Below are 72,089 nucleotides of genomic sequence, written 5' to 3' on the forward strand. Positions count from 1 at the left end.
TTACCTAACTAGCTGCCCTCTGACCATGATGTTACCTAACTAGCTGCCCTCTGACCATGAGGTTATTAACTTACCTAACTAGCTGCCCTCTGACCATGATGTTATTAACTTACCTAACTAGCTACCCTCTGACCATGAGGTTATTAACTTACCTAACTAGCTGCCCTCTGACCATGAGGTTATTAACTTACCTAACTAGCTGCCCTCTGACCATGATGTTACCTAACTAGCTGCCCTCTGACCATGAGGTTATTAACTTACCTAACTAGCTGCCCTCTGACCATGATGTTACCTAACTAGCTGCCCTCTGACCATGAGGTTATTAACTTACCTAACTAGCTGCCCTCTGACCATGAGGTTATTAACTTACCTAACTAGCTGCCCTCTGACCATGATGTTACCTAACTAGCTGCCCTCTGACCATGAGGTTATTAACTTACCTAACTAGCTGCCCTCTGACCATGATGTTACCTAACTAGCTGCCCTCTGACCATGAGGTTATTAACTTACCTAACTAGCTGCCCTCTGACCATGATGTTACCTAACTAGCTGCCCTCTGACCATGATGTTACCTAACTAGCTGCCCTCTGACCATGAGGTTATTAACTTACCTAACTAGCTGCCCTCTGACCATGATGTTACCTAACTAGCTGCCCTCTGACCATGAGGTTATTAACTTACCTAACTAGTTACCCTCTGACCATGAGGTTATTAACTTACCTAACTAGCTGCCCTCTGACCATGAGGTTATTAACTTACCTAACTAGCTACCCTCTGACCATGAGGTTATTAACTTACCTAACTAGCTACCCTCTGACCATGAGGTTATTAACTTACCTAACTAGCTACCCTCTGACCATGAGGTTATTAACTTACCTAACTAGCTGCCCTCTGACCATGAGGTTATTAACTTACCTAACTAGCTACCCTCTGACCATGAGGTTATTAACTTACCTAACTAGCTACCCTCTGACCATGAGGTTATTAACTTACCTAACTAGCTACCCTCTGACCATGAGGTTATTAACTTACCTAACTAGCTACCCTCTGACCATGAGGTTATTAACTTACCTAACTAGCTACCCTCTGACCATGAGGTTATTAACTTACCTAACTAGCTACCCTCTGACCATGAGGTTATTAACTTACCTAACTAGCTACCCTCTGACCATGAGGTTATTAACTTACCTAACTAGCTACCCTCTGACCATGAGGTTATTAACTTACCTAACTAGCTGCCCTCTGACCATGAGGTTATTAACGTCTATCTCCTCCATCTTGGCTCCAACATGGCTCTATCTCCTCTAAGACTGTGTTCTTCTATCTCCTCCATCTTGGCTCCAACATGGCTCTATGTTAGTGGGTTACTCCCTGTTGTCAGATCATACCAGAGTAACCAGTAGCTGTGTGTGTGTGTGGTGTATTGTGGTGTTGAAGGTGGTTCTTCCTGGTCCTCTCCTCACTGGCCCCGGAGCTTCAGGATGGTTTCCACAGCCTCCGCCAGGTTGTCCACATAGCCATCAGCTGTTACTGTGGGGTGCTTCTCATCACTGGGCCTGCAGAGAGAGACAGAGACAGACTGAATGCAGTGGTGTGCTCTATCTCCTCCACCTTGGCTCCAACATGGCTCTATGTTAATGAATGCAGTGGTGTGCTCTATCTCCTCCATCTTGGCTCCAACATGGCTCTATGTTAATGAATGCAGTGGTGTGCTCTATCTCCTCCATCTTGGCTCCAACATGGCTCTATGTTAATGAATGCAGTGGTGTGCTCTATCTCCTCCATCTTGGCTCCAACATGGCTCTATGTTAATGAATGCAGTGGTGTGCTCTATCTCCTCCATCTTGGCTCCAACATGGCTCTATGTTAATGAATGCAGTGGTGTGCTCTATCTCCTCCATCTTGGCTCCAACATGGCTCTATGTTAATGAATGCAGTGGTGTGCTCTATCTCCTCCATCTTGGCTCCAACATGGCTCTATGTTAATGAATGCAGTGGTGTGCTCTATCTCCTCCATCTTGGCTCCAACATGGCTCTATGTTAATGAATGCAGTGGTGTGCTCTATCTCCTCCATCTTGGCTCCAACATGGCTCTATGTTAATGAATGCAGTGGTGTGCTCTATCTCCTCCATCTTGGCTCCAACATGGCTCTATGTTAATGAATGCAGTGGTGTGCAGCATTGAATATTGAGGCTAGCCATGCATGCCTTGTGTTAACTCCTGTCAGTCAGCAAATCACATGTTATATGTCACATGCTTCCAAATACAACAGGTGTAGTAGACCTTACAGTGAAATGCTGACTTACTGTACAAGCCCTTAACCAACAATGCTTTAAGAAGAAAAATGTGTGGTAAAATAACAGTAGCAAGGCTATATACAGGGTATTACGGTACAGAGTCAATGTGGAGGCTATATACAGGGTGTTACGGTACAGAGTCAATGTGGAGGCTATATACAGGGGGTACCGGTACAGAGTCAATGTGGAGGCTATATACAGGGGGTACCGGTACAGAGTCAATGTGGAGGCTATATACAGGGTGTTACGGTACAGAGTCAATGTGGAGGCTATATACAGGGTATTACGGTACAGAGTCAATGTGGAGGCTATATACAGGGTATTACGGTACAGAGTCAATGTGGAGGCTATATACAGGGTATTACGGTACAGAGTCAATGTGGAGGCTATATACAGGGTATTACGGTACAGAGTCAATGTGGAGGCTATATACAGGGTATTACGGTACAGAGTCAATGTGGAGGCTATATACAGGGTGTTACGGTACAGAGTCAATGTGGAGGCTATATACAGGGTGTTACGGTACAGAGTCAATGTGGAGGCTATATACAGGGTATTACGGTACAGAGTCAATGTGGAGGCTATATACAGGGTATTACGGTACAGAGTCAATGTGGAGGCTATATACAGGGTATTATGGTACAGAGTCAATGTGGAGGCTATATACAGGGTGTTACGGTACATAGTCAGTGTGGAGGCTATATACAGGGTGTTACGGTACAGAGTCAATGTGGAGGCTATATACAGGGTATTACGGTACAGAGTCAATGTGGAGGCTATATACAGGTTGTTACGGTACAGAGTCAATGTGGAGGCTATATACAGGGGTACCGGTACAGAGTCAATGTGGAGGCTATATACAGGGGATACTATATACAGAGTCAATGTGGAGGTTATATACAGGGGGTACCGGTACAGAGTCAATGTGCGGGGGCACCGGTTAGTTGAGGTAATATGTACATGTAGGTAGAGCTATTAAAGTGACTATACATAGATAATAAACAGAGAGTAGCAGCGGTGTAGAAGAGGGGTCTGGGTAGCCCTTTGATTAGCTGTTCAGGAGTCTTATGGCTTGCGGGGTAGAAGCTGTTTAGTAGCCTCTTGGACCTAGACTTGGTGCTCCGGTACCGTTCGCCGTGCGGTAGCAGAGAGAACAGTCTATGACTTGGTGCTCCGGTACCGTTTACCGTGCGGTAACAGAGAGAACAGTCTATGACTTGGTGCTCCGGTACCGTTTGCCGCGCGGTAGCAGAGAGAACAGTCTATGACTTGGCGTTCCGGTACCGTTTGCCGTGCGGTAGCAGAGAGAACAGTCTATGACTTGGCGTTCCGGTACCGTTTGCCGTGCGGTAGCAGAGAGAACAGTCTATGACTTGGCGTTCCGGTACCGTTTGCCGTGCGGTAGCAGAGAGAACAGTCTATGACTTGGCGCTCCGGTACCGTTTGCCGTGCGGTAACAGAGAGAACAGTCTATGACTTGGCGTTCCGGTACCGTTTACCGTGCGGTAACAGAGAGAACAGTCTATGACTTGGCGTTCCGGTACCGTTTGCCGTGCGGTAGCAGAGAGAACAGTCTATGACTTGCCGCTCCGGTACCGTTTGCCGTGCGGTAACAGAGAGAACAGTCTATGACTTGGTGCTCCGGTACCGTTTACCGTGCGGTAGCAGAGAGAACAGTCTATGACTTGGCGCTCCGGTACCGTTTACCGTGCGGTAACAGAGAGAACAGTCTATGACTTGGCGTTCCGGTACCGTTTGCCGTGCGGTAGCAGAGAGAACAGTCTATGACTTGGTGCTCCGGTACCGTTCGCCGTGCGGTAACAGAGAGAACAGTCTATGACTTGGTGCTCCGGTACCGTTTGCCGTGCGGTAGCAGAGAGAACAGTCTATGACTTGGTGCTCCGGTACCGTTTACCGTGCGGTAACAGAGAGAACAGTCTATGACTTGGTGCTCCGGTACCGTTCGCCGTGCGGTAACAGAGAGAACAGTCTATGACTTGGGTGGCTGGAGTCTGACAATTTTTAGGGCCTTCCTCTGACACCGCAAGTGGTCTGCACTGAGAGATGTGAGGGTTATGTGAGCTGGCCAGCTAATGGGGTGTGTGTGTGTGTGTGTGTCTGTACAGGGTGTTATGTGTGTGTGTACAGGATGTTATGTGTGTGTGTGTGTGTGTGTGTGTGTGTGTGTGGGCAGGGTGTTATGTGTGTGTGTGTGTGTCTGTACAGGGTGTTATGTGTGTGTACAGGATGTTATGTGTGTGTGTGTGTGTACAGGGTGTTAAGTATATGTGTGTATGTGTACAGGGTGTTACGTCTCCTGTGACAGGATTACTGCCTCAGTCCCTCACCTTTCCACCCACCAGTGGCCTGATTGAGTTCACACATGCTGACACTAAGATACGCTACACACACGGCTAGAAAAGGCTTATTGTGTTACCAGCGGTGGTGATGAGACAATTACACCTTCTGTCTCTCACTGTCCTCCAGTCACCTCTTAAAATCTGCCCTGGTCTTCTCTCACCTAGTTATGCATGCTTGTCTGCCTATCCTGTCCTGTGTGTGTCTGCCTGTCCTGTGTGTGTCTGCCTGTGTGTGTGTGTGTGTGTGTGTGTGTGTGTGTTCATTAAGCAGCCTTTGTCATCTGCTCTGCCATGAATAATGTAGGGTAACCAGGTCAATGAGCATAAAGTATTCAGGACAGAGCAGTTAGTGGTACTGCTGAGGTAATGGACTGGTACTGCTGAGGTAATGGACTGGTACTGCTGAGGTAATGGACTGGTACTGCTGAGGTAATGGACTGGTACTGCTGAGGTAATGGACTGGTACTGGGACTGCTGAGGTAATGGACTGGTACTGCTGAGGTAATGGACTGGTACTGGGACTGCTGAGGTAATGGACTGGTACTGCTGAGGTAATGGACTGGTACTGGGACTGCTGAGGTAATGGACTGGTACTGCTGAGGTAATGGACTGGTACTGGGACTGCTGAGGTAATGGACTGGTACTGCTGAGGTAATGGACTGGTACTGGGACTGCTGAGGTAATGGACTGGTACTGGGACTGCTGAGGTAATGGACTGGTACTGGTACTGCTGAGGTAATGGACTGGTACTGGGACTGCTGAGGTAATGGACTGGTACTGCTGAGGTAATGGACTGGTACTGGGACTGCTGAGGTAATGGACTGGTACTGCTGAGGTAATGGACTGGTACTGGTACTGCTGAGGTAATGGACTGGTACTGGGACTGCTGAGGTAATGTACTGGTACTGGGACTGCTGAGGTAATGTACTGATTGGTACTGCTGAGGTAATGGACTGGTACTGGGACTGCTGAGGTAATGTACTGGTTGGTACTGCTGAGGTAATGGACTGATTGGTACTGCTGAGGTAATGGACTGGTACTGGGACTGCTGAGGTAATGGACTGGTACTGCTGAGGTAATGGACTGGTACTGGGACTGCTGAGGTAATGGACTGGTACTGGTACTGCTGAGGTAATGGACTGGTACTGGGACTGCTGAGGTAATGGACTGGTACTGCTGAGGTAATGGACTGGTACTGGGACTGCTGAGGTAATGGACTGGTACTGGTACTGCTGAGGTAATGGACTGGTACTGGTACTGCTGAAGTAATGGACTGGTACTGCTGAGGTAATGGACTGGTACTGGGACTGCTGAAGTAATGGACTGGTACTGGGACTGCTGAGGTAATGTACTGGTACTGGGACTGCTGAGGTAATGTACTGGTACTGGGACTGCTGAGGTAATGGACTGGTACTGGGACTGCTGAGGTAATGGACTGATTGGGACTGCTGAGGTAATGTACTGATTGGTACTGCTGAGGTAATGGACTGGTACTGGGACTGCTGAGGTAATGTACTGGTTGGTACTGCTGAGGTAATGGACTGGGACTGCTGAGGTAATGGACTGGTACTGGGACTGCTGAGGTAATGGACTGGTACTGGTACTGCTGAGGTAATGGACTGGTACTGCTGAGGTAATGGACTGGTACTGGGACTGCTGAGGTAATGGACTGGTACTGCTGAGGTAATGGACTGGTACTGCTGAGGTAATGGACTGGTACTGGTACTGGTGAGGTAATGGACTGGTACTGGGACTGCTGAGGTAATGGACTGGTACTGCTGAGGTAATGGACTGGTACTGCTGAGGTAATGGACTGGTACTGGGACTGCTGAGGTAATGGACTGGGACTGCTGAGGTAATGGACTGGTACTGGGACTGCTGAGGTAATGGACTGGTACCGCTGAGGTAATGGACTGGTACTGGTACTGCTGAGGTAATGGACTGGTACTGGGACTGCTGAGGTAATGGACTGGTACTGCTGAGGTAATGGACTGGTACTGGGACTGCTGAGGTAATGGACTGGTACTGGGACTGCTGAGGTAATGGGCTGGTACTGCTGAGGTAATGGACTGGTACTGCTGAGGTAATGGACTGGTACTGGGACTGCTGAGGTAATGGACTGGTACTGGGACTGCTGAGGTAATGGACTGGTACTGGGACTGCTGAGGTAATGGACTGGTACTGGGACTGCTGAGGTAATGGACTGGTACTGGGACTGCTGAGGTAATGGACTGGTACTGCTGAGGTAATGGACTGGTACTGCTGAGGTAATGGACTGGTACTGCTGAGGTAATGGACTGGTACTGGGACTGCTGAGGTAATGGACTGGTACTGGTACTGCTGAGGTAATGGACTGGTACTGGTACTGCTGAGGTAATGGACTGATTGGTACTGCTGAGGTAATGGACTGATTGGTACTGCTGAGGTAATGGACTGATTGGTACTGCTGAGGTAATGGACTGATTGGTACTGGTGAGGTAATGGACTGGTACTGGGACTGCTGAGGTAATGGACTGGTACTGCTGAGGTAATGGACTGGTACTGGGACTGCTGAGGTAATGGACTGGTACTGGGACTGCTGAGGTAATGGACTGATACTGCTGAGGTAATGGACTGATACTGCTGAGGTAATGGACTGATTGGTACTGCTGAGGTAATGGACTGATTGGTACTGCTGAGGTAATGGACTGGTACTGGTACTGCTGAGGTAATGGACTGGTACTGGGACTGCTGAGGTAATGGACTGGTACTGGTACTGCTGAGGTAATGGACTGATACTGGTACTGCTGAGGTAATGGACTGATTGGTACTGCTGAGGTAATGTACTGGTACTGGGACTGCTGAGGTAATGTACTGGTACTGCTGAGGTAATGGACTGGTACTGCTGAGGTAATGGACTGGTACTGGGACTGCTGAGGTAATGGACTGGTACTGCTAAGGTAATGGACTGGTACTGGGACTGCTGAGGTAATGGACTGGTACTGGGACTGCTGAGGTAATGGACTGGTACTGGGACTGCTGAGGTAATGTACTGGTACTGGGACTGCTGAGGTAATGGACTGGTACTGGGACTGCTGAGGTAATGGACTGGTACTGCTGAGGTAATGGACTGGTACTGCTGAGGTAATGGACTGGTACTGCTGAGGTAATGGACTGGTACTGGGACTGCTGAGGTAATGGACTGGTACTGGGACTGCTGAGGTAATGGACTGGTACTGCTGAGGTAATGGACTGGTACTGCTGAGGTAATGGACTGGTACTGGGACTGCTGAGGTAATGGACTGGTACGGGTACTGCTGAGGTAATGGACTGGTACTGCTGAGGTAATGGACTGATTGGTACTGCTGAGGTAATGGACTGATTGGTACTGGTGAGGTAATGGACTGATTGGTACTGGTGAGGTAATGGACTGGTACTGGGACTGCTGAGGTAATGGACTGGTACTGCTGAGGTAATGGACTGGTACTGGGACTGCTGAGGTAATGGACTGGTACTGGGACTGCTGAGGTAATGGACTGATACTGCTGAGGTAATGGACTGAACCTGCTGAGGTAATGGACTGATTGGTACTGCTGAGGTAATGGACTGATTGGTACTGGTGAGGTAATGGACTGATTGGTACTGCTGAGGTAATGGACTGGTACTGGGACTGCTGAGGTAATGGACTGGTACTGGCACTGCTGAGGTAATGGACTGATTGGTACTGCTGAGGTAATGGACTGATTGGTACTGGTGAGGTAATGGACTGATTGGTACTGCTGAGGTAATGGACTGGTACTGGGACTGCTGAGGTAATGGACTGGTACTGGTACTGCTGAGGTAATGGACTGATACTGGTACTGCTGAGGTAATGGACTGATTGGTACTGCTGAGGTAATGGACTGATTGGGACAGGGGACATAACTGGGACTGAGAATGGGGCTAGGACTGGACTGGGCCTGTGGATGGGACTAAAGATATCTGCATATACTAACTACTGTGATATGTGGTTGTCCCACCTAGCTATCTGAATATACTAACTACTGTGATATGTGGTTGTCCCACCTAGCTATCTGAATATACTAACTACTGTGATATGTGGTTGTCCCACCTAGCTATCTGAATATACTAACTACTGTGATATGTGGTTGTCCCACCTAGCTATCTGAATATACTAACTACTGTGATATGTGGTTGTCTCACCTAGCTATCTGAATATACTAACTACTGTAATATGTGGTTGTCCCACCTAGCTATCTGAATATACTAACTACTGTGATATGTGGTTGTCCCACCTAGCTATCTGAATATACTAACTACTGTGATATGTGGTTGTCCCACCTAGCTATCTGAATATACTAACTACTGTGATATGTGGTTGTCCCACCTAGCTATCTGAATATACTAACTACTGTGATATGTGGTTGTCCCACCTAGCTATCTGAATATACTAACTACTGTAATATGTGGTTGTCTCACCTAGCTATCTGAATATACTAACTACTGTGATATGGGGTTGTCCCACCTAGCTATCTGAATATACTAACTACTGTGATATGTGGTTGTCCCACCTAGCTATCTGAATATACTAACTACTGTAATATGTGGTTGTCCCACCTAGCTATCTGACTATACTAACTACTGTGATATGTGGTTGTCCCACCTAGCTATCTGAATATACTAACTACTGTGATATGTGGTATCCCACCTAGCTATCTGAATATACTAACTACTGTGATATGTGGTTGTCTCACCTAGCTATCTGAATATACTAACTACTGTAATATGTGGTTGTCTCACCTAGCTATCTGAATATACTAACTACTGTGATATGTGGTTGTCCCACCTAGCTATCTGAATATACTAACTACTGTAATATGTGGTTGTCCCACCTAGCTATCTGAATATACTAACTACTGTGATATGTGGTTGTCCCACCTAGCTATCTGAAGATGAATATACTAACTACTGTGATATGTGGTTGTCCCACCTAGCTATCTGAATATACTAACTACTGTGATTTGTGGTTGTCCCACCTAGCTATCTGAATATACTAACTACTGTGATATGTGGTTGTCCCACCTAGCTATCTGAATATACTAACTACTGTAATATGTGGTTGTCCCACCTAGCTATCTGAATATACTAACTACTGTGATATGTGGTTGTCCCACCTAGCTATCTGAATATACTAACTACTGTGATATGTGGTTGTCCCACCTAGCTATCTGAATATACTAACTACTGTGATATGTGGTTGTCCCACCTAGCTATCTGACTATACTAACTACTGTGATATGTGGTTGTCCCACCTAGCTATCTGAATATACTAACTACTGTGATATGTGGTTGTCCCACCTAGCTATCTGAATATACTAACTACTGTAATATGTGGTTGTCCCACCTAGCTATCTGAATATACTAACTACTGTGATATGTGGTTGTCTCACCCAGCTATCTGAATATACTAACTACTGTGATATGTGGTTGTCCCACCTAGCTATCTGAATATACTAACTACTGTGATATGTGGTATCCCACCTAGCTATCTGAATATACTAACTACTGTGATATGTGGTTGTCTCACCTAGCTATCTGAATATACTAACTACTGTGATGTGGTTGTCTCACCTAGCTATCTGAATATACTAACTACTGTGATATGTGGTTGTCCCACCTAGCTATCTGAATATACTAACTACTGTGATATGTGGTTGTCCCACCTAGCTATCTGAATATACTAACTACTGTGGTATGTGGTTGTCCCACCTAGCTATCTGAATATACTAACTACTGTGATATGTGGTTGTCCCACCTAGCTATCTGAATATACTAACTACTGTGATATGTGGTTGTCCCACCTAGCTATCTGAATATACTAACTACTGTGATATGTGGTTGTCCACCTCAGAGCTCCAGTTCTCAGAGCTTCCCCATGGGAGCTCTCTCTCGCTCTGCTTGCTTTTGGTAGCTCATTATCTTAGCAAGTTGCCCGCTAGTTAGCATGACAATCACATCTCCACCAGCTAGCTAACATGACAATCCCAGCTAGCTAGCATGACAATCCCATCTCCACCAGCTAGCTAGCATGACAATCCCATCTCCACCAGCTAGCTAGCATGACAATCCCATCTCCACCAGCTAGCTAGCATTGACAATCCCATCTCCACCAGCTAGCTAGCATCGGCAATCCCATCTCCACCAGCTAGCTAGCATTGACAATCCCATCTCCACCAGCTAGCTAGCATTGACAATCCCATCTCCACCAGCTAGCTAACATGACAATCCCAGCTAGCTAGCATGACAATCCCATCTCCACCAGCTAGCTAGCATGACAATCACATCCCCACCAGCTAGCTAGCATGACAATCACATCTCCACCAGCTAGCTAACATGACAATCCCAGCTCCACCAGCTAGCTAACATGACAATCCCAGTTAGCATGACAATCCCATCTCCACCAGCTAGCTAGCATGACAATCCCATCTCCACCAGCTAGCTAGCATGACAATCACATCTCCACCAGCTAGCTAGCATGACAATCCCATCTCCACCAGCTAGCTAGCATGACAATCCCATCTCCACCAGCTAGCTAGCATGACAATCCCATCTCCACCAGCTAGCTAGCATGACAATCCCAGCTAGCTAGCATGACACTCCCATCTCCACCAGCTAGCTAGCATGACAATCCCAGCTAGCTAGCATGACACTCCCATCTCCACCAGCTAGCTAACATGACAATCCCATCTCCACCAGCTAGCTAACATGACAATCCCAGCTAGCTAGCATGACACTCCCATCTCCACCAGCTAGCTAGCATGACAATCCCAGCTAGCTAGCATGACAATCCCATCTCCACCAGCTAGCTAGCATGACAATCCCAGCTAGCTAGCATGACACTCCCATCTCCACCAGCTAGCTAACATGACAATCCCATCTCCACCAGCTAGCTAACATGACAATCCCACCTCCACCAGCTAGCTAGCATTGACAATCCCATCTCCACCAGCTAGCTAGCATTGACAATCCCATCTCCACCAGCTAGCTAGCATGACAATCCCACCTCCACCAGCTAGCTAGCATTGACAATCCCATCTCCACCAGCTAGCTAGCATGCAAAATCACATCTCCACCAGCTAGCTAGTGTTAAAGATTGATGATATTTACTAGAAGAGAGAGACCAAGTTGAGACGCTAGACCAGGTGGATAAGGTATGATATTTAAGGCAGTTTAATAAGTTGCAAAGATATCTGACAACACGTGCACGGGCTCGTCCATTTAGCTCAGAGGGAGCTAGCAGGAGGAGCCCCGACTCATATTCTGCAATACATTTTATACAGTGAAATGACGTAGTTAGATTCTAGTAGTTCTGCTCTCCTGACTGGTCGCTGTGAGTGGAGGGCGGTCCCCTTCAGGCTGATATCAATGTTCCATTGGTTCTCAGTAGTGTTCTTTGTCCTTGGAACTCCCGCCTGAAACAGGGGTTTGTGTGTGTGTATATGCATGCGCATGCTCGTTGAGTGCCATGCCGGTCTGGGTTGTCTCTTGTATTGACAAGATGTTGAAGCAGACACCAGCAACTGACGCCTGAGGTCAGAGCGCCCCCCTGCCTTATCAGTGCTCATAAATGGTTTGTGTCAGCCATCTCTCTCTGTGTGTGTGTGGGAGTAAGGTTAGTATCTGGCACAGGCAGAACTGGTTCATCTGTGGGGTGCAGCAAAGTGTTACAACCACGTCTGCTTTAATAATGAAGGCATTATAACAATATTATAGCTAACACTAGTATGATAATCCCACCTCCACCAGCTAGCTAGCATGACAATCCCATCTCCACCAGCTAGCTAGCATTGACAATCCCATCTCCACCAGCTAGCTAGCATCGGCAATCCCATCTCCACCAGCTAGCTAGCATTGACAATCCCATCTCCACCAGCTAGCTAGCATTGACAATCCCATCTCCACCAGCTAGCTAGCATTGACAATCCCATCTCCACCAGCTAGCTAGCATTGACAATCCCATCTCCACCAGCTAGCTAGCATTGACAATCCCATCTCCACCAGCTAGCTAGCATTGACAATCCCATCTCCACCAGCTAGTTAGCATGACAATCACATCTCCACCAGCTAGCTAACATGACAATCCCAGCTAGCTAGCATGACACTCCCATCTCCACCAGCTAGCTAACATGACAATCCCAGCTAGCTAGTGTAACAGTTTTAACTTTACGTCGTCCCCTCGCCCCGACACGGGCGCGAACCAGGGACCCTCTGCACACATCAACAACAGTCAACCACGAAGCGTCGTTACCCATCGCTCCACAAAAGCCGCGGCCCTTGCAGAGCAAGGGGCAACCCTACTTAAAGTCTCAGAGCAAGTGACGTAACTGACTGAAATGCTACTAGCGCGTACCCGCTAACTAGCTAGCCATTTCACATCCGTTACACTCACCCCCCTTTCAACCTCCTCCTTTTCCGCAGCAACCAGTGATCCGGGTCAACAGCATCAATGTAACAGTATAACTTTAAGTCGTCCCCTCGCCCCGACACGGGCGCGAACCTGGGACCCTCTGCACACATCAACAACGGTCGCCCACGAAGCACAGTCGTTACCCATCGCTCCACAAAAGCCGCGGCCCTTGCAGAGCAAGGGGCAACCCTACTTAAAGTCTCAGAGCAAGTGACGTAACTGATTGAAATGCTACTAGCGCGTACCCGCTAACTAGCTAGCCATTTCACATCCGTTACACTAGCATGACAATCACATCATGTTATAGCAGCCATATTGGAAGGTCTGGTAACAGATTTACAGTGTTATAGCAGCCATATTGGAAGGTCTGGTAACAGATTTACAGTGTTATAGCAGCCATATTGGAATGTCTGGTAACAGATTTAGGACGTTATAGCAGCCATATTGGAAGGCCTGGTAACAGATTTAGGGTGTTATAGCAGCCATATTGGAGGGTCTGGTAACAGATTTCCAGTGTTATAGCAGCCATATTGGAAGGTCTGGTAACAGATTTACAGTGTTATAGCAGCCACATTGGAAGGTCTGGTAACAGATTTACAGTGTTATAGCAGCCATATTGGAAGGTCTGGTAACAGATTTACAGTGTTATAGCAGCCATATTGGAAGGTCTGGTGGGAACTACACAGGAGGCCTGAGACAGAGCAGCGACCGGTTGGACCGGTTGACTTGGTCTAGTGCCAAATGGCATCCTATCCCCTACATAGTGCACTACTACGTTTGAACTACCAGGGTAATAGGGTTCCATTTGGAACGTAACCTTGGAGACAGCCAGCTGTGTTTTCCCCACATCTCGCTGTGGTTTATGGCCTCTCCACAGAGTTTACGGGGTCGTGTAAGGATAAATCTCACGTCTCACGTCTAACAATGAAAGTAGCAGACAGTGTTTGTGTGAGGCTGAACAGCCATCTGGACATCTGTTACATGACGCCACAAACACACCGTCGGCCCCCTTTGGCTCAGATCAGTGCCAATTTGTCACCGTGTGTGTGTGTGTGTGTGTGTGTGTATGTGTGTGTGTGTGTGTGTGTTTATGTACACTACTGTTCAAAAGTTTGGGGTCACTTAGAAATGTTCTTGTTTTTGAAAGAAAAGCACATTTTTTGGTCCATTAAAATAACATCAAATTGATCAGTAATACAGTGTAGACATTGTTAATGTTGTAAATGACTATTGTAGCTGGAAACGGCTGATTTTTAATGGAATATCTACATAGGCCCATTATCAGCAACCATCACTCCTGTGTTCCAATGGCACGTTGTGTTACCTAATCCAAGTTGATCATTTTAAAAAGGCTAATTGATCATTAGAAAACCCTTTTGCAATTATGTTAGCACAGCTGAAAACTGTTGTTCTGATTAAAGAAGCCATAAAACTGGCCTAGTTGAGTATCTGGAGCATCAGCATTTTGTGGGTTCGAATACAGGCTCAAAATGGCCAGAAACAAAGACCTTTCTTCTGAAACTCGTGAGTCTATTCTTGTTCTGAGAAATGAAGGTATTCCATGTGAGAAACTGTCTCTAACGAGAATAGAAAGAGGAGTGGGAGGCCCCGGTACACACCTGAGCAAGAGGACAAGTACATTAGAGTGTCTAGTTTGAGAAACAGACGCCTCACAAGTCCTCAACTGGCAGCTTCATTAAATAGTAGCCGCAAAACACCAGTCTCAACGTCAACAGTGAAGAGGCGACTCCGGGATGCTGGCCTTCTAGGCAGAGTTGCTAAGAAAAAGCCATATCTCAGACTGGCCAATAAAAAGAAAAGATTAAGATGGGAAAAAGAACACAGACACTAGACAGGGGAACTCTGCCGTTAAGGCCAGCATCCCGGAGTCGCCTCTTCACTGTTGACCCAGTGGGGGGGACTCTGAGACCAGGCTAACCCAGTGGGGGGGACTCTGAGACCAGGCTAACCCAGTGGGGGGGGGACTCTGAGACCAGGCTAACCCAGTGGGGGGGGACTCTGAGACCAGGCTAACCCAGTGGGGGGACTCTGAGAGCAGGCTAACCCAGTGGGGGAGGGGGGGGGGGGGGGCTCTGAGACCAGGCTAACCCAGTGGGGGGGGGGGGGGGGGGACGACTCTGAGACCAGGCTAACCCAGTGGGGGGGGGACTCTGAGACCAGGCTAACCCAGTGTGTGGAGGGGGGGGGGGGGGCTCTGAGACCAGGCTAACCCAGTGGGGGGTATAGTACTCTACATATGGTAATCTAATAATATTAATAAACTACATTTCTAAAGGGCTTTTCATTATACAATGATATATCTAAGTGCATTAGTCAGTCTAGTCAGACTACAGACTCATACAGAAAGGTAGCAGTAATCTAGTCAGACTACAGACTCATACAGAGAGGTAACAGTAATCTAGTCAGACTACAGACTCATACAGAGAGGTAGCACTAATCTAGTCAGATTACAGACTCATACAGAGAGGTATCAGTAATCTAGTCAGACTACAGTCTAATACAGAGAGGTAGCAGTAATCTAGTCAGACTACAGACTCATACAGAGAGGTAGCAGTAATCTAGTCAGATTACAGACTCATACAGAGACGTAGCAGTAATCTAGTCACATTACAGACTCATACAGAGAGGTAGCAGTAATCTAGTCAGGCTACAGACTCATACAGAGAGGTAGCAGTAATCTAGTCAGACTACAGACTCATACAGAGAGGTAGCAGTAATCTAGTCAAACTACAGACTCATACAGAGAGGTAGCAGTAATCTAGTCAGATTAGACTCATACAGAGAGATGGCAGTAATCTAGTCAGACTACAGACTCATACAGGGAGGTAGCAGTAATCTAGTCAGACTACAGACTCATACAGGGAGGTAGCAGTAATCTAGTCAGATTACAGACTCATACAGAGAGGTAGCAGTAATCTAGTCAGATTACAGACTAATACAGAGAGGTAGCAGTAATCTAGTCAGATTAGACTCATACAGAGAGATAGCAGTAATCTAGTCAGACTACAGACTCATACAGGGAGGTAGCAGTAATCTAGTCAGATTACAGACTCATACAGGGAGGTAGCAGTAATCTAGTCAGATTACAGACTCATACAGAGAGGTAGCAGTAATCTAGTCAGATTACAGACTCATACAGGGAGGTAGCAGTAATCTAGTCAGATTACAGACTCATACAGAGAGGTAGCAGTAATCTAGTCAGATTACAGACTAATACAGAGAGGTAGCAGTAATCTAGTCACATTACAGACTCATACAGAGAGGTAGCAGTAATCTAGTCAGATTACAGACTCATACAGAGAGGTAGCAGTAATCTAGTCAGATTACAGACTCATACAGAGAGGTAGCAGTAATCTAGTCAGACTACAGACTCATACAGAGAGGTAGCAGTAATCTAGTCAGATTACAAACTAATACAGAGAGGTAGCAGTAATCTAGTCAGACTACAGACTCATACAGAGAGGTAGCAGTAATCTAGTCAGACTACAGATTTATACAGAGAGATAGCAGTAATCTAGTCAGATTACAGACTCATACAGAGAGGTAGCAGTAATCTAGTCAGACTACAGACTCATACAGAGAGGTAACAGTAATCTAGTCAGATTACAGACTCATCAATCATCCTAAATGGAGAAGAGTATGGATGGGTTTGTGGCAGAGCTGCATTTAACATTTGGATAACATAAAGACATTTTCAGCATATTCTTATTAAAATAAACAAAACTATAATGATCAGTTTCACAGACACGGAGTAAGACTTGGACCAAAAAGTTCTCTCCATGGGGACTCTTTAGACTAATACTCTACTGTACCCTGGACATCAAACCATATGTGGGTCTAATACTCTACTGTACCCTGGACATCAAACCATATGTGGGTCTAATACTCTACTGTACCCTGGACATCAAACCATATGTGGGTCTAATACTCTACTGTACCCTGGACATCAAACCATATGTGGGTCTAATACTCTACTGTACCCTGGACATCAAACCACATGTGGGTCTAATACTCTACTGTACCCTGGATATCAAACCATATGTGGGTCTAAAACTCTTCTGTACCCTGGACATCAAACCATATGTGGGTCTAATACTCTACTGTACCCTGGACATCAAACCATATGTGGGTCTAATACTCTACTGTACCCTGGACATCAAACCATATGTGGGTCTAATACTCTACTGTACCCTGGACATCAAACCATATGTGGGTCTAATACTCTACTGTACCCTGGATATCAAACCATATGTGGGTCTAAAACTCTTCTGTACCCTGGACATCAAACCATATGTGGGTCTAATACTCTACTGTACCCTGGAAATCAAACAATATGTGGGCTGCATGATGCATTAGAAGAGATTTACCATGATTTTGACTGTGGTTATGACTCAGGACTGCCGGTGTGGCAGCAATACAGTCTCCGCAACAGCCTTACAAACGCCCAAAACAAGTTAAGCTACCACAGTATCCCCTTGACCTTTTTGGATTGACTTAGACTTGGATGTTGTGTTAGACCGCCCTCTTGTGGTCGTTGATGGAACTGTTGGTTTCTGCCTGCATTAATATCAACGATGTGAAGCCAAACATACGGACGTCAACATACATAAACAAACACCTACCTGTATTTTCCTGTTCTCACTTGGACACCCTTCATTCCACAGTGTTGCGCCCCGCCCACATCATTCACCAGATCGTCGCCAATCATCAGAGTCTGACAGACAGAGAGAGAAAGAAGAGAGAGACAGAGCGAGACAAAGACAGAGAAAGAGAGAGACAGAGACAGAGAGAGAGAAAGAGAGACAGAGAGAGACAGAGACAGAGAGAGAGAAAGAGACAGAGAGAAAGAGAGCAGGAAGATGGCTCCGAATCCTCAATAAATTAATGTATGAGCTGGACTTTTAAAAAGAAAACCCTACCTGGTGTGACTGAATCCCCATGTCATCTAGAACTTTCTGAAAGAACATGGGGTCTGGCTTCCCAATGACCTCAGCTTCTACATCACAGGCGTACTGATGGAGAGAAACACAAAGACAGTTGACAGAGATGATCTCAAGTTCCCACAAAGGTCTGGGAACGTATCAACGTGCCTTGACTTAAAAAAAATATTTAAAAAAACAGTAGGTGAGTTTATTATTATTTATTATTGTATTTTTGTATATGTAATTATTATTATTTTATACGCTCGTCTGTTACTGTCACTGTCATATTGTTGTCTAATATATTTTCATTTTTGTTTTGAATGTTCATAATTGTAAAATGCAAAAATAAAATATATATATATATTTAAAACTGACCTACTCTGAGTGTGTAGCGTAATACCACCCACCTCCAATGCTTTCATGTAAACCCCAACATCCAGTTTCAGGCCATCATCCTCTTTGTAGTACTTCCTGTAAAGATAACACAGTGGACCTCAGGGTTAAAGCAGAGCTGCAGGTAACTTCCTATAAAGATAACACAGTGGACCTCAGGGTTAAAGAGAGCTGTAGTACTTCCTATAAAGATAACACAGTGGACCTCAGGGTTAAAGCAGAGCTGCAGGTAACTTCCTATAAAGATAACACAGTGGACCTCAGGGTTAAAGCAGAGCTGCAGGTAACTTCCTATAAAGATAACACAGTGGACCTCAGGGTTAAAGCAGAGCTGCAGGTAACTTCCTATAAAGATAACACAGTGGACCTCAGGGTTAAAGCAGAGCTGCAGGTAACTTCCTATAAAGATAACACAGTGGACCTCAGGGTTAAAGCAGAGCTGCAGGTAACTTCCTATAAAGATAATACAGTGGACCTCAGGGTTAAAGCAGAGCTGTAGGTAACTTCCTATAAAGATAACACAGTGGACCTCAAGGTTAAAGCAGAGCTGCAGGAATATATTTCAGAATAAATCAGGCCTTTATTACTGGGTTGTCACTACACGATAATAGCATTATTATCCATTATTATTAGCTGGGCGGCAGGTAGCCTAGTGGTTAGAGGGGGTACTGCAGGTAGCCTAGTGGTTAGAGGTGGGAGGCAGTTAGCCTAGTGGTTAGAGGGGGGGAGGCAGGTAGCCTAGTGGTTAGAGGGGGGGAGGCAGGTAGCCTAGTGGTTAGAGGGGGGGAGGCAGGTAGCCTAGTGGTTAGAGGGGGGGAGGCAGGTAGCCTAGTGGTTAGAGGGGGGGAGGCAGGTAGACTAGTGGTTAGAGGGGGGGAGGCAGGTAGCCTAGTGGTTAGAGGGGGGGAGGCAGGTAGCCTAGTGGTTAGAGGGGGAGGCAGGTAGTCTAGTGGTTAGAGGGGGGGATGCAGGTAGCCTAGTGGTTAGAGGGGGGGATGCAGGTAGCCTAGTGGTTAGAGCGTTGGACTAGTAACCAAAAGGTTGCAAGATTGAATCCCCGAGCTGACAATCTGTCTTTCTGCCCCTGAACAAGGCAGTAGCCCATTGTTCCTAGGCCGTCATTGAAAATAAGAATTTGTTCTTAACTGACTTGCCTATTTAAATAAAGGTTAAATAAAATAAATAAATAAAAGAATAAAGTGTATAAATGTGTGTGTGTGTGTGTGTGTGTACCTACCCTCTGCCCAGAGAGAACAGTACTGGTTTCTCCAGCCCTATGAGTGTGTGTGTACCTACCCTCTGCCCAGAGAGAACAGTACTGGTTTCTCCAGCCCTATGAGTGTGTGTGTACCTACCCTCTGCCCAGAGAGAACAGTACTGGTTTCTCCAGCCCTATGAGTGTGTGTGTACCTACCCTCTGCCCAGAGAGAACAGTACTGGTTTCTCCAGCCCTATGAGTGTGTGTGTACCTACCCTCTGCCCAGAGAGAACAGTACTGGTTTCTCCAGCCCTATGAGTGTGTGTGTACCTACCCTCTGCCCAGAGAGAACAGTACTGGTTTCTCCAGCCCTATGAGAACTCTGAAGGCATCGTTGAGGTTCTGGTAGGAGAACTTCTCCGCTGCGTCTCCTATGACAACACAGTTTGGGTTGGCCTTCTCAACACTGTCAAACTCAGGGACAACACCTGCAACGAACCAAACAAACACAGTATACATGATCACTTTGCATAGAAATAGACAAATACAAAAAAAATATTGTTTTAAACTTTATTGTCCATTTAAGTAACACAGAATGGAAAATGATCTTGGCTGCTCTGGATTACATTAAAAGGAGAACAGACATAAAAACACAGACATTGATCATTTCCATGTCAGTTTAGCAACTTATTTAGGATCTCTCAGTGATTTATCCCGGGAAAAGGGAGTGGTTTTGGGCGGTAAATCCGGGTAAGTGGGTTCCCGCATTTCAACCCTAGTCTCCGACCAGACGGCAACATATGGGGGCGGCAGGGTAGACTAGTGGTTAGAGCGTTGGACTAGTAACCGAAAGGTTGCAATTTCGAATCCCCGAGCTGACAAGGTAAAAACAGGCAGTTCACCCACTGTTCCTAGGCCGTCATTGTAAATAAGAATTTGTTCTTAACTGACTTGCCTTGTTAAATAAAGTTTTTAAAAAAATATTGAAGGATGCTTGCACTTAGTGGCTGTGGTCATTGAAGACCCAGGTTGCTTTCCTTGTGAGGTTCTGTGTGTAAAGTTCTGGGGAGTTGTGGCTGTTTACTGCCCGACTAGATCTGCCATGACTACGTGTACCAGTTTACTCCTGTTCCGGAATGAGGGGTTCCTCATACCAGGAGGGGACGTTGAAGACACTCTGGATAGCTTTAGTCACACAGGGAGGCAGAATCAGGAAGAACAAATGACAGAGTAACTTAGAGCCAGACTAGCTAGGTAAGAGTAGCTGTGTGTGTGTAAAACTTGTGAGCTGTGGAAAGATTCTCTTAATGTACAATGAACATAATTTGCGGGCTCCCCGAGTGGCACAGCGGTCTAAGGCACTGCATCTCAGTGCTTGAGGCATTATTGGTTCAATTCCAGGCTGTATCACAACCGGCCGTGATTGGGAGTCCCATAGGGCGACGCACAATTGGCCCAGCGTCGTCCGGGTTTAGCCGGTGTAGGCCCGTCATTGTAAATAAGAATTGGTTCTTAAACTGCCTAGTTAAATAAATAAAAGGTTACATTAAAAAAAAATCAAAATCATGAACATGATTAATCAATACCATCGTAGACCAGCAGGTGGGGTCGTAGCCCCCTCTCCTTCAGGACAGCCACGGCAGCCGGGGCTGGGGAGAACACCTCAGACACAGAGATATCAAAGCCCATCCTCTGCAGCTTGGCTACAAACACCTCCCGTGTGGCCTGGGTCTCGTTGGTACAGAAACGCAGCTGCAGGTCCGAGGCCTTTAGCCTGTATGGAGAAAGCTTTTGACGTAATCCATTTTTTTTTTTTTACATTGAACGTTTTAGTCATTTGGCAAAATGTTCTTATTCAGAGCGACTTACAGTAAGTGGATTCATCCTAAATTAGTGAGGTGAGACAACCACATATCTCAAGTCATAGTCAGGAAATGTTCCTCAAAGTAGTCATCAACACAGTCAGTATGAAAAGACAAGTTGAGTGTAAATTCATTTTTTTTTGGGGGGGGGGGGTTATGGGATTTAATCAAGACATTTTGATAACCTCATTAATCTCATTCATCAAACACGTCCTTATATGCGCTATGCAAAGTTATCCAGGGGATGAGGTTTGATTACCATTGGGTTGTAGTTCTTCCGTATTAATCAAGGATATGATTTAATACGGAAGAACTACAACCTCCATGCACCTGCTGTAAGTCCAGGTGAGTTTACTGTTCTAATAGGGGTTGACATTATAACCTTGGTAGACTGCAGAAGAGATACAGTAAAACCACATTCTCTACTTTATTCTGAACCAAAAAAACAAAACCCCAGAAGAGAAATAGAAACAAATCCAATCATTAGGTTACAATGAATCTCTGCATGTGTTGAAGGACATTCAACTGATCTGCACGTTTACACAATGCATTTATCAATTTTAATTTTATTCGATTGTATAAATAATGTATTCAGAGCTTCAGTGAGTGACAGCTCTGGAGAAATCTTGCCACCACACCCCCTTATCAGTTTTGAATGTTTTACATTTAGGTTACACATCAGACTGACCCGAAACCAGACTCACCTGAGACTAACCCATTCCATAGTTAAACACCATTCAGAACCTAACTCGCCACATGTAATAGGAGCGTCATATAGCTGTTGTAGAGGTGTAATAGGAGCGTCATATAGCTGTTATAGAGGTGTAATAGGAGCGTCATATAGCTGTTGTAGAGGTGTAATAGGAGCGTCATATAGCTGTTGTAGAGGTGTAATAGGAGCGTCATATAGCTGCTGTAGAGGTGTAATAGGAGCGTCATATAGCTGTTGTAGAGGTGTAATAGGAGCGTCATATAGCTGTTGTAGAGGTGTAATAGGAGCGTCATATAGCTGTTGTAGAGGTGTAATAGGAGCGTCATATAGCTGTTATAGAGGTGGAATAGGAGCGTCATATAGCTGTTATAGAGGTGTAATAGGAGCGTCATATAGCTGATAGAGGTGTAATAGAGCGTCATATAGCTGTTGTAGAGGTGTAATAGGAGCGTCATATAGCTGTTGTAGAGGTGTAATAGGAGCGTCATATAGCTGTTATAGAGGTGTAATAGGAGCGTCATATAGCTGTTGTAGAGGTGTAATAGGAGCGTCATATAGCTGTTGTAGAGGTGTAATAGGAGCGTCATATAGCTGTTATAGAGGTGTAATAGGAGCGTCATATAGCTGTTGTAGAGGTGTAATAGGAGCGTCATATAGCTGTTGTAGAGGTGTAATAGGAGCGTCATATAGCTGCTGTAGAGGTGTAATAGGAGCGTCATATAGCTGTTGTAGAGGTGTAATAGGAGCGTCATATAGCTGTTATAGAGGTGTAATAGGAGCGTCATATAGCTGTTGTAGAGGTGGAATAGGAGCGTCATATAGCTGTTGTAGAGGTGTAATAGGAGCGTCATATAGCTGTTGTAGAGGTGTAATAGGAGCGTCATATAGCTGTTGTAGAGGTGTAATAGGAGCGTCATATAGCTGTTGTAGAGGTGTAATAGGAGCGTCATATAGCTGTTGTAGAGGTGTAATAGGAGCGTCATATAGCTGTTATAGAGGTGTAATAGGAGCGTCATATAGCGGTTGTAGAGGTGGAATAGGAGCGTCATATAGCTGTTGTAGAGGTGTAATAGGAGCGTCATATAGCGGTTGTAGAGGTGTAATAGGAGCGTCATATAGCTGTTGTAGAGGTGTAATAGGAGCGTCATATAGCTGTTGTAGAGGTGTAATAGGAGCGTCATATAGCTGTTGTAGAGGTGTAATAGGAGCGTCATATAGCGGTTGTAGAGGTGTAATAGGAGCGTCATATAGCTGTTGTAGAGGTGTAATAGGAGCGTCATATAGCTGTTGTAGAGGTGGAATAGGAGCGTCATATAGCTGTTGTAGAGGTGGAATAGGAGCGTCATATAGCTGTTGTAGAGGTGTAATAGGAGCGTCATATAGCTGATAGAGGTGTAATAGGAGCGTCATATAGCGGTTGTAGAGGTGGAATAGGAGTGTCATATAGCGGTTGTAGAGGTGTAATAGGAGCGTCATATAGCTGTTGTAGAGGTGTAATAGGAGCGTCATATAGCGGTTGTAGAGGTGGAATAGGAGTGTCATATAGCTGTTGTAGAGGTGTAATAGGAGCGTCATATAGCTGTTGTAGAGGTGTAATAGGAGCGTCATATAGCTGTTATAGAGGTGTAATAGGAGCGTCATATAGCTGATAGAGGTGTAATAGGAGCGTCATATAGCTGTTGTAGAGGTGTAATAGGAGCGTCATATAGCTGTTGTAGAGGTGTAATAGGAGCGTCATATAGCTGTTGTAGAGGTGTAATAGGAGCGTCATATAGCTGTTGTAGAGGTGTAATAGGAGCGTCATATAGCTGTTGTAGAGGTGTAATAGGAGCGTCATATAGCTGTTGTAGAGGTGTAATAGGAGCGTCATATAGCTGTTGTAGAGGTGTAATAGGAGCGTCATATAGCTGTTGTAGAGGTGTAATAGGAGCGTCATATAGCTGTTGTAGAGGTGGAATAGGAGCGTCATATAGCGGTTGTAGAGGTGTAATAGGAGCGTCATATAGCGGTTGTAGAGGTGTAATAGGAGCGTCATATAGCTGTTGTAGAGGTGTAATAGGAGCGTCATATAGCGGTTGTAGAGGTGGAATAGGAGCGTCATATAGCTGTTGTAGAGGTGTAATAGGAGCGTCATATAGCGGTTGTAGAGGTGTAATAGGAGCGTCATATAGCTGTTGTAGAGGTGTAATAGGAGCGTCATATAGCTGTTGTAGAGGTGTAATAGGAGCGTCATATAGCTGTTGTAGAGGTGTAATAGGAGCGTCATATAGCTGTTATAGAGGTGTAATAGGAGCGTCATATAGCTGTTGTAGAGGTGTAATAGGAGCGTCATATAGCTGTTGTAGAGGTGTAATAGGAGCGTCATATAGCTGTTGTAGAGGTGTAATAGGAGCGTCATATAGCGGTTGTAGAGGTGTAATAGGAGCGTCATATAGCTGTTGTAGAGGTGTAATAGGAGCGTCATATAGCTGTTGTAGAGGTGTAATAGGAGCGTCATATAGCTGTTGTAGAGGTGTAATAGGAGCGTCATATAGCTGTTATAGAGGTGTAATAGGAGCGTCATATAGCGGTTGTAGAGGTGTAATAGGAGCGTCATATAGCTGTTGTAGAGGTGTAATAGGAGCGTCATATAGCTGTTGTAGAGGTGTAATAGGAGCGTCATATAGCTGTTGTAGAGGTGTAATAGGAGCGTCATATAGCTGTTGTAGAGGTGTAATAGGAGCGTCATATAGCTGTTGTAGAGGTGTAATAGGAGCGTCATATAGCTGTTGTAGAGGTGTAATAGGAGCGTCATATAGCTGTTGTAGAGGTGTAATAGGAGCGTCATATAGCTGTTGTAGAGGTGTAATAGGAGCGTCATATAGCTGTTGTAGAGGTGTAATAGGAGCGTCATATAGCTGTTGTAGAGGTGTAATAGGAGCGTCATATAGCTGTTGTAGAGGTGTAATAGGAGCGTCATATAGCTGTTGTAGAGGTGTAATAGGAGCGTCATATAGCTGTTGTAGAGGTGTAATAGGAGCGTCATATAGCTGTTGTAGAGGTGTAATAGGAGCGTCATATAGCTGTTGTAGAGGTGTAATAGGAGCGTCATATAGCTGTTGTAGAGGTGTAATAGGAGCGTCATATAGCGGTTGTAGAGGTGTAATAGGAGCGTCATATAGCGGTTGTAGAGGTGTAATAGGAGCGTCATATAGCTGTTGTAGAGGTGTAATAGGAGCGTCATATAGCTGTTGTAGAGGTGTAATAGGAGCGTCATATAGCTGTTGTAGAGGTGTAATAGGAGCGTCATATAGCTGTTGTAGAGGTGTAATAGGAGCGTCATATAGCTGTTGTAGAGGTGTAATAGGAGCGTCATATAGCTGTTGTAGAGGTGTAATAGGAGCGTCATATAGCTGTTGTAGAGGTGTAATAGGAGCGTCATATAGCTGTTGTAGAGGTGTAATAGGAGCGTCATATAGCTGTTGTAGAGGTGTAATAGGAGCGTCATATAGCTGTTGTAGAGGTGTAATAGGAGCGTCATATAGCTGTTGTAGAGGTGTAATAGGAGCGTCATATAGCGGTTGTAGAGGTGTAATAGGAGCGTCATATAGCTGTTGTAGAGGTGTAATAGGAGCGTCATATAGCTGTTGTAGAGGTGTAATAGGAGCGTCATATAGCGGTTGTAGAGGTGTAATAGGAGCGTCATATAGCGGTTGTAGAGGTGGAATAGGAGCGTCATATAGCTGTTGTAGAGGTGTAATAGGAGCGTCATATAGCTGTTGTAGAGGTGTAATAGGAGCGTCATATAGCTGTTGTAGAGGTGTAATAGGAGCGTCATATAGCGGTTGTAGAGGTGTAATAGGAGCGTCATATAGCTGTTGTAGAGGTGTAATAGGAGCGTCATATAGCGGTTGTAGAGGTGTAATAGGAGCGTCATATAGCGGTTGTAGAGGTGTAATAGGAGCGTCATATAGCGGTTGTAGAGGTGTAATAGGAGCGTCATATAGCTGTTGTAGAGGTGTAATAGGAGCGTCATATAGCTGTTGTAGAGGTGTAATAGGAGCGTCATATAGCTGTTGTAGAGGTGTAATAGGAGCGTCATATAGCTGTTGTAGAGGTGTAATAGGAGCGTCATATAGCTGTTGTAGAGGTGTAATAGGAGCGTCATATAGCTGTTGTAGAGGTGTAATAGGAGCGTCATATAGCTGTTGTAGAGGTGTAATAGGAGCGTCATATAGCGGTTGTAGAGGTGGAATAGGAGCGTCATATAGCGGTTGTAGAGGTGTAATAGGAGCGTCATATAGCTGTTGTAGAGGTGTAATAGGAGCGTCATATAGCTGTTGTAGAGGTGTAATAGGAGCGTCATATAGCTGTTGTAGAGGTGTAATAGGAGCGTCATATAGCGGTTGTAGAGGTGTAATAGGAGCGTCATATAGCTGTTGTAGAGGTGTAATAGGAGCGTCATATAGCGGTTGTAGAGGTGTAATAGGAGCGTCATATAGCTGTTGTAGAGGTGTAATAGGAGCGTCATATAGCTGTTGTAGAGGTGTAATAGGAGCGTCATATAGCTGTTGTAGAGGTGTAATAGGAGCGTCATATAGCTGTTGTAGAGGTGTAATAGGAGCGTCATATAGCGGTTGTAGAGGTGTAATAGGAGCGTCATATAGCTGTTGTAGAGGTGTAATAGGAGCGTCATATAGCTGTTGTAGAGGTGTAATAGGAGCGTCATATAGCTGTTGTAGAGGTGTAATAGGAGCGTCATATAGCTGTTGTAGAGGTGTAATAGGAGCGTCATATAGCGGTTGTAGAGGTGGAATAGGAGCGTCATATAGCGGTTGTAGAGGTGTAATAGGAGCGTCATATAGCTGTTGTAGAGGTGTAATAGGAGCGTCATATAGCGGTTGTAGAGGTGGAATAGGAGCGTCATATAGCTGTTGTAGAGGTGTAATAGGAGCGTCATATAGCTGTTGTAGAGGTGTAATAGGAGCGTCATATAGCTGTTGTAGAGGTGTAATAGGAGCGTCATATAGCTGTTGTAGAGGTGTAATAGGAGCGTCATATAGCTGTTGTAGAGGTGTAATAGGAGCGTCATATAGCTGTTGTAGAGGTGTAATAGGAGCGTCATATAGCGGTTGTAGAGGTGTAATAGGAGCGTCATATAGCTGTTGTAGAGGTGTAATAGGAGCGTCATATAGCTGTTGTAGAGGTGTAATAGGAGCGTCATATAGCGGTTGTAGAGGTGTAATAGGAGCGTCATATAGCTGTTGTAGAGGTGTAATAGGAGCGTCATATAGCTGTTGTAGAGGTGTAATAGGAGCGTCATATAGCGGTTGTAGAGGTGTAATAGGAGCGTCATATAGCGGTTGTAGAGGTGTAATAGGAGCGTCATATAGCTGTTGTAGAGGTGTAATAGGAGCGTCATATAGCGGTTGTAGAGGTGTAATAGGAGCGTCATATAGCGGTTGTAGAGGTGGAATAGGAGCGTCATATAGCGGTTGTAGAGGTGTAATAGGAGCGTCATATAGCTGTTGTAGAGGTGTAATAGGAGCGTCATATAGCGGTTGTAGAGGTGTAATAGGAGCGTCATATAGCTGTTGTAGAGGTGTAATAGGAGCGTCATATAGCTGTTGTAGAGGTGTAATAGGAGCGTCATATAGCTGTTGTAGAGGTGTAATAGGAGCGTCATATAGCGGTTGTAGAGGTGTAATAGGAGCGTCATATAGCTGTTGTAGAGGTGTAATAGGAGCGTCATATAGCTGTTGTAGAGGTGTAATAGGAGCGTCATATAGCTGTTGTAGAGGTGTAATAGGAGCGTCATATAGCTGTTGTAGAGGTGTAATAGGAGCGTCATATAGCTGTTGTAGAGGTGTAATAGGAGCGTCATATAGCTGTTGTAGAGGTGGAATAGGAGTGTCATATAGCGGTTGTAGAGGTGTAATAGGAGCGTCATATAGCTGTTGTAGAGGTGTAATAGGAGCGTCATATAGCTGTTGTAGAGGTGTAATAGGAGCGTCATATAGCTGTTGTAGAGGTGGAATAGGAGCGTCATATAGCTGTTGTAGAGGTGTAATAGGAGCGTCATATAGCGGTTGTAGAGGTGTAATAGGAGCGTCATATAGCTGTTGTAGAGGTGTAATAGGAGCGTCATATAGCTGTTGTAGAGGTGTAATAGGAGCGTCATATAGCTGTTGTAGAGGTGTAATAGGAGCGTCATATAGCGGTTGTAGAGGTGTAATAGGAGCGTCATATAGCTGTTGTAGAGGTGTAATAGGAGCGTCATATAGCTGTTGTAGAGGTGTAATAGGAGCGTCATATAGCGGTTGTAGAGGTGGAATAGGAGCGTCATATAGCTGTTGTAGAGGTGGAATAGGAGCGTCATATAGCTGTTATAGAGGTGTAATAGGAGCGTCATATAGCGGTTGTAGAGGTGTAATAGGAGCGTCATATAGCTGTTGTAGAGGTGTAATAGGAGCGTCATATAGCTGTTGTAGAGGTGTAATAGGAGCGTCATATAGCTGTTGTAGAGGTGTAATAGGAGCGTCATATAGCTGTTATAGAGGTGTAATAGGAGCGTCATATAGCGGTTGTAGAGGTGTAATAGGAGCGTCATATAGCTGTTGTAGAGGTGTAATAGGAGCGTCATATAGCGGTTGTAGAGGTGTAATAGGAGCGTCATATAGCTGTTGTAGAGGTGTAATAGGAGCGTCATATAGCTGTTGTAGAGGTGTAATAGGAGCGTCATATAGCTGTTGTAGAGGTGTAATAGGAGCGTCATATAGCTGTTGTAGAGGTGTAATAGGAGCGTCATATAGCGGTTGTAGAGGTGTAATAGGAGCGTCATATAGCGGTTGTAGAGGTGGAATAGGAGCGTCATATAGCGGTTGTAGAGGTGTAATAGGAGCGTCATATAGCGGTTGTAGAGGTGTAATAGGAGCGTCATATAGCGGTTGTAGAGATGTAATAGGAGCGTCATATAGCGGTTGTAGAGGTGGAATAGGAGCGTCATATAGCGGTTGTAGAGGTGGAATAGGAGCGTCATATAGCTGTTGTAGAGGTGTAATAGGAGCGTCATATAGCTGTTGTAGAGGTGTAATAGGAGCGTCATATAGCTGTTGTAGAGGTGGAATAGGAGTGTCATATAGCGGTTGTAGAGGTGTAATAGGAGCGTCATATAGCTGTTGTAGAGGTGTAATAGGAGCGTCATATAGCTGTTGTAGAGGTGTAATAGGAGCGTCATATAGCTGTTGTAGAGGTGGAATAGGAGCGTCATATAGCTGTTGTAGAGGTGTAATAGGAGCGTCATATAGCGGTTGTAGAGGTGTAATAGGAGCGTCATATAGCTGTTGTAGAGGTGTAATAGGAGCGTCATATAGCTGTTGTAGAGGTGTAATAGGAGCGTCATATAGCTGTTGTAGAGGTGTAATAGGAGCGTCATATAGCGGTTGTAGAGGTGTAATAGGAGCGTCATATAGCTGTTGTAGAGGTGTAATAGGAGCGTCATATAGCTGTTGTAGAGGTGTAATAGGAGCGTCATATAGCGGTTGTAGAGCTGGAATAGGAGCGTCATATAGCTGTTGTAGAGGTGGAATAGGAGCGTCATATAGCTGTTATAGAGGTGTAATAGGAGCGTCATATAGCGGTTGTAGAGGTGTAATAGGAGCGTCATATAGCTGTTGTAGAGGTGTAATAGGAGCGTCATATAGCTGTTGTAGAGGTGTAATAGGAGCGTCATATAGCTGTTGTAGAGGTGTAATAGGAGCGTCATATAGCTGTTATAGAGGTGTAATAGGAGCGTCATATAGCGGTTGTAGAGGTGTAATAGGAGCGTCATATAGCTGTTGTAGAGGTGTAATAGGAGCGTCATATAGCGGTTGTAGAGGTGTAATAGGAGCGTCATATAGCTGTTGTAGAGGTGTAATAGGAGCGTCATATAGCTGTTGTAGAGGTGTAATAGGAGCGTCATATAGCTGTTGTAGAGGTGTAATAGGAGCGTCATATAGCTGTTGTAGAGGTGTAATAGGAGCGTCATATAGCTGTTATAGAGGTGTAATAGGAGCGTCATATAGCTGTTATAGAGGTGTAATAGGAGCGTCATATAGCTGTTGTAGAGGTGTAATAGGAGCGTCATATAGCGGTTGTAGAGGTGGAATAGGAGCGTCATATAGCGGTTGTAGAGGTGTAATAGGAGCGTCATATAGCGGTTGTAGAGGTGTAATAGGAGCGTCATATAGCTGTTGTAGAGGTGTAATAGGAGCGTCATATAGCTGATAGAGGTGTAATAGGAGCGTCATATAGCTGTTGTAGAGGTGTAATAGGAGCGTCATATAGCGGTTGTAGAGGTGTAATAGGAGCGTCATATAGCTGTTGTAGAGGTGTAATAGGAGCGTCATATAGCTGTTGTAGAGGTGTAATAGGAGCGTCATATAGCTGTTGTAGAGGTGGAATAGGAGCGTCATATAGCTGTTGTAGAGGTGGAATAGGAGCGTCATATAGCGGTTGTAGAGGTGTAATAGGAGCGTCATATAGCTGTTGTAGAGGTGTAATAGGAGCGTCATATAGCTGTTGTAGAGGTGTAATAGGAGCGTCATATAGCTGTTATAGAGGTGTAATAGGAGCGTCATATAGCTGTTGTAGAGGTGTAATAGGAGCGTCATATAGCGGTTGTAGAGGTGTAATAGGAGCGTCATATAGCGGTTGTAGAGGTGTAATAGGAGCGTCATATAGCGGTTGTAGAGGTGTAATAGGAGCGTCATATAGCGGTTGTAGAGGTGTAATAGGAGCGTCATATAGCTGTTGTAGAGGTGTAATAGGAGCGTCATATAGCGGTTGTAGAGGTGTAATAGGAGCGTCATATAGCTGTTATAGAGGTGTAATAGGAGCGTCATATAGCTGTTATAGAGGTGTAATAGGAGCGTCATATAGCGGTTGTAGAGGTGTAATAGGAGCGTCATATAGCTGTTATAGAGGTGTAATAGGAGCGTCATATAGCGGTTGTAGAGGTGTAATAGGAGCGTCATATAGCTGTTATAGAGGTGGAATAGGAGCGTCATATAGCGGTTGTAGAGGTGTAATAGGAGCGTCATATAGCTGTTGTAGAGGTGTAATAGGAGCGTCATATAGCTGTTGTAGAGGTGTAATAGGAGCGTCATATAGCGGTTGTAGAGGTGTAATAGGAGCGTCATATAGCTGTTGTAGAGGTGGAATAGGAGCGTCATATAGCTGTTATAGAGGTGTAATAGGAGCGTCATATAGCTGTTGTAGAGGTGTAATAGGAGCGTCATATAGCGGTTGTAGAGGTGTAATAGGAGCGTCATATAGCTGTTGTAGAGGTGGAATAGGAGCGTCATATAGCTGTTATAGAGGTGTAATAGGAGCGTCATATAGCTGTTGTAGAGGTGTAATAGGAGCGTCATATAGCGGTTGTAGAGGTGTAATAGGAGCGTCATATAGCGGTTGTAGAGGTGGAATAGGAGCGTCATATAGCGGTTGTAGAGGTGGAATAGGAGCGTCATATAGCTGTTATAGAGGTGTAATAGGAGCGTCATATAGCTGTTGTAGAGGTGTAATAGGAGCGTCATATAGCGGTTGTAGAGGTGTAATAGGAGCGTCATATAGCTGTTGTAGAGGTGGAATAGGAGCGTCATATAGCTGTTATAGAGGTGTAATAGGAGCGTCATATAGCTGTTGTAGAGGTGTAATAGGAGCGTCATATAGCGGTTGTAGAGGTGTAATAGGAGCGTCATATAGCGGTTGTAGAGGTGGAATAGGAGCGTCATATAGCGGTTGTAGAGGTGTAATAGGAGCGTCATATAGCGGTTGTAGAGGTGTAATAGGAGCGTCATATAGCTGTTGTAGAGGTGTAATAGGAGCGTCATATAGCTGTTGTAGAGGTGTAATAGGAGCGTCATATAGCTGTTGTAGAGGTGTAATAGGAGCGTCATATAGCTGTTGTAGAGGTGTAATAGGAGCGTCATATAGCGGTTGTAGAGGTGTAATAGGAGCGTCATATAGCTGTTATAGAGGTGTAATAGGAGCGTCATATAGCTGTTATAGAGGTGTAATAGGAGCGTCATATAGCGGTTGTAGAGGTGTAATAGGAGCGTCATATAGCTGTTATAGAGGTGTAATAGGAGCGTCATATAGCGGTTGTAGAGGTGTAATAGGAGCGTCATATAGCTGTTATAGAGGTGGAATAGGAGCGTCATATAGCGGTTGTAGAGGTGTAATAGGAGCGTCATATAGCTGTTGTAGAGGTGTAATAGGAGCGTCATATAGCTGTTGTAGAGGTGTAATAGGAGCGTCATATAGCGGTTGTAGAGGTGTAATAGGAGCGTCATATAGCTGTTGTAGAGGTGGAATAGGAGCGTCATATAGCTGTTATAGAGGTGTAATAGGAGCGTCATATAGCTGTTGTAGAGGTGTAATAGGAGCGTCATATAGCGGTTGTAGAGGTGTAATAGGAGCGTCATATAGCTGTTGTAGAGGTGGAATAGGAGCGTCATATAGCTGTTATAGAGGTGTAATAGGAGCGTCATATAGCTGTTATAGAGGTGTAATAGGAGCGTCATATAGCTGTTGTAGAGGTGTAATAGGAGCGTCATATAGCTGTTGTAGAGGTGTAATAGGAGCGTCATATAGCGGTTGTAGAGGTGTAATAGGAGCGTCATATAGCGGTTGTAGAGGTGTAATAGGAGCGTCATATAGCGGTTGTAGAGGTGGAATAGGAGCGTCATATAGCTGTTATAGAGGTGTAATAGGAGCGTCATATAGCTGTTATAGAGGTGTAATAGGAGCGTCATATAGCGGTTGTAGAGGTGTAATAGGAGCGTCATATAGCTGTTATAGAGGTGTAATAGGAGCGTCATATAGCGGTTGTAGAGGTGTAATAGGAGCGTCATATAGCTGTTATAGAGGTGGAATAGGAGCGTCATATAGCGGTTGTAGAGGTGTAATAGGAGCGTCATATAGCTGTTGTAGAGGTGTAATAGGAGCGTCATATAGCTGTTGTAGAGGTGTAATAGGAGCGTCATATAGCGGTTGTAGAGGTGTAATAGGAGCGTCATATAGCTGTTGTAGAGGTGGAATAGGAGCGTCATATAGCTGTTATAGAGGTGTAATAGGAGCGTCATATAGCTGTTGTAGAGGTGTAATAGGAGCGTCATATAGCGGTTGTAGAGGTGTAATAGGAGCGTCATATAGCTGTTGTAGAGGTGGAATAGGAGCGTCATATAGCTGTTATAGAGGTGTAATAGGAGCGTCATATAGCTGTTGTAGAGGTGTAATAGGAGCGTCATATAGCGGTTGTAGAGGTGTAATAGGAGCGTCATATAGCGGTTGTAGAGGTGGAATAGGAGCGTCATATAGCGGTTGTAGAGGTGTAATAGGAGCGTCATATAGCTGTTGTAGAGCTGGAATAGGAGCGTCATATAGCTGTTGTAGAGGTGTAATAGGAGCGTCATATAGCGGTTGTAGAGGTGGAATAGGAGCGTCATATAGCTGTTGTAGAGGTGTAATAGGAGCGTCATATAGCTGTTGTAGAGGTGTAATAGGAGCGTCATATAGCGGTTGTAGAGCTGGAATAGGAGCGTCATATAGCTGTTATAGAGGTGTAATAGGAGCGTCATATAGCTGTTGTAGAGCTGGAATAGAGCTTCCCTGTTTCTGCAGTAGATCATGTGTGTTCTGCTGCTACATTTCAATATGAATTCATCTAAAAGGCTAAATCGTTGTAGCCCCTCGTTGCTGATGTATAAAACCTCACTTTTCTCACTGCTTCTACCGACGGAGACAGTCAGGTAAAACACTACACGTCTAAAGACTTTGAATGCAAGCTTTCCAACTGGTTTCGGGCATACCGAAAAAGAGTGAAAACTCAAAGAGTTGGCTAGGAACTGATGAGCTCAATCTCAAACCAGAAACAACCACACGGCCGCTTCACTGCTGGCTGACGATCGGCATTAGAGTTGCCCCGTTCAGGCATGTTCTAGTCAAATACATGCAACATTTCTATCTGAAGGAGTCTAGCTAATATGTTTTTACCCTGTACCCACTGTCCCGAAACAGTGTCCGTACTCTGAAAACTATACGGGGCATAGCCCGACGTCTGCCTAGTAGCCTACCTAACCTCCTCACCTTTTAACCGCTTCTACGGAGCCAGGAATTGGAGTGCCGCCGTCTTCTCCAGCATCATATAACACGCCGCACATGTCTAAAATCACACCTTTCAGACTTTTGACGGAGTCTTTCCAGCTGGTAGCTGCCATGACGAAAACGTGACACAGTGAAAGAGCTGATTCTTCTTCTACTTCTGGATCGCATCCAACTTTTAGGTGCTTACAGCGCCACCTACTGTACTGGAGTGTGAGGCCAGTCCCAGCCTACCTACATTCAATTCTCTATATTATTCCTGCTCCTCTAAGAAATTGAAATAGCGCCCAGGACACCATCACCACCACTCATTAAAACCCCACTACCCCATTCCACTACTTAGATCCTATCTGTTCCTGCACCATGCCAACGGCCTGGGAGGACAGGACACCATCACCATGCCAACGGCCTGTGAGGACAGGACACCATCACCATGCCAACGGCCTGGGAGGACAGGACACCATCACCATGCCAACGGCCTGGGAGGACAGGACACCATCACCATGCCAACGGCCTGGGAGGACAGGACACCATCACCATGCCAACGGCCTGGGAGGACAGGACACCACCACTCAACAAACCCTGTAACTCTTCTGAAGTCAAATCTTGTTTACCCAAATACATCTCTGCAGCTGCCACCACAACATCTATTCTCTGTGATTTTACGTTCCATTTCTGCAGTACAGTTAATAACTATTGCTATGAACGCTAACAATTCAACCTTACTGAAGCGTAACAGTATAGCTTCCGTCCCTCTCCTCACCCCTACCTGGGCTCGAACCGGGGACCCTCTGCACACATCGACAACAACCACCCTCGAAGCATCGTTACCCATCGCTCCACAAAAGCAGAGCAAGGGGAACAACTACTTCAAGGTCTCAGAGCGAGTGACGTCACCAATTGAAACGCTATTAGCGCGCACCACCGCTAACTAGCTAGCCATTTCACATCGGTTACAGAAGCATAACTCACTTGTTGCCCTAATCAACAACCTCTCCCTCAATTTGAGCAAGACAAAGCAGCTGATCGTGGACTACAGGAAACAGGCGGGCCAAACAGGCCCCTATTAACATCAACGTGGGCTGTAGTGGAGCGGGTCGAGAGTTTCAAGTTCCTTGGTGTCCACATCACCAATGATCTATCATGGTCTAAACACGCCATACAGTCGTGAAGTGGGCACAACAAAACCTTTTCCCCCTCAGAAAACGAAAAGATTTGGCATGGGTCCCCAGATCCTCAAAAAGTTCTACAGTTGCACCATCGAGAGCATCCTGACCGGTTGCATCACCGCCTGGTATGGCAACTGCTCGGCATCTGACCGTAAGGCGCTACAGAGGGTAGTGCGTACGGCCCATTGACCCCTACATTGACTATTGACCCCTACATTGACTATTACATTGACCCCTACATTGCCTACTACACAGTCCTTTCAATGGTGCCCTGTTCCGAAGAGCAAGAAACAGATCTTGACCCAAGTTACGTGACACAGTGACACCTGCTGCCTCTGGTCCGAAGAAACACAAACAAATATCGCAAGTCCTCTACAGGTTACCTAGGTTACCTTCACTGATTCAACTTCCCCCAACTCCTTTCCCACCCCCCCTGAAACCACAAATGGATCAGCCAAAAGCCAACGGTCCACTTTCTCCAAAAATGTCACTCCTACTGGTCCAGATTGTTCTCTACCTGGACTATTTATATTGACCCCCCCCCCCCCCCTCACCTTTATATTATATTGACCCCCCCCACCTTTGTTTTTACACTGCTGCTACCCACTGTTTATTATCTATGCATAGTGTCTCACCCTGACCTTAGAGAGCCTTTTTATTTCTCTATTTGGTTAGGTCAGGGTGTGATTTGGGTGGGCATTCTAGTTTTTTGTTTTCTATGTTGGCCTGGTATGGTTCCCAATCAGAGGCAGCTGTCTATCGTTGTCTCTGATTGGGGATCATATTTAGGCAGCCTTTTTCCCACCTGTTGTTTGTGGGATCTTGTTTTTGTGTAGCTGCCTGTGAACACTGCATTTACGTCAGGTTTCGTTTGTTCTGTATTGTTTTTGGTGAGTTTCATTTATTAAAACATGTTGAACTCTACGCACGCTGCACCTTGGTCCACTTCTAACAACGATCGTGACACATAGTCACTTTACCCCTACCTACATGTACAAATTACCTGGACTAACCTGTACCCCTGCACATTGACTCTGCACCGGTAACCCCTGTATATAGCCTCCACATTGACTCTGTACCAGTACCCCCTGTATATAGCCTCCACATTGACTCTGTACCAGTACCCCCTGTATATAGCCTCCACATTGACTCTGTACCGGTACCCCCTGCATATAGCCTCCACATTGACTCTGTACCGTAACACCCTGTATATAGCCTCCACATTGACTCTGTACCAGTACTCCCTGTATATAGCCTCCACATTGGCTCTGTACCGGTACCCCCTGTATATAGCCTCCACATTGGCTCTGTACCGTACCACCCTGTATATAGCCTCCACATTGGCTCTGTACCGTAACACCCTGTATATAGCCTCCACATTGGCTCTGTACCGTAACACCCTGTATATAGCCTCCACATTGGCTCTGTACCGTAACACCCTGTATATTTACATTTACATTTAAGTCATTTAGCAGACGCTCTTATCCAGAGCGACTTACAAATTGGTGCATTCACCTTATGACATCCAGTGGAACAGCCACTTTACAATAGTGCATCTAGATCTTTTAAGGGGGGGGGGGGGGGGGGCAGAAGGATTGCTTTATCCTATCCTAGGTATTCCTTGAAGAGGTGGGGTTTCAGGTGTCTCCGGAAGGTGGTGATTGACTCCGCTGTCCTGGCGTCGTGAGGGAGTTTGTTCCACCATTGGGGTGCCAGAGCAGCGAACAGTTTTGACTGGGCTGAGCGGGAACTGTACTTCCTCAGTGGTAGGGAGGCGAGCAGGCCAGAGGTGGATGAACGCAGTGCCCTTGTTTGGGTGTAGGGCCTGATCAGAGCCTGAAGGTACTGAGGTGCCGTTCACCTCACAGCTCCGTAGGCAAGCACCATGGTCTTGTAGCGGATGCGAGCTTCAACTGGAAGCCAGTGGAGAGAGCGGAGGAGCGGGGTGACGTGAGAGAACTTGGGAAGGTTGAACACCAGACGGGCTGCGGCGTTCTGGATGAGTTGTAGGGGTTTAATGGCACAGGCAGGGAGCCCAGCCAACAGCGAGTTGCAGTAATCCAGACGGGAGATGACAAGTGCCTGGATTAGGACCTGCGCCGCTTCCTGTGTGAGGCAGGGTCGTACTCTGCGGATGTTGTAGAGCATGAACCTACAGGAACGGGTTCACACTCGTATATAGCCTCCACATTGACTCTGTACCGTAACACCCTGTATATAGCCTCCACATTGACTCTGTACCGTAACCCCCTGTATGTAGCCTCATTATGGTTATTTATTGTGTTACTTTTTATTATTTATTTTATTTTATTTAGTAAATATTTTCTTAACTCTATTTCTTGACCTGCATTGTTGGTTAAGGGATTGTAAAGTAAGCATTTCACGGTAAGGTCTACTACACCTGTTGTATTCCGGCGCATGTGACAAATACCATTCGATTTGATTTGATTTGAAGTGCCTCCCAGAACTCCAGAATCAGTGAAGGCGTCACATTGACTGTGTTATGTGACTGTACATCTGTTTTGTTGACAAAGAGATTAATGCCTCAAGTGGTGAAACAAGACCTATTAATGGTATAATATAAATTAGAACTGTATATAGATTCAGATGTTATTGTAATATGAAAATTTTATGACTGTATTCAGATGTAATACTGCAAGAAATGCAAGTAAGCATTTCATTGGACAGTTCATATACATGTGTATCCTGTACATACAACTAATACAACACTTGTATTCAGATATAACATACATTCTAAACTTTAACAAAGGATCACTTTCATAATTATCTCCCGTCTACTAATTTTAGATACAGCGTTTGCCTTCCTGACGTGTCTCCCTCGTGGTGGGTGAATGCTGGAGGCTCAGGGACTCTCAGGGGTGAGTTTGGATATCGCCCAAAGGCCGGCAGATGGTAATATCGAGTCGTTTCATTTGACCGTTCGAAGGGAATGCACGCAGCTGGCTAAACATGCAGACTGCTGCAACCTGATTGGCTGATACGCGATACCCAAACATCCGGGACTTGCATAAAACAAAATCTAATGTAATCCCTTTTTAGATTTAATTTTAAGGCAGCAGAATGGGAAGACTGTGCAAGGGGTGTGTGTTAGACTTTCACTAACGACTGTATTTAGGCCACAGTATTTCACCCCTAATCCTGCCAACTTTCAATCACAATCAAAACGGACCTTTTTGTTATACTCATCAATAAAGACATTTTGATTGATTTGATCAGACCATACTGTATGCACATGTTGTTTAAACACCTCACTTCACATTTTATTAAATAGCATACATGATGATTCAATCTATTCAAGGGACATCTACACTTTTTATGGGGAATCAAATCAAAGTTTATTTGTCACATGCGCCGAATACAACAGGTGTAGTAGACCTCACAGTGAAATGCTTACCTACAGGCTCTAACCAATAGTGCAAAAAAGGTGTTCGGTGAACAATAGGTAAGTAAAGAAATAAAACAACAGTAAAAAGACAGGCTATATACAGTAGCGAGGTGAAGACTGTTCTCTACCCGGACTATTTATATTGACCCCCCTGATTAGTCACCGTCCACTAAACCTGATACCCCTGTGTTTTGCTGAATGTCCCAGGGCACAGCTGCGGTTCAAACACACGTCGACTATGTTAGGTAACTATTGCAGCTTCACAGGCTGTGTCAACAAGTAGTGCTGGATATTGGTCAATTTCTATCTTTGAAACAACGAAAGCAAGTTGAGGAGTAACAAAAAAAAAATCATATTGATCGTTAAAGATAACCAAAACATACATTTAATGGATATGATTTGATTTTTTTCAACATGCAAAATGAAGACTAAGCTATTCAAATCATGAACTTCGCACCTTGACATGTTTCCTATTGATTATGATGAATTCTAAGAAAATAAAATAAATCACACTCGCTCTTCTAAAGAACATTATTTAAATATGCTTATTAAATACAACAAAATAAGAAACAAATATGCACTAGGCATGAAGGTATTTATGCACAAATGAACACGTAAAAATGTGACCAAAATCATCGCAATGATTTGTTGATATTGCATCATTGAAGTTGCGCGTCATCCGTGCTTTGCTCAATGCCATGTAGCGCATTTTGGACCAATTCTAGACATATACCACTTTCCTTTACTAATGGCATTGCAACTTGGAATAGTTTCACCAAGACAAACGGCGATATTATATATTTTTTTTAAAGGGTAATATCCACTCAATCCAAATGAGTTTTCTATAGACAGACAACATCTGGGGCGGGTCATGACAGTGAACCGAAGCAGTTGACGTCGCTGAACTTGTTCACAACAGCGTTCGCTTCTGACTGAACACGGTCGCCTGGGATCTGACAAGTGGCTTCGAGGTTTCCCGTTTCTGCATATTAAAAAACGACGTTATTTTCAACAGGAGGTAATATTTTAAAGGTCATTCGAGTGAAAGTACAAGTTAATTTTTGAGTGATTAGTTAGATAGCTTGGTGGCAGGAGTTTCTCCGGTTAGACGGCTCTAGCAGGCGAGGTAACGTTAGGTAACGGTTGCCAGCCGGCGTTGTATCACGTAACGTAGTTACAGCTAGTAGCTAGCTAAAGTGGCGTTTGCTAACGAATGTAAGTAGTTATTTATACCTATATTTTCCAACCCAAAATAAACCATATTTTGTCGATAGCGCACAAACTGGTGAAGTTGGCTATCGAGTTAGCATTCCATAGCTAGCAACAGTAACGTTAGCTAGCCACCTCGTAACAGCAGCTCAGGTAGCTTCGAGCCGCAACTAACGTTAGCCGTTTTAAATTACCATTTTATATTAGCTAACAATTTAGACTTGAACTTTTAATGTTACCGATGGCTATTTGTTACAGATGGTGGGAGTCAAAATTGTTAATATGAATGTTAATTTTAAATGTAAAAATGAAGGACGAAGCTACCGCTCAGGTAATTTTCCATGAACTCGGCAGTGTGTTGGGTTGGTGAGGAGAGCAGTTAGCTAAATTAGATTTGTTTTCATGCCAACTAGCTAGGATTAGCACTCTGTGTCAACAGGCTCGACCTGTTTTAATTTAAACGACAGATGGATGTTGACAATGCTTAATTTGTGAGTTGGGAGGTGCCGGAACACCCAGTGAGAGCTGGAGCGGGGTGCTCTGAGGTGAGGTTACCGGAACGCGTGAAGAAGAGAAAGATGACTAACAACGTAGCTGCGCAGAGTAAACAGCCAAGTGGTTTACTATCTATGGTGGTGAAATGGACAGCGCTCTCCAAGGTGCTGATTAATCCATAGCGTTTTAGAAGTCACTGCAGAACACCCGCCATACGCATAGCCTATATGCCAATATATGCCAACATAGAGGTGCATTTTTAAAGCATCAATGTACAGCAACGTTTTTAGACGTTACAGCAGAACACCCGGTCATATGCATATACATACTCAACTGTGGTGCTTACAAGACCCGAATTTAATATTATTTAAGACATCGATGTAGCAGTATAACAAACGGAAACGGGTACGAAAGTATCTATATCCACAGTAAAACGAGTCCTATATCGACTTAACCTGAAAGGCCGCTCAGCAAGGAAGAAGCCACTGCTCAAAAACCGCCATTAAAAAAAGCCAGACTACGGTTTGCAACTGCACATGGGGACAAAACATTTAATATGAGCGGAATACACACTTGAGAATATATAGGCCTCCTGCCTAATGTGATAGTATGAAACTCCTATTCACATTAACTCCGCAGTACAGAACACGTTTTGTAAAGGAAGTATATGTACATCCTTAGTTTTCAACGACTAGCCTAGGCTATGTGAAGATGTCCCTAAACGTAAATCAATAGCTGACCACCGTAACCAAGACCTGTGTCAAGATCAGTTACATACCCCACCGGCCCTTCCCATAACCTCTATGTACAAATAAGAGAGCAGGTCTGGAATCAGTGTGTCAGGATAGGATGACTACATAGCAGCACCCACCCGTAGCACGCGCTCCAGCAGGTGTATCTCACTGGTCACCCCCCCCAAAGCCAATTCTTCCTTTGGCTGCCATTCCTTCCAGTTCTCTGCTGCCATTGACTGGAACGAACTGCAAAAATCACTGAAGCTGGAGACTCATATCTCCCTCACTAGCTTTAAGCACCAGCTGTCAGAGCAGCTCACAGATCACTGCACCTGTGCATAGCCCATCTGTAAATAGCCCGTCCAACTACCTCATCCCCATACTGTATTTATTTATTTATCTTGCTCCTTTGCACCCCAGTATCTCTACTTGCTCATTCATCTTCTGCACATCTACCATTCCAGTGTTTAATTGCTATATTGTAATTACTTCGCCACCATGGCCTATTTATTGCCTTACCTCCCTTATCCCACCTCATTTGCACTCACTGTATATAGACTTTTTCTACTGTATTTTTGATTGTATGTTTGTTCATTCCATGTGTACCTCTGTTGTATGTGTCGAACTGCTTTGCTTTATCTTGGCCAGGTCGCAGATATAAATGAGAACTTGTTCTCAACTGGCCTACCTGGTTAAATAAATGTTAAATAATTATAATATATATCTCCACGTTATAGCACTTGGGCCTGTTCCAGTGAATGCATTTCTGGTGAGACTGATGGATTGGTAATTACAGCTTTTCATAAGCTGTGAGGATCGATAATAGCAACATGTAGGCATAGAAACTGGGCCCTGCTGCTGCTGCTACTGCTACTACTGCTGTGGTAGTTAGCTGACCTGAGGGAAACAGGGAGGTGGACTCTTGGTCGTATTCATTAGTGTTTAACTGTAGCAGAAACATTTTGCAACGGAAAAATAACATGTGTTTTTTCTCATCTAATTGGACAAGTTGAGGTAGTGAGTGAGTCCTTCCCTGTTTCAGTCTGTTTTCCTCCGTTTTGGTGCCTAGTGAATATGACCGTCAACTCTGGGTCTTGTGGTGGATCACATGGCCTGTGAGTTGGGCCTGGTCTTAATTTAGCTGTGGCTTGTGATGTACAGGGGGTGTGTTTAGGAGGCGGTGCCATCACAACCTATCACCTTCTTCCATGACCAATTTGGACAGGGGGTGTGTTTCGGGAGGCGGGGCCGCTACAACCTATCACCTTCTTCCATGACCAATTTGGACAGGGGGTGTGTTTAGGAGGCGGTGCCGCCACAACCTATCACCTTCTTCCATGACCAATTTGGACAGGGGCTTAGAGTGGCAAATCAAACATTGCCTCATGGGACAGACATTAACCTTGATGAAGTCAGGAACATTAAATATGTAGTGTCACTTGATCATCCCATCTAGATCAATGAATCAGACTCCAGCCATGTGGTTGCCTATTCTCTTTTAACTGCAGTGTAGTATCTCTCCTTCAATTGCAACATACCAACTCAGTTTAGCCTGCACTCTTTCACTAGACCTTCCTGGACTCGTACATTGTTTCCATAGCAATAGTGCTGCCAATCAGAGAGAAAAGGTCAGGAACACTACAGTTCATTAGTAGTATGGGGTTAGTTGATGTGAACCCAGGGCATCCAGAGGTCCAGCAGAGGTCAGGTCTTCTGTTGTGCAGCTGTGTCTGAAAGAGAAGTGCAACTCAGCATTTCCTGCCTGCTGAATAAACACTGAGAGGAGGATCACATGCTGATGCCAGGCTGGCATATCATTATCACAGAATGTACCCACCACCCTTTGTGGCCAGGGGTTGGATGAGGACAGGTTTTACCAACCACCCTTTGTGGCCAGGGTTGCACCACCCTTTGTGGCCAGGGTTGGATGTGGACAGGTTGTACCAACCACCCTTTGTGGCCAGGGTTGGGTGAGGACGGGCTGTACCCACCACCCTTTGTGGCCAGGAATGGATGAGGACATGTTTTACCCACCACCCTTTGTGGCCAGGGTTGGGTGAGGACAGGCTGTACCCACCACCCTTTGTGGCCAGGAATGGATGAGGACAGTGGGTTGAGTCTCACGGTGTCTCCCCTTCAGCAGTGGGTTGAGTCTCACGGTGACTTCCTTTCAGCAGTGGGTTGGGTCTCACGGTGACTTCCTTTCAGCAGTGGGTTGGGTCTCACGGTGTCTCCCCTTCAGCAGTGGGTTGGGTCTCACGGTGTCTCCCCTTCAGCAGTGGGTTGGGTCTCACGGTGTCTCCCCTTCAGCAGTGGGTTGGGTCTCACGGTGTCTCCCCTTCAGCAGTGGGTTGGGTCTCACGGTGTCTCCCCTTCAGCAGTGGGTTGGGTCTCACGGTGTCTCCCCTTCAGCAGTGGGTTGGGTCTCACGGTGTCTCCCCTTCAGCAGTGGGTTGGGTCTCACGGTGTCTCCGCTTCAGCAGTGGGTTGGGTCTCACGGTGCCTCCCCTTCAGCAGTGGGTTGGGTCTCACGGTGTCTCCGCTTCAGCAGTGGGTTGGGTCTCACGGTGCCTCCTCTTCAGCAGTGGGTTGGGTCTCACGGTGTCTCCGCTTCAGCAGTGGGTTGGGTCTCACGGTGCCTCCCCTTCAGCAGTGGGTTGGGTCTCACGGTGCCTCCCCTTCAGCAGTGGGTTGGGTCTCACGGTGCCTCCCCTTCAGCAGTGGGTTGGGTCTCACGGTGCCTCCCCTTCAGCAGTGGGTTGGGTCTCACGGTGCCTCCCCTTCAGCAGTGGGTTGGGTCTCACGGTGCCTCCCCTTCAGCAGTGGGTTGGGTCTCACGGTGCCTCCTCTTCAGCAGTGGGTTGGGTCTCACGGTGTCTCCGCTTCAGCAGTGGGTTGGGTCTCACGGTGCCTCCCCTTCAGCAGTGGGTTGGGTCTCACGGTGCCTCCCCTTCAGCAGTGGGTTGGGTCTCACGGTGCCTCCCCTTCAGCAGTGGGTTGGGTCTCCTGGTGCCTCCCCTTCAGCAGTGGGTTGGGTCTCACGGTGCCTCCCCTTCAGCAGTGGGTTGGGTCTCCTGGTGCCTTCCTTTCAGCAGTGGACCTGTACTGCCAGTCTAGCTCAATTCCAACTAGACAAAGAGATCCGTATTATTCTCTATGTTAGGTCAGGGTGTGACTCGGGTGGGAAAGTCTGTTTTCTATTTCTTTGTTTTTGGCCGAGTGTGGTTCCCAATCAGAGGCAGCTGTCTATCGTTGTCTCTGATTGGGGATCATATATAAGTTGTCATTTTCCTTTTGGGTTTTGTGGGGATCTTGTTTTCTGTTTAGTGTCTGTGCCTGACAGAACTATTCACTTTCGTTTTTTTGTCTTAAATAAAAAGACGTTGTACGCCGACCACGCTGCGCCTTGGTCCTCTCCTCATTCTACTAACGAGAGCCGTTACACCCTCTGTTGACTGTAGCAGACCTCCCTGTTTCAGTCCATTTTCTTCTGTTTGGTGCCTAATGAACACACCCCTCTCTCTCTGTTGACTGTAGCAGACCTCCCTGTTTCAGTCCATTTTCTTCTGTTTGGTGCCTAATGAACACACCCCTCTCTCTCTGTTGACTGTAGCAGACCTCCCTGTTTCAGTCCATTTTCTTCTGTTTGGTGCCTAATGAACACACCCCTCTCTCTCTGTTGACTGTAGCAGACCTCCCTGTTTCAGTCCATTTTCTTCTGTTTGGTGCCTAATGAACACACCCCCCTCTCTGTCTCTCTCTCTGTGTCTCTCTCTGTGTCTCTCTCTGTGTCTCTCTCTGTGTCTCTCACTGTGTGTCTCTCACTGTGTGTCTCTCACTGTGTGTCTCTCACTGTGTGTCTCTCACTGTGTGTCTCTCACTGTGTGTCTCTCACTGTGTGTCTCTCACTGTGTGTCTCTCTCTGTCTCTCTGTGTGTCTCTCTCTCTGTGACTCTCTCTCTCTCTGTGACTCTCTCTCTCTCTGTGACTCTCTCTCTGTGTGTGTCTCTCTCTCTGTGTGTGTCTCTCTCTCTGTGTGTGTCTCTCTCTCTGTGTGTGTCTCTCTTGCTCTGTGTCTCTCTCTGTGTGTGTCTCTCTTGCTCTGTGTCTCTCTCTGTGTGTCTCTCTCTGTGTGTCTCTCTCTGTGTGTCTCTCTCTCTCTCTCTCTGTCTCTGTCTCTGTCTCTGTCTCTGTCTCTGTCTCTGTCTCTGTGTGTGTGTGTGCAGACTGTAGAAGGCATTAATCCAATTACAAAGATGATTTCCAAACTGAGCCACAGCCTGAGGAGCGCTGCCCCGGTCCTGACCAGAGCTGTCCACTCTGGGACGCGTCCTGCCTCTACCGCTGCCTCCAAGAAGATTGACCAACCGCTCACCGCTGAGGAGGTGTATGCCAGAGAGGAGAAGTATGGAGCACACAACTACCACCCACTACCTGTGGCGCTAGAGAAAGGAAAGGGTGAGTGAGCCCACAGAGATCCTGTGTTAAAGGTAGACTCTGCGTCGGGACGTCAACGGTAGACTCTGCGTCGGGACGTCAACGGTAGACTCTGCGTCGGGACGTCAACGGTAGACTCTGCGTCGGGACGTCAACGGTAGACTCTGCGTCGGGACGTCAACGGTAGACTCTGCGTCGGGACGTCAACGGTAGACTCTGCGTCGGGACGTCAACGGTAGACTCTGCGTCGGGACGTCAACGGTAGACTCTGCGTCGGGACGTCAACGGTAGACTCTGGGTCGGGACGTCAACGGTAGACTCTGCGTCGGGACGTCAACGGTAGACTCTGCGTCGGGACGTCAACGGTAGACTCTGCGTCGGGACGTTAAAGGTAGACTCTGCGTCGGGACGTCGACGGTAGACTCTGCGTCGGGACGTCGACGGTAGACTCTGCGTCGGGACGTCGACGGTAGACTCTGCGTCGGGACGTCGACGGTAGACTCTGCGTCGGGACGTCGACGGTAGACTCTGGGTCGGGACGTCGACGGTAGACTCTGCGTCGGGACGTCGACGGTAGACTCTGCGTCGGGACGTCGACGGTAGACTCTGCGTCGGGACGTCGACGGTAGACTCTGCGTCGGGACGTCGACGGTAGACTCTGCGTCGGGACGTCGACGGTAGACTCTGCGTCGGGACGTCGACGGTAGACTCTGCGTCGGGACGTCGACGGTAGACTCTGCGTCGGGACGTCGACGGTAGACTCTGCGTCGGGACGTCGACGGTAGACTCTGCGTCGGGACGTCGACGGTAGACTCTGCGTCGGGACGTCGACGGTAGACTCTGCGTCGGGACGTCGACGGTAGACTCTGCGTCGGGACGTCGACGGTAGACTCTGCGTCGGGACGTCGACGGTAGACTCTGCGTCGGGACGTCGACGGTAGACTCTGCGTCGGGACGTCGACGGTAGACTCTGCGTCGGGACGTCGACGGTAGACTCTGCGTCGGGACGTCGACGGTAGACTCTGCGTCGGGACGTCGACGGTAGACTCTGCGTCGGGACGTCGACGGTAGACTCTGCGTCGGGACGTCGACGGTAGACTCTGCGTCGGGACGTCGACGGTAGACTCTGCGTCGGGACGTCGACGGTAGACTCTGCGTCGGGACGTCGACGGTAGACTCTGCGTCGGGACGTCGACGGTAGACTCTGCGTCGGGACGTCGACGGTAGACTCTGCGTCGGGACGTCGACGGTAGACTCTGCGTCGGGACGTCGACGGTAGACTCTGCGTCGGGACGTCGACGGTAGACTCTGCGTCGGGACGTCGACGGTAGACTCTGCGTCGGGACGTCGACGGTAGACTCTGCGTCGGGACGTCGACGGTAGACTCTGCGTCGGGACGTCGACGGTAGACTCTGCGTCGGGACGTCGACGGTAGACTCTGCGTCGGGACGTCGACGGTAGACTCTGCGTCGGGACGTCGACGGTAGACTCTGCGTCGGGACGTCGACGGTAGACTCTGCGTCGGGACGTCGACGGTAGACTCTGCGTCGGGACGTCGACGGTAGACTCTGCGTCGGGACGTCGACGGTAGACTCTGCGTCGGGACGTCGACGGTAGACTCTGCGTCGGGACGTTGACGGTAGACTCTGCGTCGGGACGTTGACGGTAGACTCTGCGTCGGGACGTTGACGGTAGACTCTGCGTCGGGACGTTGACGGTAGACTCTGCGTCGGGACGTTGACGGTAGACTCTGCGTCGGGACGTTGACGGTAGACTCTGCGTCGGGACGTTAAAGGTAGACTCTGCGTCGGGACGTTAACGGTAGACTCTGTGTCGGGACGTTCATCAAGCTGCCTTAGGCTCCTGCCCTATGGGCCGTTCTGGTTTGGGACAAGGCTTGGTTCTAGTACCTGTTCCCAAGTCCCCCCCTCTGCTCTGTCTCGTCTTCTCCCCAGGTCTGTATTTGTGGGACGTGGAGGGCAACAGATACTACGACTTCCTGAGCGCCTACAGCGCAGTGAACCAGGGCCACTGCCATCCCAAGATCATCGCAGCTCTGAACGCCCAGGCCTCCAAGCTCACCCTGACCTCCAGGGCCTTCTACAACGACATCCTGGGGGCCTACGAGGAGTACATCACCACCCTGTTTGGATACGACAAAGTACTGCCCATGAACACAGGTTAGGAGGCCTGATATGTACTGCCCGTGAACACAGGTTAGGAGGCCTGATATGTACTGCCCGTGAACACCGGTTAGGAGGCCTGATATGTACTGCCCGTGAACACAGGTTAGGAGGCCTGATATGTACTGCCCATGAACACAGGTTAGGAGGCCTGATATGTACTGTCTGTGAACACAGGTTAGGAGGCCTGATATGTACTGCCCGTGAACACAGGTTAGGAGGTCTGATATGTATTGCCCGTGAACACAGGTTAGGAGGCCTGATATGTACTGCCCATGAACACAGGTTAGGAGGCCTGATATGTACTGCCCGTGAACACAGGTTAGGAGGTCTGATATGTATTGCCCGTGAACACAGGTTAGGAGGCCTGATATGTACTGCCCATGAACACAGGTTAGGAGGCCTGATATGTACTGCCCATGAACACAGGTTAGGAGGCCTGATATGTACGGCCCATGAACACAGGTTAGGAGGCCTGATATGTACTGCCCATGAACACAGGTTAGGAGGCCTGATATGTACGGCCCATGAACACAGGTTAGGAGGTCTGATATGTACTGCCCATGAACACAGGTTAGGAGGCCTGATATGTACTGCCCATGAACACAGGTTAGGAGGCCTGATATGTGACCGTCTGGTGTTCAGGACCAGTTCCGTGACACAACATGATTTCCAGTGCATCCTGGGAACAACATCTCTCGCCTTGACAAGGTGTGGAGGATGGAGAAGACTGTTCTCTAAGCTGTCTGACCATGTCTATCTGTGGACGTCCGCGGCCCCACAACATGTCAATTCTCAGTCCAGTGACGTTTAACTAATGTTGTTTCCGTTTTGCGACCCAGGTGTGGAGGGCGGAGAGACGGCCTGTAAGCTGGCCAGGAAGTGGGCCTACACCGTAAAAGGCGTTCCCGAGAATCAGGCGAAAATCATCTTTGCAAGTAAGTCGATTATACAGCACCTTTTTGTTTTTGGTTTCCCGTCATGTCCTGAGATACGTGGGGGGTTTGGTCCCTGTCTGTCTTACCTGTGCATTCCTGAAATACACTTTTATATAGTGCAGTATAATCATTGTTACGGTGGTGCCATAGAGCTTGAACCCCGTCATGGCTGCTTGCAGCTATATTCTGTTACAATGTTATTGATTTCCATATTCCTGTCAATCGTATTCTAGTTCATTTAGTTCCCTCACGTGGCAGAATACAGTGGAACTCTGACTTGTGTGATGAACACCATAGAAGAAGGATACTATTGTCATGTGGCTGACCTCTCCTCTTGTAGACGGGAACTTCTGGGGGCGAACCATGGCAGCCATCTCTAGCTCTACAGATCCGAGCAGCTACGAGGGCTTTGGTCCCTTCATGCCCGGCTTTGGGCTCATCCCTTACAATGACATCACTGCTCTGGAGGTACGGACTGACATGACTACAGCCTCTATAATACTGAGCCTTAATGTTACCTGTTCTGGAGGTACGGACTGACATGACTACAGCCTCTATAATACTGAGCCTTAATGTTACCTGTTCTGGAGGTACGGACTGACATGACTACAGCCTCTATAATACTGAGCCTTAATGTTACCTGTTCTGGAGGTACGGACTGACATGACTACAGCCTCTATAATACTGAGCCTTAATGTTACTGTTCTGGAGGTACGGACTGACATGACTACAGCCTCTATAATACTGAGCCTTAATGTTACCTGTTCTGGAGGTACGGACTGACATGACTACAGCCTCTATAATACTGAGCCTTAATGTTACTGTTCTGGAGGTACGGACTGACATGACTACAGCCTCTATAATACTGAGCCTTAATGTTACCTGTTCTGGAGGTACGGGCTGACATGACTACAGCCTCTATAATACTGAGCCTTAATGTTACTGTTCTGGAGGTACGGACTGACATGACTACAGTCTCTATAATACTGAGCCTTAATGTTACCTGTTCTGGAGGTACGGACTGACATGACTACAGCCTCTATAATACTGAGCCTTAATGTTACCTGTTCTGGAGGTACGGACTGACATGACTACAGCCTCTATAATACTGAGCCTTAATGTTACTGTTCTGGAGGTACGGACTGACATGACTACAGCCTCTATAATACTGAGCCTTAATGTTACTGTTCTGGAGGTACGGACTGACATGACTACAGCCTCTATAATACTGAGCCTTAATGTTACCTGTTCTGGAGGTACGGACTGACATGACTACAGCCTCTATAATACTGAGCCTTAATGTTACCTGTTCTGGAGGTACGGACTGACATGACTACAGCCTCTATAATACTGAGCCTTAATGTTACCTGTTCTGGAGGTACGGGCTGACATGACTACAGCCTCTATAATACTGAGCCTTAATGTTACTGTTCTGGAGGTACGGACTGACATGACTACAGCCTCTATAATACTGAGCCTTAATGTTACTGTTCTGGAGGTACGGACTGACATGACTACAGTCTCTATAATACTGAGCCTTAATGTTACCTGTTCTGGAGGTACGGACTGACATGACTACAGCCTCTATAATACTGAGCCTTAATGTTACTGTTCTGGAGGTACGGACTGACATGACTACAGCCTCTATAATACTGAGCCTTAATGTTACCTGTTCTGGAGGTACGGACTGACATGACTACAGCCTCTATAATACTGAGCCTTAATGTTACTGTTCTGGAGGTACGGACTGACATGACTACAGCCTCTATAATACTGAGCCTTAATGTTACCTGTTCTGGAGGTACGGGCTGACATGACTACAGCCTCTATAATACTGAGCCTTAATGTTACTGTTCTGGAGGTACGGACTGACATGACTACAGTCTCTATAATACTGAGCCTTAATGTTACCTGTTCTGGAGGTACGGACTGACATGACTACAGCCTCTATAATACTGAGCCTTAATGTTACCTGTTCTGGAGGTACGGACTGACATGACTACAGCCTCTATAATACTGAGCCTTAATGTTACTGTTCTGGAGGTACGGACTGACATGACTACAGCCTCTATAATACTGAGCCTTAATGTTACTGTTCTGGAGGTACGGACTGACATGACTACAGCCTCTATAATACTGAGCCTTAATGTTACCTGTTCTGGAGGTACGGACTGACATGACTACAGCCTCTATAATACTGAGCCTTAATGTTACCTGTTCTGGAGGTACGGACTGACATGACTACAGCCTCTATAATACTGAGCCTTAATGTTACTGTTCTGGAGGTACGGACTGACATGACTACAGCCTCTATAATACTGAGCCTTAATGTTACCTGTTCTACAGGCCAGTTTCCTGGAGCCAGATCAGAACTAGTCCTGTTTGAGCGTGCTTAGTCCAGACGAAGTCTTGGTCTGGGGACAGGGGCTTTTCTTCCATATTGTATCAGTAGACACATCAAATGAAGTATCTCCAGCCCTGTAAAATCCATCCATGAGATATGATCACGGATCACTTTTTTTTTAAAATTGACTAACTAGTGATGTGTTATTGCTGACGGATTGTTTCAGAAAGCTCTGCGGGACCCGAACGTAGCAGCCTTCATGGTGGAGCCCATCCAGGGAGAGGCTGGGGTGGTGGTTCCCGATCCCGGATACCTCGCCGCTGTCAGACGACTCTGCACTCAGAACAACGTGAGTACGAGACGTGTCACTGTCAGACGACTCTGCACTCAGAACAACGTGAGTACGATACCTCGCCGCTGTCAGACGACTCTGCACTCAGAACAACGTGAGTACGAGACCTCACCGCTGTCAGACGACTCTGCACTCAGAACAACGTGAGTACGAGACGTGTCACTGTCAGACGACTCTGCACTCAGAACAACGTGAGTACGAGACCTCACCGCTGTCAGACGACTCTGCACTCAGAACAACGTGAGTACGAGACGTGTCACTGTCAGACGACTCTGCACTCAGAACAACGTGAGTACGAGACCTCGCCGCTGTCAGACGACTCTGCACTCAGAACAACGTGAGTACGAGACGTGTCACTGTCAGACGACTCTGCACTCAGAACAACGTGAGTACGAGACCTCACCGCTGTCAGACGACTCTGCACTCAGAACAACGTGAGTACGAGACGTGTCACTGTCAGACGACTCTGCACTCAGAACAACGTGAGTACGAGACGTGTCGGCGTTAAAAAACACAAACGCACATTGTAAAAGCCGTGAGAATCAACGGTTGATCCTTTTTTTGTCTTTGGAAACGGACACTTTTTCTCCCACCACTTTTGGTTGATTTGTTCATTCTGTTTATTTTTTGTTGGTAAAATAAATAAAATACTGATGGAGCCGTTTCCTTGTAACTGCTTCTCTGTGCTTGGGTCTAGAGACCATTATTATTACCATTCCAGTGTTTTTACTTGCTATATTGTAATTATTTCGTCACCATGGCCTTTTTTTTGCCTTTCACCTCCCTTATCTCACCTCACTTGCTCATATTGTATATAGACTTATTTTTCTACTGTATTATTGACTGTGTTTGTTTTACTCCATGTGTAACTCTGTGTTGTTGTTTGTGTCGAACTGCTTTGCTTTATCTTGGCCAGATCGCAATTGTAAATGAGAACGTGTTCTCAACTTGCCTACCTGGTTAAATAAAGGTGAAATAAAAATAATTATAATTATAAATCACTTTTGTGATTCCCTGTGCTTTGGGTCTAGAGACCAGGTTATTATAAATCACTTTTGTGATTCCCTGTGCTTTGGGTCTAGAGACCAGGTTAATATATATCACTTTTGTGATTCCCTGTGCTTTGGGTCTAGACACCAGGTTATTATAAATCACTTTTGTGATTCTCTGTGCTTTGGGTCTAGAGACCAGGTTAATATAAATCACTTTTGATTCTCTGTGCTTTGGGTCTAGAGACCAGGTTAATATATATCACTTTTGTGATTCTCTGTGCTTTGGGTCTAGACACCAGGTTATTATAAATCACTTGTGATTCTCTGTGCTTTGGGTCTAGAGACCAGGTTAATATATATCACTTTTGTGATTCTCTGTGCTTTGGGTCTAGACACCAGGTTAATATAAATCTCTTTTGTGATTCTCTGTGCTTTGGGTCTAGAGACCAGGTTATTATAAATCACTTTTGTGGCAACTATTGATTTTAAAAAAGGACTTAATAAATGAAATGTGATTATCTCCTACTGTATGGTGTTTAAGTGCATGTTCATAGCCGATGAGGTACAGACTAGACTGTCTGTAGTGTAGAGACCCAGTCATACATAGACTCTACTAATATCTCTCTGTTCCAATGTCTAGGTGCTGTTCATAGCCGATGAGGTGCAGACTGGACTGGCCCGTACGGGCAGACGGCTGGCCGTGGACCATGAGGAAGTCCGTCCTGACATCGTGATCCTGGGAAAGGCTCTGTCTGGAGGAGTCTACCCTGTGAGTAACACAACACTGGTACACTACGTTCTCTACGATGTTGTACTCATCGTTTGATTTACTGAATGATAATGCCGTCTAATTATTTAGTAAGGGATGGGTCGCATTAATACATGAATATTCATTGTTTAATTGACTTCCTTTTGTGATTTACTCACTGCTTTTCAGCATGTTGTGACTGGGGACTGTTGTTACTGATGGGACTGATGTGACTGTTGGGACTGGGGCATGTTGGGACTGGGGCATGTTGGGACTGGGGCATGTTGGGACTGGGGCATGTTGGGACTGGGGCATGTTGGGACTGGGGCATGTTGGGACTGGGGCATGTTGGGACTGTTGGGACTGGGGCATGTTGGGACTGGGGCATGTTGGGGCATGTTGGGACTGGGGCATGTTGGGGCATGTTGGGACTGGGGCATGTTGGGACTGGGGCATGTTGGGACTGGGGCATGTTGGGACTGGGGCATGTTGGGACTGGGGCATGTTGGGACTGGGGCATGTTGGGACTGGGGCATGTTGGGACTGGGGCATGATGGGACTGTTGTGACTGGGGCATGATGGGACTGTTGGGACTGGGGCATGATGGGACTGGGGCATGTTGTCACTGTTGGGACTGGGGCATGTTGTCACTGTTGGGACTGGGGCATGTTGTGACTGTTGGGACTGGGGCATGTTGTGACTGGGGCATGTTGTCACTGTTGGGACTGGGGCATGTTGTCACTGTTGGGACTGGGGCATGTTGTCACTGTTGGGACTGGGGACTGTTGGGACTGGGGCATGTTGTCACTGTTGGGACTGGGGCATGATGGGACTGTTGGGACTGGGGCATGTTGTCACTGTTGGGACTGGGGCATGTTGGGACTGGGGCATGTTGGGACTGTTGGGACTGGGGCATGTTGGGACTGTTGGGACTGGGGCATGTTGTCACTGTTGGGACTGGGGCATGTTGTGACTGTTGGGACTGGGGCATGATGGGACTGGGGCATGTTGTCACTGTTGGGACTGGGGCATGTTGTGACTGTTGGGACTGGGGCATGTTGTCACTGTTGGGACTGGGGCATGTTGTCACTGTTGGGACTGGGGCATGTTGTCACTGTTGGGACTGGGGCATGTTGTCACTGTTGTGACTGGGGCATGTTGTCACTGTTGGGACTGGGGCATGTTGTGACTGTTGGGACTGGGGCATGTTGTCACTGTTGGGACTGGGGCATGTTGTGACTGTTGGGACTGGGGCATGTTGTCACTGTTGGGACTGGGGCATGTTGTCACTGTTGTGACTGGGGCATGTTGTCACTGTTGTGACTGGGGCATGTTGTCACTGTTGGGACTGGGGCATGTTGGGACTGGGGCATGTTGTCACTGTTGGGACTGGGGCATGTTGTGACTGGGGCATGTTGGGACTGGGGCATGTTGTCACTGTTGGGACTGGGGCATGTTGTCACTGTTGGGACTGGGGCATGTTGTCACTGTTGGGACTGGGGCATGTTGGGACTGGGGCATGTTGGGACTGGGGCATGTTGTCACTGTTGGGACTGGGGCATGTTGTCACTGTTGGGACTGGGGCATGTTGTCACTGTTGGGACTGGGGCATGTTGTCACTGTTGGGACTGGGGCATGTTGTCACTGTTGGGACTGGGGCATGTTGTCACTGTTGGGACTGGGGCATGTTGGGACTGTTGGGACTGGGGCATGTTGGGACTGTTGGGACTGGGGCATGTTGTCACTGTTGGGACTGGGGCATGTTGTCACTGTTGTGACTGGGGCATGTTGTCACTGTTGGGACTGGGGCATGATGGGACTGTTGGGACTGGGGCATGTTGGGACTGGGGCATGTTGGGACTGGGGCATGTTGGGACTGGGGCATGTTGGGACTGGGGCATGTTGGGACTGGGGCATGTTGTCACTGTTGGGACTGGGGCATGTTGTCACTGTTGGGACTGGGGCATGTTGTGACTGTTGGGACTGGGGCATGTTGTGACTGGGGCATGTTGTCACTGTTGGGACTGGGGCATGATGTCACTGTTGGGACTGGGGCATGTTGTGACTGTTGGGACTGGGGCATGTTGTGACTGTTGGGACTGGGGCATGTTGTCACTGTTGGGACTGGGGCATGTTGTCACTGTTGGGACTGGGGCATGTTGTGACTGTTGGGACTGGGGCATGTTGTGACTGGGGCATGTTGTGACTGGGGCATGTTGTCACTGTTGTGACTGGGGCATGTTGTGACTGGGGCATGTTGTCACTGTTGGGACTGGGGCATGTTGTCACTGTTGGGACTGGGGCATGTTGGGACTGGGGCATGTTGGGACTGGGGCATGTTGGGACTGGGGCATGTTGGGACTGGGGCATGATGGGACTGTTGGGACTGGGGCATGTTGTCACTGTTGGGACTGGGGCATGTTGTCACTGTTGGGACTGGGGCATGTTGTCACTGTTGGGACTGGGGCATGTTGGGACTGGGGCATGTTGTGACTGGGGCATGTTGTCACTGTTGGGACTGGGGCATGTTGTGACTGGGGCATGTTGTGACTGGGGCATGTTGTGACTGGGGCATGTTGGGACTGGGTCATGTTGGGACTGGGGCATGTTGGGACTGGGGCATGTTGGGACTGGGGCATGTTGGGACTGGGGCATGTTGGGACTGGGGCATGTTGGGACTGTTGGGACTGGGGCATGTTGTGACTGGGGCATGTTGTGACTGGGGCATGTTGGGACTGGGGCATGTTGGGACTGGGGCATGTTGGGACTGGGGCATGTTGGGACTGGGGCATGTTGGGACTGGGGCATGTTGGGACTGGGGCATGTTGTGACTGGGGCATGTTGTGACTGGGGCATGTTGTCACTGTTGGGACTGGGGCATGTTGTCACTGTTGGGACTGGGGCATGTTGTGACTGGGGCATGTTGTGACTGGGGCATGTTGGGACTGGGGCATGTTGGGACTGGGGCATGTTGGGACTGGGGCATGTTGGGACTGGGGCATGTTGTCACTGTTGGGACTGGGGCATGTTGTCACTGTTGGGACTGGGGCATGTTGTGACTGGGGCATGTTGTGACTGGGGCATGTTGTGACTGGGGCATGTTGTGACTGGGGCATGTTGTGACTTGTGACTGTTGGGACTGGGGCATGTTGGGACTGTTGGGACTGGGGCATGATGGGACTGTTGGGACTGGGGCATGTTGTCACTGTTGTGACTGTTGTGACTGGGGCATGTTGTGACTGGGACATGTTGTGACTTTTGTGACTGGGGCATGATGGGACTGTTGTGACTGGGGCATGATGGGACTGTTGTGACTGGGGCATGTTGTCACTGTTGTGACTGTTGTGACTGGGGCATGTTGTGACTGGGACATGTTGTGACTTGTGACTGTTGGGACTGGGGCATGTTGGGACTGTTGGGACTGGGGCATGATGGGACTGTTGGGACTGGGGCATGATGGGACTGTTGGGACTGGGGCATGATGGGACTGTTGGGACTGGGGCATGATGGGACTGTTGGGACTGGGGCATGTTGGGACTTGGGACACGGGCATGTTGTGACTGTTGTGACTGGGGCATGTTGTGACTTTTGTGACTGGGGCATGATGGGACTGTTGTGACTGGGGCATGATGGGACTGTTGTGACTGGGGCATGTTGTCACTGTTGTGACTGTTGTGACTGGGGCATGTTGTGACTGGGACATGTTGTGACTGGGGCATGATGTGACTGGGGCATGTTGTGACTGGGGCATGTTGTGACTGGGGCATGTTGTGACTGGGGCATGATGTGACTGGGGCATGTTGTGACTGGGGCATGTTGTGACTGGGGCATGTTGTGACTGGGGCATGATGTGACTGGGGCATGATGTGACTGGGGACTGTTGGGACTGGGGCATGTTGGGACTGGGGCATGTTGGGACTGGGGCATGTTGGGACTGGGGCATGTTGGGACTGTTGGGACTGGGGCATGTTGGGACTGGGGCATGTTGGGGCATGTTGGGACTGGGGCATGTTGGGACTGGGTCATGTTGGGACTGGGGCATGTTGGGACTGGGGCATGTTGGGACTGGGGCATGATGGGACTGTTGTGACTGGGGCATGATGGGACTGTTGGGACTGGGGCATGATGGGACTGTTGGGACTGGGGCATGTTGTGACTGGGGCATGATGGGACTGTTGGGACTGGGGCATGTTGTCACTGTTGGGACTGGGGCATGTTGTCACTGTTGGGACTGGGGCATGTTGTCACTGTTGGGACTGGGGCATGTTGTGACTGTTGGGACTGGGGCATGATGTCACTGTTGGGACTGGGGCATGTTGTCACTGTTGGGACTGGGGCATGTTGTCACTGTTGGGACTGGGGCATGTTGGGACTGGGGCATGTTGGGACTGGGGCATGTTGGGACTGGGGCATGTTGGGACTGGGGCATGTTGGGACTGGGGCATGTTGTCACTGTTGGGACTGGGGCATGTTGTCACTGTTGGGACTGGGGCATGTTGTGACTGGGGCATGTTGTCACTGTTGGGACTGGGGCATGTTGGGACTGGGGCATGTTGGGACTGTTGGGACTGGGGCATGTTGTCACTGTTGGGACTGGGGCATGTTGTCACTGTTGGGACTGGGGCATGTTGTCACTGTTGGGACTGGGGCATGTTGTGACTGGGGCATGTTGTCACTGTTGGGACTGGGGCATGTTGGGGCATGTTGTGACTGGGGCATGATGTGACTTGTGACTGTTGGGACTGGGGCATGTTGGGACTGTTGGGACTGGGGCATGATGGGACTGTTGGGACTGGGGCATGATGGGACTGTTGGGACTGGGGCATGATGGGACTGTTGGGACTGGGGCATGATGGGACTGTTGGGACTGGGGCATGATGGGACTGTTGGGACTGGGGCATGATGGGACTGTTGGGACTGGGGCATGTTGGGACTTGGGACTGGGGCATGATGGGACTGTTGGGACTGGGGCATGATGGGACTGTTGGGACTGGGGCATGATGGGACTTGGGACACGGGCATGTTGTGACTGTTGTGACTGGGGCATGTTGTGACTTTTGTGACTGGGGCATGATGGGACTGTTGTGACTGGGGCATGATGGGACTGTTGTGACTGGGGCATGTTGTCACTGTTGTGACTGTTGTGACTGGGGCATGATGTGACTGGGGCATGTTGTGACTGGGGCATGATGTGACTGGGGACTGTTGTGACTGGGGCATGATGTGACTGGGGACTGTTGTGACTGGGGCATGTTGGGACTGATGTGACTGGGGCATGTTGGGACTGATGTGACTGGGGCATGTTGTGACTGGGGCATGATGGGACTGTTGTGACTGGGTCATGTCAGTCTCTGATATAAACCTTGTCCTGCCAGGTGTCTGCGGTGCTGTGTGATGATGAGGTGATGCTGACCATCAGGCCTGGAGAGCACGGCTCTACGTACGGAGGAAACCCTCTGGCCTGCGGCGTTGCCATGGCAGCACTAGAGGTAACTGGTAGCTAGCTTTTGTTTATTTTAGTTAGTTAACTAACTAGCTATTTGGCTATGGACAGATTCAGCTAGTTAGTTAGCTAGTTGGTTATTTGGCTATGGACAGATTCAGCTAGCTAGTTAGCTAGTTAGTTATTTGGCTATGGACAGATTCAGCTAGCTAGTTAGCTAGTTAGTTATTTGGTTGTGGACAGATTCAACCAGCTAGGAGAGATGGAGACCCCGCACACTTGAAAATGTGGACAAATCCAAAACGGAGGTATAGATTCAAACATTGACACGTTGAAGAAACAACTGTCCCACTTTAGCTTTGGCTGGATGTCTTGGGTGACTCCTACCATTCATCCGTTTAGCTTTGGCTAGGCTGGATGTCTTGGATGACTCCTACCATTCATCCTTTTAGCTTTGGCTAGGCTGGATGTCTTGGGTGACTCCTACCATTCATTCTTTTAGCTTTGGCTAGGCTGGATGTCTTGGGTGACTCCTACCATTCATCCTTTTAGCTTTGGCTAGGCTGGATGTCTTGGGTGACTCCTACCATTCATTCTTTTAGCTTTGGCTAGGCTGGATGTCTTGGGTGACTCCTTCCACCATCCATCAGTCCAGACAGTCATGTACACATGGCCAGAAGTATGTGGACCCCCCTTCAAATTAGTCGATTCGGCTATTTCGGCCACACACGTTGCTGACAGGTGTATAAAATCGAGCACACAGCCATGCAATCTCCATAGACAAACATTGGCAGTAGAACAGTCTTACTGAAGAGCTCAGTGACTTTTCAATGTGGCACCTTCATAGGATGACACCTTTCCAACAAGTCAGTTCCTTTGAATTTCTGCCCTGCTAGATCTGCTCCGGTCAACTGTAAGTGTTGTTATTGTGAAGTGGAAAGGTCCAGGAGCAACAATGGCTAAGCCGCGAAGTGGTAGGCCACACAAGCTCACAGAACAGGACTGCCGAGTGCCGAAGCGCATAAAAATCGCTTGTCCTCGGTTGCAACACTCACTACCGACTTCCAAACTGACTCTGGAAGCAACGTCAACACAAGAACTGTTGGTCAGAAATGGGTTTCCATGGCCGAGCAGCCGCACACAAGCCTAAGATCACCATGCGCATTGCCAATCACACTTCACCATTGGCAGTCCGACGGACAAATCTGAGTTTGGCGGATGCCAGGAGAACGCTACCTGCCCCAATGCATAGTGTCAACTGTAAAGTTTGGTGGAGGAGGAATAATGGTCTGGGGCTGTTTTTCATGGTTCAGGCCCCTTAGTTCCAGTGAAGGGAAATCTTAATGCTACAGCATACAATGACATTCTAGATGATTCTGTGCTTCCAACAGTTTGGGGAAGGCCCTTTCCTCGTTGTCAGCATTACAATGCCCCTGTGCACAAAGCGAGGTCCATACAGAAATGGTTTGTCGAGGCAGGTGTGGAAGAACTTGACTGTCCTGCACAGAGCCCTGACCTCAACTCCATAAAACAAGTTTGGGATGAATTGGAACACCGACTGCGAGCCAGGCCTAATCGCCCCAACATCAGTGTCCGACCTCACTAACGCTAAAGTCCCCGTAGCAATGTTCCAACATCTAGTGGAAAGCCTTCCCAGAAGAGTGGAGGCTGTTATAGTGGCAAGGGGGGGACCAACTCCATATTAATGCCATGATTTTGGTTTGAGATATTGGACCAGCATGTAGTGTCTTATTCATTCCCGCAAGCAGTCAAGTCATCATATCTGACTAGCTGGTTTAGTAAGACGGGATACTCCCCAGAGCAACAGACAGATGAGAGCACTGTATCTGACTAGCTGGTTTAGTAAGACGGGATACTCCCCAGAGCAACAGACAGATGAGAGGACTGTATCTGACTAGCTGGTTTAGTAAGACGGGATACTCCCCAGAGCAACAGACAGATGAGAGGACTGTATCTGACTAGCTGGTTTAGTAAGACGGGATACTCCCCAGAGCAACAGACAGATGAGAGGACTGTATCTGACTAGCTGGTTTAGTAAGACGGGATACTCCCCAGAGCAACAGACAGATGAGAGGACTGTATCTGACTAGCTGGTTTAGTAAGACGGGATACTCCCCAGAGCAACAGACAGATGAGAGGACTGTATCTGACTAGCTGGTTTAGTAAGACGGGATACTCCCCAGAGCAACAGACAGATGAGAGGACTGTATCTGACTAGCTGGTTTAGTAAGACGGGATACTCCCCAGAGCAACAGACAGATGAGAGGACTGTATCTGACTAGCTGGTTTAGTAAGACGGGATACTCCCCAGAGCAACAGACAGATGAGAGGACTGTATCTGACTAGCTGGTTTAGTAAGACGGGATACTCCCCAGAGCAACAGACAGATGAGAGGACTGTATCTGACTAGCTGGTTTAGTAAGACGGGATACTCCCCAGAGCAACAGACAGATGAGAGGACTGTATCTGACTAGCTGGTTTAGTAAGACGGGATACTCCCCAGAGCAACAGACAGATGAGAGCACTGTATCTGACTAGCTGGTTTAGTAAGACGGGATACTCCCCAGAGCAACAGACAGATGAGAGGACTGTATCTGACTAGCTGGTTTAGTAAGACGGGATACTCCCCAGAGCAACAGACAGATGAGAGGACTGTATCTGACTAGCTGGTTTAGTAAGACGGGATACTCCCCAGAGCAACAGACAGATGAGAGGACTGTATCTGACTAGCTGGTTTAGTAAGACGGGATACTCCCCAGAGCAACAGACAGATGAGAGGACTGTATCTGACTAGCTGGTTTAGTAAGACGGGATACTCCCCAGAGCAACAGACAGATGAGAGGACTGTATCTGACTAGCTGGTTTAGTAAGACGGGATACTCCCCAGAGCAACAGACAGATGAGAGGACTGTATCTGACTAGCTGGTTTAGTAAGACGGGATACTCCCCAGAGCAACAGACAGATGAGAGGACTGTATCTGACTAGCTGGTTTAGTAAGACGGGATACTCCCCAGAGCAACAGACAGATGAGAGGACTGTATCTGACTAGCTGGTTTAGTAAGACGGGATACTCCCCAGAGCAACAGACAGATGAGAGGACTGTATCTGACTAGCTGGTTTAGTAAGACGGGATACTCCCCAGAGCAACAGACAGATGAGAGGACTGTATCTGACTAGCTGGTTTAGTAAGACGGGATACTCCCCAGAGCAACAGACAGATGAGAGGACTGTATCTGACTAGCTGGTTTAGTAAGACGGGATACTCCCCAGAGCAACAGACAGATGAGAGGACTGTATCTGACTAGCTGGTTTAGTAAGACGGGATACTCCCCAGAGCAACAGACAGATGAGAAGACTGTATCTGACTAGCTGGTTTAGTAAGACGGGATACTCCCCAGAGCAACAGACAGATGAGAGGACTGTATCTGACTAGCTGGTTTAGTAAGACGGGATACTCCCCAGAGCAACAGACAGATGAGAGGACTGTATCTGACTAGCTGGTTTAGTAAGACGGGATACTCCCCAGAGCAACAGACAGATGAGAGGACTGTATCTGACTAGCTGGTTTAGTAAGACGGGATACTCCCCAGAGCAACAGACAGATGAGAGGACTGTATCTGACTAGCTGGTTTAGTAAGACGGGATACTCCCCAGAGCAACAGACAGATGAGAGGACTGTATCTGACTAGCTGGTTTAGTAAGACGGGATACTCCCCAGAGCAACAGACAGATGAGAGGACTGTATCTGACTAGCTGGTTTAGTAAGACGGGATACTCCCCAGAGCAACAGACAGATGAGAGGACTGTATCTGACTAGCTGGTTTAGTAAGACGGGATACTCCCCAGAGCAACAGACAGATGAGAGGACTGTATCTGACTAGCTGGTTTAGTAAGACGGGATACTCCCCAGAGCAACAGACAGATGAGAGGACTGTATCTGACTAGCTGGTTTAGTAAGACGGGATACTCCCCAGAGCAACAGACAGATGAGAGGACTGTATCTGACTAGCTGGTTTAGTAAGACGGGATACTCCCCAGAGCAACAGACAGATGAGAGGACTGTATCTGACTAGCTGGTTTAGTAAGACGGGATACTCCCCAGAGCAACAGACAGATGAGAGGACTGTATCTGACTAGCTGGTTTAGTAAGACGGGATACTCCCCAGAGCAACAGACAGATGAGAGGACTGTATCTGACTAGCTGGTTTAGTAAGACGGGATACTCCCCAGAGCAACAGACAGATGAGAGGACTGTATCTGACTAGCTGGTTTAGTAAGACGGGATACTCCCCAGAGCAACAGACAGATGAGAGGACTGTATCTGACTAGCTGGTTTAGTAAGACGGGATACTCCCCAGAGCAACAGACAGATGAGAGGACTGTATCTGACTAGCTGGTTTAGTAAGACGGGATACTCCCCAGAGCAACAGACAGATGAGAGGACTGTATCTGACTAGCTGGTTTAGTAAGACGGGATACTCCCCAGAGCAACAGACAGATGAGAGGACTGTATCTGACTAGCTGGTTTAGTAAGACGGGATACTCCCCAGAGCAACAGACAGATGAGAGGACTGTATCTGACTAGCTGGTTTAGTAAGACGGGATACTCCCCAGAGCAACAGACAGATGAGAGGACTGTATCTGACTAGCTGGTTTAGTAAGACGGGATACTCCCCAGAGCAACAGACAGATGAGAGGACTGTATCTGACTAGCTGGTTTAGTAAGACGGGATACTCCCCAGAGCAACAGACAGATGAGAGGACTGTATCTGACTAGCTGGTTTAGTAAGACGGGATACTCCCCAGAGCAACAGACAGATGAGAGGACTGTATCTGACTAGCTGGTTTAGTAAGACGGGATACTCCCCAGAGCAACAGACAGATGAGAGGACTGTATCTGACTAGCTGGTTTAGTAAGACGGGATACTCCCCAGAGCAACAGACAGATGAGAGGACTGTATCTGACTAGCTGGTTTAGTAAGACGGGATACTCCCCAGAGCAACAGACAGATGAGAGGACTGTATCTGACTAGCTGGTTTAGTAAGACGGGATACTCCCCAGAGCAACAGACAGATGAGAGGACTGTATCTGACTAGCTGGTTTAGTAAGACGGGATACTCCCCAGAGCAACAGACAGATGAGAGGACTGTATCTGACTAGCTGGTTTAGTAAGACGGGATACTCCCCAGAGCAACAGACAGATGAGAGGACTGTATCTGACTAGCTGGTTTAGTAAGACGGGATACTCCCCAGAGCAACAGACAGATGAGAGGACTGTATCTGACTAGCTGGTTTAGTAAGACGGGATACTCCCCAGAGCAACAGACAGATGAGAGGACTGTATCTGACTAGCTGGTTTAGTAAGACGGGATACTCCCCAGAGCAACAGACAGATGAGAGGACTGTATCTGACTAGCTGGTTTAGTAAGACGGGATACTCCCCAGAGCAACAGACAGATGAGAGGACTGTATCTGACTAGCTGGTTTAGTAAGACGGGATACTCCCCAGAGCAACAGACAGATGAGAGGACTGTATCTGACTAGCTGGTTTAGTAAGACGGGATACTCCCCAGAGCAACAGACAGATGAGAGGACTGTATCTGACTAGCTGGTTTAGTAAGACGGGATACTCCCCAGAGCAACAGACAGATGAGAGGACTGTATCTGACTAGCTGGTTTAGTAAGACGGGATACTCCCCAGAGCAACAGACAGATGAGAGGACTGTATCTGACTAGCTGGTTTAGTAAGACGGGATACTCCCCAGAGCAACAGACAGATGAGAGGACTGTATCTGACTAGCTGGTTTAGTAAGACGGGATACTCCCCAGAGCAACAGACAGATGAGAGGACTGTATCTGACTAGCTGGTTTAGTAAGACGGGATACTCCCCAGAGCAACAGACAGATGAGAGGACTGTATCTGACTAGCTGGTTTAGTAAGACGGGATACTCCCCAGAGCAACAGACAGATGAGAGGACTGTATCTGACTAGCTGGTTTAGTAAGACGGGATACTCCCCAGAGCAACAGACAGATGAGAGGACAGAACTTGGGCTCCTATCTCCTCTGAGTGATTGCTAACACACCGCGGATCAGTAGAGAGGCTATATAGAGTAGAGAGGCTATATAGAGTAGAGAGGCTATATAGAGTAGAGAGGCTATATAGAGTAGAGAGGCTATATAGAGTAGAGAGGCTATATAGAGTAGAGAGGCTATATAGAGTAGAGAGGCTATATAGAGTAGAGAGGCTATATAGAGTAGAGAGGCTATATAGAGTAGAGAGGCTATATAGAGTAGAGAGGCTATATAGAGTAGAGAGGCTATATAGAGTAGAGAGGCTATATAGAGTAGAGAGGCTATATAGAGTAGAGAGGCTATATAGAGTAGAGAGGCTATATAGAGTAGAGAGGCTATATAGAGTAGAGAGGCTATATAGAGTAGAGAGGCTATATAGAGTAGAGAGGCTATATAGAGTAGAGAGGCTATATAGAGTAGAGAGGCTATATAGAGTAGAGAGGCTATATAGAGTAGAGAGGCTATATAGAGTAGAGAGGCTATATAGAGTAGAGAGGCTACATAGAGTAGAGAGGCTATATAGAGTAGAGAGGCTACATACAGACACCGGTTAGTCAGGCTGATTGAGGTAGTAACAGACCTCCTAACAGTATGTTGTCCTCCCTGACAGGTTCTGGAGGAAGAGAAGCTGGCGGAGAACGCTGAGAACATGGGCCAGTTGCTGAGGTCAGAGCTGTCAAAGCTTCCTAAAGAGATCGTCCCCATCGTCCGGGGCAAGGGCCTCCTCAATGCCATCGTCATCAAGGAGACTAAAGGTATGGGGGTATATCTGATGTGAAATCACTTTCAAAACTGCAAACATTTCTCTCCGCCCCATGGCAAAATGAGTAGAATTGCAGGAAACTTGCTATTTTAATGATATCTCACTGACCTGTTATAATACTGATATCTCACTGACCTGTTATAATACTGATATCTCACTGACCTGTTATAATACTGATATCTCACTGACCTGTTATAGTAATGATACCTCACTGACCTGTTATAATAATGATACCTCACTGACCTGTTATAATAATGATATCTCACTGACCTGTTATAGTAATGATGATATCTCACTGACCTGTTATAGTAATGATATCTCACTGACCTGTTATAGTAATGATGATATCTCACTGACCTGTTATAATAATGATATCTCACTGACCTGTTATAATAATGATATCTCACTGACCTGTTATAATAATGATATCTCACTGACCTGTTATAGTAATGATACCTCACTGACCTGTTATAATAATGATATATCACTGACCTGTTATAGTAATGATACCTCACTGACCTGTTATAATAATGATATCTCACTGACCTGTTATAGTAATGATATCTCACTGACCTGTTATAATAATGATACCTCACTGACCTGTTATAATAATGATACCTCACTGACCTGTTATAATAATGATACCTCACTGACCTGTTATAATAATGATACCTCACTGACCTGTTATAATAATGATATCTCACTGACCTGTTATAGTAATGATGATATCTCACTGACCTGTTATAGTAATGATATCTCACTGACCTGTTATAGTAATGATGATATCTCACTGACCTGTTATAATACTGATATCTCACTGACCTGTTATAATAATGATATCTCACTGACCTGTTATAATAATGATATCTCACTGACCTGTTATAGTAATGATACCTCACTGACCTGTTATAATAATGATATATCACTGACCTGTTATAGTAATGATACCTCACTGACCTGTTATAATAATGATATCTCACTGACCTGTTATAGTAATGATATCTCACTGACCTGTTATAATAATGATACCTCACTGACCTGTTATAATAATGATACCTCACTGACCTGTTATAATAATGATACCTCACTGACCTGTTATAATAATGATACCTCACTGACCTGTTATAATAATGATATATCACTGACCTGTTATAGTAATGATGATATCTCACTGACCTGTTATAGTAATGATATCTCACTGACCTGTTATAGTAATGATACCTCACTGACCTGTTATAATAATGATATCTCACTGACCTGTTATAATAATGATATCTCACTGACCTGTTATAATAATGATACCTCACTGACCTGTTATAATAATGATACCTCACTGACCTGTTATAGTAATGATGATATCTCACTGACCTGTTATAGTAATGATGATATCTCACTGACCTGTTATAATAATGATATCTCACTGACCTGTTATAATAATGATACCTCACTGACCTGTTATAGTAATGATGATATCTCACTGACCTGTTATAGTAATGATGATATCTCACTGACCTGTTATAGTAATGATGATATCTCACTGACCTGTTATAGTAATGATGATATCTCACTGACCTGTTATAGTAATGATACCTCACTGACCTGTTATAGTAATGATATCTCACTGACCTGTTATAGTAATAATGATACCTCACTGACCTGTTATAGTAATGATGATATCTCACTGACCTGTTATAATAATGATACCTCACTGACCTGTTATAGTAATGATACCTCACTGACCTGTTATAGTAATGATGATATCTCACTGACCTGTTATAGTAATGATACCTCACTGACCTGTTATAGTAATGATACCTCACTGACCTGTTATAGTAATGATACCTCACTGACCTGTTATAGTAATGATGATATCTCACTGACCTGTTATAATAATGATGATATCTCACCTGTTATAATAATGATGATATCTCACTGACCTGTTGATGTCTCCACTAACGAACTTAACGCTCTTAAAGAGACGGTGTATCATTTTCTGTAATGCATCTCAATAGGTAGTTCTTTGACACAATGTAAAAAACGTAATATTCCAAATGACTTTGTAATTTTAATGGCAGGTATTTGGATCAACAGTTTAGCTTTTTATACTGAACAAATTTATTTTACACAGCATGTGCTTCAAATTGGCTATATCTGAAATCAATTTAAATATCATATATATATCTATCTCTCTGGTGCTCCTAAATTGGATGTCGTGCTCCTCACTTTTTAAACAATAAATTGTTTTAGAGCCCTGCTTGGGTTTTTGTAATTGTTGCTCTGTAGGCTGAAGCTTTGACCCCTGACCTGTGTGTGTGTGTGTGTGTGTGTGTGTGTGTGTGTGTGTGTGTGTGTGTGTGTGTGCGCTCACTTCCCCCTCAGACTATGACGCCTGGAGAGTGTGCATGCGTCTCCGTGACAACGGACTGTTGGCCAAGCCCACCCACGGTGACATCATCCGTCTGGCCCCTCCCCTCATCATTAAAGACCACGAGGTCAGAGAGTGTGCCGACATCATCCAGAGAACCATCATGTCCTTCTAGAACCACCCGGGAACTTATTCTAGAACCACCCCGGGAAGTTATTCTAGAACACCTAGAACTTATTCTAGAACCACCCCGGGAACTTATTCTAGAACCACCCCGGGAACTTATTCTAGAACCACCCGGAACTTATTCTAGAACACTGGAACCAACAGTGACAGCCTTCTAATCTAACTGATCTGAAAAACAGCGACTATCAATCTGCTATTGGAATGTGTTACTAACTCTAAACATTTAGCAAATAAGTGTTATTGTATTATAAGCAGTACTCTCTCTTAAGTTAATATACTATGAGAATGTATGTGGAGAATTCTTCTTTTTTTCTCTCACAGTACTGCCATTTTGTTGTAATGTCAATCTAAGCATCATCCAACCTGAGAAGGTTTTCTCTTCTGAAGTGCTGGGACTGAAGAGGGTTTCCAGGGTTACACTGATGCTCCGAAGCAGCTTGGGGTGACCTTTCAACCCAGGGAGGTTTTCTCTTCTGAAGTGCTGGGACTGAAGAGGGTTTCCAGGGTTACACTGATGCTCCGAAGCAGCTTGGGGTGACCTTTCAACCCAGGGAGGTTTTCTCTTCTGAAGTGCTGGGACTGAAGAGGGTTTCCAGGGTTACACTGCTGCTCCGAAGCAGCTTGGGGTGACCTTTCAACCCAGGGAGGTTTTCTCTTCTGAAGTGCTGGGACTGAAGAGGGTTTCCAGGGTTACACTGATGCTCCGAAGCAGCTTGGGGTGACCTTTCAACCCAGGGAGGTTTTCTCTTCTGAAGTGCTGGGACTGAAGAGGGTTTCCAGGGTTACACTGCTGCTCCGAAGCAGCTTGGGGTGACCTTTCAACCCAGGGAGGTTTTTAACTCTTGCATCTGGCTAGTTGGAAGACGGTTCAGATACTGATTTAATTTAGTTGTTAAATCTGGCAACTACTACTGCAGCAAAGTTAAACAAATTTAATGTGCTTAAACAACACTTTTTCCACTTTATAAGAAAGAGCATTGTTTTAAAAAACAAAGAAACATACAATTATTTAAATGTTAAAGGAATTTATTTGCTTGTTGGTGAAATGAGCTTGAACGTTTTACTGAAAGACACAGGTATAACCAATAAGGATATTTTAAGTATTTAAAGGGCAATATTTTAAAACCACTATACTACTACCCTATAGACCCTGGTCTAAAGTAGTGCACTACTACCCGATAGACCCTGGTCTAAAGTAGTGCACTACTACCCTATAGGCCCTGGTCTAAAGTAGTGCACCACTACCCTATAGACCCTGGTCTAAAGTAGTGCACTACTACCCGATAGACCCTGGTCTAAAGTAGTGCACTACTACCCTATAGACCCTGGTCTAAAGTAGTGCACTACCACCCTATAGACCCTGGTCTAAAGTAGTGCACTACTACCCTATAGACCCTGGTCTAAAGTAGTGCACTACTACCCTATAGACCCTGGTCTAAAGTAGTGCACTACTACCCGATAGACCCTGGTCTAAAGTAGTGCACTACTACCCTATAGACCCTGGTCTAAAGTAGTGCACTACCACCCTATAGACCCTGGTCTAAAGTAGTGCACTACTACCCGATAGACCCTGGTCTAAAGTAGTGCACTACTACCCGATAGACCCTGGTCTAAAGTAGTGCACTACTACCCGATAGACCCTGGTCTAAAGTAGTGCACTACTACCCTATATACCCTGGTCTAAAGTAGTGCACTACTACCCTATAGACCCTGGTCTAAAGTAGTGCACTACTACCCTATAGACCCTGGTCTAAAGTAGTGCACTACTACCCTATAGGCCCTGGTCTAAAGTAGTGCACTACTACCCTATAGGCCCTGGTCTAAAGTAGTGCATTACTAACCTATTGACCCTGGTCTAAAGTAGTGCACTACTACCCTATAGACCCTGGTCTAAAGTAGTGCACTACTACCCTATAGACCCTGGTCTAAAGTAGTGCACTACTACCCTATAGACCCTGGTCTAAAGTAGTGCACTACTAAGGAAATAGGGTGCCATTTCAGAAACAACCTCTAATTAAGCAATAAGGCGCCTCGGGGAGTTTGTGATATATGGCCAATACACCACAGCTAAGGGCTGTTCTTAGGCACGACGCAACGCGGAGTGCCTGGATACAGCCCTTAGCCGTGGTATATTGGCCATATACCACAAACCCCCCGAGGCGCCTTGTTGCTGTTATAAACTGGTTACCAACGTAATTAAAACAGTAAAAATAAATGTTTTATCATACCTGTGGTATACGGTCTGATATACCATGGCTGTCAGCCAATCATCATTCAGGGCTCGACCCATCCAGTTTTTATAATTAGTGATATATTTCCTCCAGCGACGATGCGTTTTACAAGTGACATCGTTTAGGAGTCACCTGTTCCTCTGCGAAGGTCCGTTCGGGTCGGAGACCTCTTCACTATTGACCTGTATGGTCTGCGGGCGCCTCTCAAATGTCTCTCTATGGGAGCTGGTCGACTATGGCACAATGGAGGAGATACGTTGGAGACTTGCTGATGATAAAACGTTTTAAAACCGACTGGAAACTGTTGAAGGCTGAATAAAATGTTGGATTTTATTGCAATACTATATTTTAAGTTGTTAAAATAAAATGTTCCTGATAATAAATAGCTGGAGTCTTATTCTGATGTCCTGTCAATCTTTAAAATAAAAAATGTTTTATTCACTTTATCTAGTTGTGGCCAATTTTTAAGATCTATAAATATTAAAGTAGAAGTTTCCCAGTCTATACCGCTTTATTTGGTTCAAACCTCATACGGTCTCGTTTTACGACGAGACAATTACCATCGGAAACAACAGTTTAATTATTCCCTGTTAAATTCACTCACATAATCATTAAAGAGGACATTCTAAGTCTCTTAAAAAAACCACAAACTGGTCTATTACCAGTAAAGTAATTACAATGTTCAGTTTATGAATTAGTTTATAAATCACTAAATATCAGGTCTGACCACTAGGTGGTGCTGTGGTCTCACTTGTCACATTGATGTGTTCCTATGCTGCGGTCCTCACTAGTTATCACAGCCACAAAGTCATTATGGCTAAAACCCTGTCTTCTACAATTTAATCTACTTAAAATCTGTTTTTTAACCCTAACCACACTGCTAATATTATTGCCTAAACGTTTAAGACCAAAAAGCTAGCTTTTCTTTGTTGTTAAATTGAATGGTATAGCCCATTTTGACTTTGTGGTTGTGATAACTAGTGACAACCCTGTAGTGTATATAGTTGATCAGAACATAGTGTCAGATATCCCAGACGTCGGGCGACGACACTGTGTAGGCTGGAACATTGGTAATGTGGGAGACGCCCCGTCTACCTAGGGAGACTAATCCGAGCACGAGACAAGTGAAAACAACAGGTCCCCTTCGGCCCTGTAGCAACCATTTACTGTCTCCCCACGGCCCTGTAACGACCATTACTGTCTCCCCACGGCCCTGTAACGACCATTACTGTCTCCCCACGGCCCTGTAACGACCATTACTGTCTCCCCACGGCCCTGTAACGACCATTACTGTCTCCATACGGCCCTGTAACGACCATTACTGTCTCCCCACGGCCCTGTAACGACCATTTACTGTCTCCCCACGGCCCTGTAACGACCATTACTGTCTCCCCACGGCCCTGTAACGACCATTACTGTCTCCCCACGGCCATGTAACGACCCTTACTGTCTCCCCACGGCCCTGTAACGACCATTACTGTCTCCCCACGGCCCTGTAACGACCATTACTGTCTCCCCACGGCCCTGTAACGACCATTACTGTCTCCCCGCGGCCCTGTAACGACCATTACTGTCTCCCCGCGGCCCTGTAACGACCATTACTGTCTCCCCGCGGCCCTGTAACGACCATTACTGTCTCCCCGCGGCCCTGTAACGACC

The 72,089-nt window shown here is 46.7% G+C and overlaps 2 protein-coding genes and 1 long non-coding RNA gene across 19 annotated transcripts; 1 reads left to right on the forward strand and 2 right to left on the reverse strand.

Annotated features, from left to right (window-relative positions):
• Nucleotides 1-272: 272 nt before the first annotated feature.
• lhpp (phospholysine phosphohistidine inorganic pyrophosphate phosphatase) lies at nt 273-34,502 on the reverse strand. Its single transcript, XM_055938185.1, has 8 exons — nt 34,324-34,502; nt 21,225-21,412; nt 19,973-20,126; nt 18,455-18,518; nt 18,045-18,137; nt 17,748-17,839; nt 332-1,556; nt 273-292 (listed from the first exon to the last, which is right to left on the reverse strand). The coding sequence occupies exons 1-7, from the start codon at nt 34,452-34,454 to the stop codon at nt 1,460-1,462; spliced, it is 819 nt and encodes a 272-aa protein (XP_055794160.1). The 5' UTR covers nt 34,455-34,502; the 3' UTR covers nt 273-292; nt 332-1,459.
• Nucleotides 34,503-39,623: 5,121 nt separating this feature from the next.
• Nucleotides 39,624-70,876, forward strand: oat (ornithine aminotransferase). Of its 2 annotated transcripts, XM_055938198.1 has the most exons (10): nt 39,624-39,931; nt 45,578-45,809; nt 47,744-47,968; nt 48,814-48,909; nt 49,250-49,377; nt 51,480-51,602; nt 53,238-53,366; nt 58,721-58,834; nt 65,496-65,640; nt 68,028-70,876. In XM_055938198.1, exons 2-10 carry the CDS (start codon nt 45,608-45,610, stop codon nt 68,186-68,188), a joined length of 1,323 nt encoding a protein of 440 aa, XP_055794173.1. In that variant the 5' UTR covers nt 39,624-39,931; nt 45,578-45,607; the 3' UTR covers nt 68,189-70,876. The 2 variants fall into 2 exon arrangements, with proteins under 2 accessions (XP_055794173.1, XP_055794183.1); XM_055938208.1 differs by lacking the exons at nt 39,624-39,931; nt 45,578-45,809; nt 47,744-47,968 and adding an exon at nt 48,556-48,580.
• LOC129865420 (uncharacterized) lies at nt 65,784-67,410 on the reverse strand. Of its 16 annotated transcripts, XR_008761374.1 has the most exons (9): nt 67,335-67,410; nt 67,221-67,274; nt 67,017-67,100; nt 66,825-66,932; nt 66,525-66,605; nt 66,357-66,443; nt 66,195-66,248; nt 65,949-65,975; nt 65,843-65,918 (listed from the first exon to the last, which is right to left on the reverse strand). It is a non-coding gene; the product is annotated as an uncharacterized LOC129865420 (long non-coding RNA). The 16 variants fall into 16 exon arrangements; XR_008761383.1 differs by lacking the exon at nt 66,195-66,248 and having other exon boundaries at nt 65,784-65,864; nt 65,949-66,005; XR_008761378.1 differs by lacking the exon at nt 66,195-66,248 and having other exon boundaries at nt 65,824-65,891; nt 65,949-66,005.
• Nucleotides 70,877-72,089: the final 1,213 nt, after the last annotated feature.

Source organism: Salvelinus fontinalis, chromosome 1 (assembly GCF_029448725.1).
Source record: "Salvelinus fontinalis isolate EN_2023a chromosome 1, ASM2944872v1, whole genome shotgun sequence".
NCBI classification, from domain to species: Eukaryota; Metazoa; Chordata; class Actinopteri; order Salmoniformes; family Salmonidae; genus Salvelinus; species Salvelinus fontinalis.

Excerpts from the sequence above, each read along its gene's own strand:
- oat (XM_055938198.1), top strand. The coding sequence starts at position 45,608 with ATGATTTCCAAACTGAGCCACAGCCTGAGGAGCGCTGCCCCGGTCCTG. Across the intron at positions 49,378-51,479 it reads ATGACATCACTGCTCTGGAG|AAAGCTCTGCGGGACCCGAA; the intron begins GTACGGACTGAC and ends GGATTGTTTCAG. Across the intron at positions 65,641-68,027 it reads CGTCATCAAGGAGACTAAAG|ACTATGACGCCTGGAGAGTG; the intron begins GTATGGGGGTAT and ends CTTCCCCCTCAG.
- lhpp (XM_055938185.1), bottom strand. The coding sequence starts at position 34,454 with ATGGCAGCTACCAGCTGGAAAGACTCCGTCAAAAGTCTGAAAGGTGTG. Across the intron at positions 21,413-34,323 it reads TCCGTAGAAGCGGTTAAAAG|GCTAAAGGCCTCGGACCTGC; the intron begins GTGAGGAGGTTA and ends TTCTCCATACAG. Across the intron at positions 18,519-19,972 it reads CTGTTCTCTCTGGGCAGAGG|GAAGTACTACAAAGAGGATG; the intron begins GTAGGTACACAC and ends TTATCTTTACAG.